Source organism: Sprattus sprattus, assembly GCF_963457725.1.
Source record: "Sprattus sprattus genome assembly, chromosome: 14".
Taxonomy (NCBI): domain Eukaryota; kingdom Metazoa; phylum Chordata; class Actinopteri; order Clupeiformes; family Clupeidae; genus Sprattus; species Sprattus sprattus.
In genome coordinates, this window is record NC_137912.1 from 4,125,847 (window position 1) to 4,197,935 (window position 72,089).

At 41.4% G+C, this 72,089-nt stretch overlaps 2 protein-coding genes and 1 long non-coding RNA gene across 5 annotated transcripts; 2 read left to right on the plus strand and 1 right to left on the minus strand.

Annotated features, from left to right (window-relative positions):
• Positions 1-35,231: 35,231 nt before the first annotated feature.
• Positions 35,232-45,919, minus strand: rpap3 (RNA polymerase II associated protein 3). 3 transcript variants are annotated; one of them, XM_080851478.1, is made up of 17 exons: positions 45,838-45,919; positions 45,060-45,214; positions 44,812-44,961; positions 44,577-44,690; positions 44,279-44,406; positions 43,993-44,114; positions 43,731-43,801; positions 43,512-43,643; positions 42,999-43,126; positions 42,630-42,751; positions 40,686-40,756; positions 40,432-40,521; positions 39,812-40,188; positions 36,998-37,193; positions 36,594-36,691; positions 36,155-36,255; positions 35,232-35,700 (listed from the first exon to the last, which is right to left on the minus strand). In XM_080851478.1, the coding sequence occupies exons 2-17, from the start codon at positions 45,210-45,212 to the stop codon at positions 35,615-35,617; spliced, it is 2,139 nt and encodes a 712-aa protein (XP_080707604.1). In that variant the 5' UTR covers positions 45,213-45,214; positions 45,838-45,919; the 3' UTR covers positions 35,232-35,614. The 3 variants fall into 3 exon arrangements, with proteins under 3 accessions (XP_080707604.1, XP_080707602.1, XP_080707603.1); XM_080851476.1 differs by having other exon boundaries at positions 45,716-45,870; XM_080851477.1 differs by having other exon boundaries at positions 45,519-45,870.
• Positions 45,920-48,031: 2,112 nt separating this feature from the next.
• Positions 48,032-48,727, plus strand: LOC308375148. Its single transcript, XR_013968888.1, has 3 exons — positions 48,032-48,127; positions 48,384-48,494; positions 48,619-48,727. It is a non-coding gene; the product is annotated as an uncharacterized lncRNA (long non-coding RNA).
• A 12,361-nt stretch (positions 48,728-61,088) lies between these two features.
• LOC308375004 (uncharacterized protein) lies at positions 61,089-70,062 on the plus strand. Its single transcript, XM_080851023.1, has 11 exons — positions 61,089-61,208; positions 63,101-63,303; positions 63,697-63,801; positions 63,927-64,022; positions 64,216-64,326; positions 64,484-64,607; positions 65,483-65,736; positions 65,980-66,461; positions 66,549-66,598; positions 67,293-67,457; positions 67,612-70,062. The coding sequence occupies exons 1-11, from the start codon at positions 61,181-61,183 to the stop codon at positions 69,675-69,677; spliced, it is 3,684 nt and encodes a 1,227-aa protein (XP_080707149.1). The 5' UTR covers positions 61,089-61,180; the 3' UTR covers positions 69,678-70,062.
• Positions 70,063-72,089: the final 2,027 nt, after the last annotated feature.

The window sequence follows — 72,089 nt, forward strand, 5'->3', positions numbered from 1 at the left end:
TCTGCACCATGCTAGTTAACATAGAAACATCTTGCAAAGAAAGTTACTCTCTAAAAACATGATTAAAATTGAGAAAAAAACACAGGACCTAACCGTATAACATATTCTTCTCAATAATACCAAAATTAATCATTTATGTAAATACATGAATGAGGACCCTCTGTCGAGACACCCTGTCCACCAAAAAAAAATTACTTTTATTTGGGAGCTCTGTCACCCTCTTTGTTTTGGGATTGCAGGGAGTTTCCTGGTGGTCTTGCAAGGTGCACATTTCCCTCAGCAGCAATCACTTATGCAGCAGAGGTGATTAGCATACGTTAATGTTTATTATCATGAAGGACCTCTGCATACGTTAATGTTTATTATCATGAAGGACCTCCGGAGCTCACCCCCACCAGGAAATATCACCGTGGCGATAATAATGAGCCGTGATGAGGCTCAAAATAGAACAGTATCTCCCCATGCAGTTGGTTCCAATGGCCTTGTTGTGAAATATGCACCTCCGTTCGTGGCGCCCACGCTTCCTCCAGTCACCTGCCCCCGGAATCTCGCTCTCACAATGAACCAGTTTACAGACAACCATTAAAGCCCCCCCCCCCAGTAATTAAATGCTTCTGGATAGACGTGCTCTTTGGGAAAGGACAGCCATTAATCAGGCCTGGGACTTCTCCTACTGAGGGGAGGTTTCCTACTAGACCTGTGTGAAAATGAATTCTATATTCTATGTTCTATATTCCATATTCTATATTCCTCTGCTGGTGTCTAGCATCAGTTTTCTTTACACATCTGTATTAGTATTGGCTTGACTATTTGGGTTGACTATTTTTTGCTCACTTACTTGGCTTTCTTCAAGTATATCCGAGGGCTCGTGTCTAGAAAAGCATGTATAACACATCTATTGATTAGTGAGTTGATTATTTGGGACACATTTGGGCCTACATACGGCATTTTGGAAGTATAATATAAAAACTAAATCAGCTGCAAGATAGGACTGTGAGGATAGTCAGGGAGAATACCTTTCCATGTCATGTCATTTTCCATGTATGTTCATTATAGCATATGAATTTTGAAATAAATGTTTGCTTTGCATAATTATATTGAATTTGTGCTAAGATTGATATTGTGCCGTTATTGATGACTAATATTATTATATGAATAATATTATGGGTCATATACTGCGACAGGCTTAAATGCAGTTACGAAAGGAAATGAAAGGGAGAAGAGGTTGGGGAGTGGACAGGAGAAATAGCATCAGGCCGGATTTGAACCTGTGTTCTCCATGGGCTTCAAGCCAAAATGTGGTCAGGGTTACTGTTTGCGTCTCAACAGTACAGTATTCTTTAGCGTTCTTTCAAGGATACAAAATATTCCGTGTAATTCATTGACACTTGACATTTGGCTGATGGTTCAATTCACTTCATGAAAACGGAAGGCAGTAGAGTTTCAGAAATTCCTCGTCAACATTGCAATTGTAGCCTTTGTCATTTCATTGGTTTAAAGCTACTATTTGTTGATAAACAAAGCCATAGACAAAATACTTTAAAAGATGCTTTAAAAAACTTTGCCAATATTACATATATTATATGTAATAAATATATATGAATATTAGGATGATACTGTGAGATTACTTGCGCATCTGACAGCTGTGCTGTTCTATTCTGAGGGTGGCTGAAGTGTGCCATGTATTAAGGCAGTAAATGTAATGGTGCAGCTGTGCTAGCAGAGCCGGTATACTCTCACTGGTGCAGCTGTGCTAGCAGAGCTGGTATACTCTCACTGGTGCAGCTGTGCTAGCAGAGCTGGTATACTCTCACTGGTGCAGCTGTGCTAGCTGAGCTGGTATACTCTCACTGGTGCAGCTGTGCTAGCAGAGCTGGTATACTCTCACTGTTGCAGCTGTGCTAGCAGAGCTGGTATACTCTCACTGGTGCAGCTGTGCTGGCAGAGCTGGTATACTCTCTGTCTCTGCTCAGCTGTTTTTATCCACGGTGTTGAGTCAATGATATATTTTGTGCATAATCATGGTCAATAATTAGCAGTTAACATCATACCTCTCGCTCACACTGAACCAACTTACCAACCTGGACATTGAGTTTGGCTGTCCACTCGTGACCTCCCCCTACTGGTTCAAACCAGCAAGTTGGCTCCTCGGTTGGTGGGTCCTTTCCCAGTTTCCAAGGTCGTCAACCCATGTTGCAGTGCAACCTAGGCTCCCCAGGTTTATGAGGATTCTCCCCACTTTCCACGTGTCCCGAAGCAAACCTGTGTAGGAGAGCCCATTGTCCCCAAAACCCTGCCTGTCATCACCTTCTCCTTGTGGGAATTGTTTGCCTGTTCTCCAGACTGTGTTCTAGCCAGTAGAAGTTGCTGCTCACCTTTTGCGCCCCATGCGAATTGAAAAAAAAAAAATCTTGAATATCTCGAAAAGTAACGGTTTTAGAGCTTAGAAACCTTCGTAGTGAATATATAAACATGCATATACCGGTCATTTTGAGACCAAATGTAAATGTCTATGACCTTCAGAGGCTGAGATACAGATGCGCTGGATGCGCCCTTGCTCAATCCTCACTCCTGGTCACTCACACAGGTTCGAATCCGGCCTGATGTCATTTCTCCTGTCCACTCCCCACCTCTTCTCCCTCTCATTTCCTGTCCCACTCTTCACTTCAACTATCGATTAAAGGCCAAAAAAGCCCAAAAATAAATCTTTAAAAAAAAAAGTAATTGCTGACTCCTCACCCCTGAGTCGTGTGATTGAGTTCTGCTCATCGTTCGTCACAGAATGCTGTTCGCTAGCTTAAACTGTGCAATGAGAGCATGGCATTAAAGGAGTAACTTTAAAAGATGGCCTGTCAAATCTGATAAAACTAATTTCAAGAATAGGAACAGTAGAATTATTATTGTTGTCTAAGTGAAATTATGACCTCTTTTGACCTTTCCATGCATGAACATCTTTGTGTTCATCAGCATCATACGTACATCTATACTGATGATGAACTGTGAAGTTACAGTTGACTATGGAGTCCTCCTCTCCTGAATAGATCAACAGATGAATAAAGAACAAGAACGGACAGAAAGAGAAAAGAGAGAGACTGCCCTTCATGCATTGCATTTAAATCACATGCACGTGTTGCCTTGGACCCACATAACCAATAGTCCATCCAATCCAACTTGTTATTAAGGAGAGATTGATATCATGAACAGCATGTATCGAAAATTTCTAAAACAAGGGACCCGCCTTGACATTCACACATTAACCCTTTCATGCATGAATTATTAAAAAAATGGTTTGTATTTTATTGGGGTTGATGCCCCTATGTGGTTTGCTGAATATGACTATGATAATTCAAAACTAAATGAAGTTTAATGAACTGTCCACGCATGTGGACTCCATGCACGAAAGGGTTAAGTAATTCATTGTACAGCACAGCAGAAGAAGGTCTTGCAGTTCTAACAACTGATTTGAACTGGAGAGGTTCTCACTCTCACCCTGCGTTGAGTAATAGCTTTATCAGTCATAGATTTAATGGTGTGAAATACACAATGGCAGTATTTGAACATGATAAGCTATTTAGATTGCTTTGTACATTTAAAGCGCCTACTGCGTCAATCTGTGAATATTATTTGTTTTAATATGTCGTTATAAATGCATAATTTGCCATACACATGATTTGCGAGTGTATTTGCTCTTGTATTACTCTTGTCAACAACATTTCCAGTAACAAAGATTAAGAACATACAGTAGAAGAGATAACTTTTTTAGTGAGGACAAGGGTGATGAAGGACACTTTATTATTGTGTGTAAAACAGGAGGCAGATCCACCCAATGTATTATGGCCTTTGGTATCCTTTCTTCAGTAAATAATGACTGGTGATTACATAATACTTTGTCACATGCAACTTCAAAAGAAATACAACATGTTCCTTAGAAGGCGTGTCTTTTGTGTTAACAAAGTCTACCAAGGTGATTAGGTGACTAGCAGTACTGATAGGAAGATGGACGTCTCAGATATAATTGTTACATAATTATTTGGCTGGGGAGCCCTGGAACTTGTTATCGAGAATGCTTGTGCTTTGATATGCAAGGAAAGGGTCTGATTTGCTTCTAAATTGGCTTTTAAAAATACAGGATGCATGTTACATTCATTCATTTAGCTAAATGTATGTGGGCCTCTAGAATGACTTTAAAGAGTTGTAACATCGTAGTGGTCATTATAAAGAAATAACAGACCTGCAAATGTTGGGGTGGGCCCATTCAAATCAACTGAACTTTCTGGAACATTCTGAAGAGCCGTATAATAATACTTAATTACTTAAGACACCGAGCACACACAGGGCCGAACCATGAGTGAACACCCTTTAATAATCAACTGTTCCTCTCAAGAACAAGAGCTAGGCTTGATTATCAGTAAAAAAAAAAAAAAAAAAGTAGGGAGCCAGCGATAAAGTTTCATTGTTTGCATCCCTGTTGCGACTGTGCGCTGCCTCCTCGGTGGGAGTATATATGAGGACACAAGGGCAAGCTCTGGCGGTGAGGTTACATCCAGGTCTCCACAGCATCATGAAGTCCCATACAGCCTGTCTGTTCCTGCTCTCAGTCTGCCTTGCAGGTATGTAGGGAGATGAGTTTAACCATCTTTCAGTTTTGATGTTGAGGCTTAGTTTTACTAAGAGAGGTAGTTTTAACTGTTAACTGTTTTAACTAGTTCTTACAGTTCTGATGTGTTAGCTTTGGGTAATGGAGGAAGGGCATGTGATGTGCTACCAGAGCAGGGGCGTCCCTCTCTACCTTCAAGAAGCTCTTGAAGACCCAACTCTTCAGAGAGCACCTCCCTTCCTAACTGGCACCTTGGCTTAACTTGCACTTAAGCAGTGACAGTCCCGCACTTCTTTTCCTTTCTATGTCGTTTTCTATTTCTTCAGTATTCTATTCAGTATTTATTGTTACACCAGGTTTTATTGCTCTTAGCTTGACTGTTCTCTCCCTTTTACGTTGCTTTGGACAAAAGCGTCTGCTTAATAACTAAAAGTAAATGTAAAATGTGTTACAGGAGCTGCTGCCAGTGACAAGCCACAGAGTGCTATCGTCGTGGAAACATGTAAGTCCGGCCAGGTAGCAGGCAGTCACTGAACATTTACATTTCATGCCCTTGTGCTGTGATTGGATTGGTATTATGCAGTGCAAGAATACGTTCCTTTCAAATTAAACTGCCTGCTGGTCCAAGTTTTATCAGTCATTTTAAGTGTGTCCTCTTTCATAGTACACATTGTTAAAACATTACGGTTACCGAAGAAACAGCTAAAAAAAACTTTTACATATCCAGTGCAAATGAGATACATTACACTCAAATGAGCATTTTAAGATGAAATACTGCATATATTTATCTTACCAGATGCCATTTTGGGAATGTATACTTTTAAACAGATGGCCCTCAGTCTATACAGATAATCAGGGGGTGGATTACATTTTTTTATAAATTAAATAAAAGTGTATTCCTCTGTTTTGCCAGTAACAATTTTAGAAGAGCCTTCTGTTTCTTTTTTTAGTAGACGATAACGTGGGGCCCACGTCTGTGAAGATTACAGGGGACGTGATTACAGTCGGAGTTCCGTCCAGTTTTCAGTGTTCTGCAGACTGCTCGCCACCCTGCACGTACACCTGGAATCTGGATGGGCAGATTGTTCACGGAAGTGGACTTGACTTTACTCTTAACGGATACGCACCATCAGAAGTCCTCAACTGTGTGGCTAAGAATCCAGCCACTGGAAAGACAGCAAGCGTGAACAAGACTGTGGAGGTGTCAGGTACAGTGGTGTGTGCTTGTGTGAGTGATGAAGTTGATGACAGGAGAGTGGCATACCTCACCCTGTGTGGGAAGAGTTTAAGTACTGGGTGTGTGTAAGGGCTGGGTCGCTGAACAGGCGTATTATTAAGTAAAAAGTGGTTATGAATAGATAACATGTTTTTGATAACCCGATAACCAAAAACTTTCCCATATGTTAGTCTTCTAAAACTATCTCATCACTTTAAGGTCACTGAACACAGATGAAATACTGCATATATTTGTCTAACCAGATTCCGTTTAAGGAATGTTTTGTTTTAGACGGATGGCCCTCGGTCTATACAGATAATCAGGGGTGGATTCAAATATTTTTTGAATGAAATGATAGTATTCCAGTAGCAGCCCATAGGTTGAGTATGTAGTATGAGTGGCGTGATGAAATAGTAGTACTGCAGTAGCAGCCCATAGGTTGAGTATGTAGTATGAGTGGTGTGATGAAATAGTAGTACTGCAGTAGCAGCCCATAGGTTGAGTATGTAGTATGAGTGGTGTGATGAAATAATAGCACTGCAGTAGCAGCCCATAGGGAGAGTGTGAAGTATGAGTGGTATCACATTTCTCAACAGTTTCTGGCTAATTTTACCATGACGAACAAAACTAGGGTGCTGTCATTTACTGTAACCCGTGCGAACATCAAGATTTTGCCACGCCCTTTTAGGGCGCGTCCAGCGCATCTGTATCTCAGCCTCTGAAGGTCATAGACATTTACATTTGGTCTCAAAATGACCGGTATATGCATGTTTATATGTGCGGTACAAAGGTTTCTAAGCTCTAAAACCGTAACTTTTCGAGATATTCAAGTTCGCATGGGGCGCAAAAAGTACTCCACTAGCAGCCTATAGGTTGAGTATGAAGTATGAGCGGCATGATTTTTCTCAGCGGTTTCTGGCTAATTTGACCCTGAGGAACAAACTAGGGTCAAATTAGCCAGAAACCGTTGAGAAAAGTCGTGCTGCTCATACTTCATACCCAACCTATGGGCTGCTACTGGAGAAAAGTGCATTTCTCTGTTTTTTCAGTTACGATTTCAAAAGAGCCTTCTGTTCCTTTTTATAGTTGGGGTTGAAGAGGGGCCCACGTCTGTGAAGATTACAGGGGACGTGATTACAGTCGGAGTTCCGTCCAGTTTTCAGTGTTCTGCAGACTGCTCCCCACCCTGCACGTACACCTGGAATCTGAATGGGCAGATTGTTCATGGAAATGAGCTTGACTTTACTCTTAACGGATACGCACCATCAGAAGTCCTCAACTGTGTGGCTAAGAATCCAGCCACTGGAAAGACCGCCAGTGTTGACAAGACTGTGGAGGTGTCAGGTACAGTGGTGTGTGCTTTTGTGAGTGATGAAGCTAATGCCAGGAGAGTGACATACCTCACCCTGTGTGGGAAGAGTTTAAGTACTGGGTGTGTGTAAGGGCTGGGTCGCTGAACAGGCGTATTATTAAGTAAAAAGTGGTTATGAATAGATAACATGTTTTTGATAACCCGATAACCAAATATATTTGCCTGATGTTAGTCTTCTAAAACTACCTCAACACTTTAGGTCACTGAACACAGATGAAATACTGCATATATTTGTCTAACAAGATTCCGTTTAAGGAATGTTTTGTTTTAGACGGATGGCCCTCGGTCTATACAGATAATCAGGGGTGGATTCAAATATTTTTATGAATGAAATAATAGTATTCCAGTAGCAGCCCATAGGTTGAGTACGAAGTATGAGTGGCGTGATGAAATAATAGTATTCCAGTAGCAGCCCATAGGTTGAGTACGAAGTATGAGTGGCGTGACATTTCTCAACAGTTTCTGGCTAATTTTACCATGACGAACAAAACTAGGGTGCTGCCATTTACTGTAACCCGTGCGAACATCAAGATTTTGCCACGCCCTTTTAGGGTGCGTCCAGCGCATCTGTATCTCAGCCTCTGAAGGTCATAGGCATTTACATTTGGTCTCAAAATGACCGGTATATGCATGTTTATATGTGTGGTACAAAGGTTTCTAAGCTCTAAAACCGTAACCTTTCGAGATATTCAAGTTCGCATGGGGCGCAAAAAGTACTCCACTAGCAGCCTATAGGTTGAGTATGAAGTATGAGCGGCATGATTTTTCTCAGCGGTTTCTGGTTAATTTGACCCTGAGGAACAAACTAGGGTCAAATTAGCCAGAAACCGTTGAGAAAAGTCGTGCCGCTCATACTTCATACTCAACCTATGGGCTGCTACTGGAGAAAAGTGTATTTATCTGTTTTTTCAGTTACGATTTCAAAAGAGCCTTCTGTTCCTTTTTTTAGTTGGCGTTAAAGAGGGGCCCACATCTGTGAAGATTACAGGGGACGTGATAACAGTCGGAGTTCCGTCCAGTTTTGAGTGTTCTGCAGACTGCGCCCCTCCGTGCACGTACACCTGGAATTGGGATGGGCAGATTGTACACGGGAGTGGGCTTGAATTTACTCTTAACGGATACGCACCATCAGAAGTCCTCAACTGTGTGGCTAAGAATCCAGCCACTGGAAAGACCGCAAGCGTGAACAAGACTGTGGAAGTGTCAGGTACAGTGATGTGTGGCGGGTGCTTTTGTGAGTGATGAAGCTGATGACAGGAGAGTGACATACCTCACCCTGTGTGGGAAGAGTTTAAGTGCTGGGAGTGTGTAAGGGCTGGGTTACTGAACACAGGCGTATTATATTAACGTAAAGAGTCGTTACATATAGATTATGTGTTTTATAGTGCTGTCAGTTAAACGCATTATGAACAGCGTTAACGCAAACCCATTTTAACGACATCAATTCTTTTATCGCGAGACTATTATTATTTTTTTCAATTTATTTTTTTAGACATTCTTTTTGGCCTTGCAAACTGTGTAGTTTTTATAAATGCTGTTGCAACAGCTAGTAAACTTAGAAAAACTACAGCACCACACCAGATCTAGTTAGACCGAAAGCAAAACAATACGCACACATTTTGGTCTTGGAAAACCGGCCAATAATAGTAGGCTAACATTACGGTTTGAGTGACTGGTGAGCGCGATACGGCGAAATGGATGATAAAAAGCTTCTGAATGGAAAGTTTCTTTTAAAAGTACCTGAAATGTGCACTTTGTAATTTTATTTTGTACCGCACTGTTTGGCAATGTTGTTTTTCAATAAAATAAAACATTTGCATAAAGCAAGCCAATCCACTTGTCCATGTTGATAAGAGCATTAAAATGAGGAAAAAAATTATGGAAAAAAAGGGACATTCAGAATAGTTAAAAATGTGCGATTAATCGAGATTCATTTTGAGAAAACTATGACATAAATGCGATTAATCAAGATTAAATATTTGAATCGTTTGACAGCAGTAGTGTTTTACTGTAAGGGGTGGATTAACTTTTGTTTTGCCAGTTACGATTGTAAAAGAGCCTTCTGTTTCTTTTTTTAGTTGGCGTTAAAGAGGGCCCCACGTCTGTGAAGATTACAGGGGCAGACGTTGTTACAGTCGGAGTTCCGTCCAGTTTTCAGTGTTCAGCAGACTGCTCCCCACCCTGCACGTACACCTGGAATCTGGATGGGCAGATTTTACACGGAAGTGGACTTGACTATACTGTTAACGGATATGCACCATCAGAAGTCCTCAACTGTGTGGCTAAGAATCCGGCCACTGGAAAGTTCGCCACCGTATACAAGACTCTGGAAGTGGCAGGTACGTACAGTGGTGTGTGGCGGGTGCTTTTGTGAGTGATGAAGCTGATGCCAGGAGAGTGACATACCTCACCCTGTGTGGGAAGAGTTTAAGTACTGGGTGTGTGTAAGGGCTGGGTCACTGAACACAGGTATATTATTAAAGTAAAGAGTTTGGTAATGTGTTTTTTTTTTTAACCTGATAGCCACAAACCTTTGTCTGATGTTTGTCTTCTCAAACTACCTTAACATTTTAGGTCACTGAACACAGGCATGTTATTAAAATAAAGAGTGATAATGTTTAGATAATTAAAATGCACTATTAGTATATCTGTTGTGAACTCCCACTGGTATTTTGCCATTAGTGATTCTATATAGGGTAACAATGTCAGTGCTTATCCTCATGTTTCTTGACTACTAAAGCAGCACATGTCTGATTTCTGTTCAGAGGGACCTTTGAATTTCACCATCACTGCACCCAAAAATCTGGTGAATGGAGTCGAGTCTTCATTTTTGTGCACTGGTATTTGCTACCCTTCCTGTACATATGATTGGTCCATTGGTGACAAAACATGGAAAAACTCCCTCAATGTACTAATGTACACACCACCAGCTGAAACCAAAACAGCAACTGTGACTTGCAAGGCTCAAAACACCCTATCTGGTCTTTTTGTGGTATCCACCGTTACAGTTCCGGTGGCACGTAAGTAACTGATTTCAATATGTAATCAGCAATTACAATAATAACAATAATAATAATAATAATAATAATAATAATAATAATGGAGCTGTATATATAATTTCAGAACAATTATATATTCTAAAAAAATGAATTAACATGAAGATACAGACCTCATATGTTGTGTATTTTATTCCAGTTTACAATGCCTTGTAAATATAAATGTTGTCAACTCCCTCTGGAATGTAGCTCTAAGTGACGGCATATAAGGTTACAGCGTCAGTTCTGTGGATTAGCATTTTCTTAAATAAATTAAATAATAGTGTATTTCTTGGTTCTGCAAGTTATGATTTTAATTGAGCCTGCTTTTACTTTTTTTAGAAGACGTTGAAGAGGGGCCCACGTCTATGAAGATTACAGGGGTCGACGTGGTTACAGATGGAGTTCCGTACAGTTTTAAGTGTTCTGCAGACTGCTCGCCTACCTGCACGTACACCTGGAATGTGGATGGGCAGATAATACACGGAAATGGATTTGACTTGACTTTTCACGGATTCGGACCACAAATCCTCAACTGTGTGGCTAAGAATCCAGCCACTGGAAAGACAGCAAGCGTGAACAAGACTGTGGAGGTGTCAGGTACAGTGGTGTGTGCTTTTGTGAGTGATGAAGCTGATGACAGGAGAGTGAAATACCTCACACTGTGAGGGAAGAGTTTAAGTGCTGGGTGTGGCTAAGGGCTGGGTCACTGAACACAGGCATATTATTGAAGTAAAGAGTGGTTATGAATAGATTATGTGTTTTTCATAACCCGATAACCAAAAATATTTCCCATATGTTTGTCTCTTAAACTATCCAACACTTTAGGTCACTGAACACAGATGATATACTGAATTTGTCTTACCAGACACGATTTTTTTCGATTTTAAAAGAGCCTTCTGTTTCTTTTTTTAGTTGGCGTTAAAGAGGGGCCCACTTCTGTGAAGATAACAGGGGTAGACGTGGTTACAGTCGGAGTTCCGTACGGTTTTCAGTGTTCCGCAGACTGCTCGCCTGGCTGCACGTACACCTGGAATGTGGATGGGATGATTGTACACGACGGTGGACTTGACTTTGTTATTCACAAACTCACACCACAACAAGTCCTACACTGTGTGGCTAAGAATCCAGCCACTGGAAAGACCCTCAGTGTGGACAAGACTTTGAGCGTGGCAGGTACAGTGCTGTGTGTGCGTATGTGTGTGTGTGTGTGTGTGTGTGTGTGCGTGCACGCGTGTGTGTGTGTGTGTGCGTGCACGCGCGCGTGTGTGTGTGTGTGCATGCACGCGTGTGTGTGTGTGAGCGTGGCAGGTACAGTGCTGTGTGGCGGGTCCCTGTCTAAACTATCACTGTTTGTCTGATAACCACAAACATTGGTCTGATGTTTGTCTTCTAAAACTACCTCAACACTTTAGGTCACTGAACACAGGCATGTTATTAATATAAAGAGTGATAGTGTATAGATAATGTGGCGAGTATTTACGTATGCATATGTTGTGTTCTTTATTCCAGTGTTACGTTACAATTCCTTAATATGTTGTGAATTCCCACTGGCAATTTGCCATTAGTGACGATCTATAAAGTTACACTGTCAATTCTTTATCCTCACGTTTCTTGACTACTAAAGCAGCACGTGTCTGATTTTTGTTCAGAGGGACCTTTGAATGTCACCATCACTGCACCCAAAACTCTGGTGAATGGAGTTGAGTCTACCTTTACGTGCTCTGGTGTTTGCTACCCTTCCTGTACATATGATTGGTTCATTGGTGACAAAACATGGAAAAACGTTGGCAATGTGCTACGTTACACACCACCAGCTGGAACGAAATCAGCAACTGTGACTTGCAAGGCTCAAAACACCCTATCAGGTCTTTTTGTGGGATCCACCGTTACTGTTTCAATGGCACGTAAGTAACTGTCTTCAATATTTAATCAACAATAACATAATAACAATAATAATAATAATAATGAAGCTTTATATGTCATTTCAGAACTATAATATAATAAAAATATATATATTTTAAACACGATGACCTCATTGAATAGACAGATAGCTCTCACTTATCCAATATATATACATTTTGTAATTAACATTAATGTTTTAAAGTGCAGGAGTTCTAAACTAGCAGGGCTCCATTCACCTCATTGCTTCCACCTCATTGTGTCTGGTTCTAACCCAGGTTAGGTTTAACTAGGCAAAACTAAGAGGAATTCACCAATAGTTAGGGACTATCTGTGTCTCCGTGTATGGATCAAATATGTATTTTCCCCATTCAGCCAAGCTGATGTAACTTCATGCCTTTATATACATTAATGCCTTTTTTTAAGGATGTATAGCTTTTCCCACTCTGGCAGGGGGACTGCCAATGGAAACTAGCCTTTTGGCAATAATTGGGAGCATTTACATTTTAATGTTCATGAATGTACACTGTTCGTCTTGATCAGATAAACAAATTGATTAATTAATTGATTGATTGATTGATAGTTGTGTTTGATGTTCCTCAGAGGGGCCTGTCTTGATTAATTGATTGGTTGAATGTTTGATTAATTGGTAGATTACTTGATTGATTAATGTAATGCTTGATTGGTTGGTTGCTTAATTTATTTGTTAATTGGTTGATTGATTGGTGTGTTTGATGTTCCTCAGAGGGGCCTGTGTACACCGCCATTAGAGGCCAGATGATTGATTGATTGATTGGTTAATTTATTGATTGATTGATTGATGTGTTTGATGTTCCTCAGAGGGGCCTGTGTACACCGCCATTAGAGGCCAGATGATTGATTGATTGATTGGTTAATTTATTGATTGATTGATTGATTGATGTGTTTGATGTTCCTCAGAGGGGCCTGTGTCCACTGCCATTAGAGTCCAGATGATTGATTCATTTGTTAATTAATTTGTTAATTGATTGATTGATTGATGTGTTTGATGTTCCTCAGAGGGGCCTGTGTACACCGCCATTAGAGGCCAGATGATTGATTGATTGATTGGTTAATTTATTGATTGATTGATTGATGTGTTTGATGTTCCTCAGAGGGGCCTGTGTCCACCGCCATTAGAGTCCAGATGATTGATTCATTTGTTAATTAATTTGTTAATTGATTGATTGATTGGTGTGTTTGATGTTCCTCAGAGGGGCCTGTGTCCACCGCCATTAGAGGCCAGCCGTCGGTGATGGTGGGGGACGCTGTCTCCTACTATTGTTTTACGGACTGCGTTCCTGCCTGCAACATCACGTGGCACTTCCTGGGGAAAACCTTCAGTGGAGCCACAGTGTCTGTGCCCATCTTCAAGAGAGGGAGGTCTGTGCTGGGGAACAAGCTGGTCATCCGGGTCGAGGACTTTTATGAAGCCGAGCCTCTGGAGTGTACCGCTGTGAACATCCTGTCTGGCAAGTCTGAGACATTCACCAAGACCCTCAGTGTGTCTGGTAAGGAACGACACTTTATTTCTGTGCATTCATGAGTAACATGATAATTTTTTAATTTACTTATTTATTTTTGATACTTATGTATAATGTGGTTTGTTTGTTTATCTGTATTATGTACCCTCAATCAGGGCATTGCTGCAAAAGAGCCCTGTGCTCAGTCAATTCTCCCTGAATAAATACATCCCTGATGATGTTTTTAAAAATATTTTCACAATAAATACTAAATCAATAAATAAATAAACAATAAATACTGGTGATAACACCTATGAGCTGCGTTGAAAAACACACATTCTAATGCAGGTGCATTGTGAAGTTTGTACTTCAACACTCCTCACATAAATCAATTAAACAACTACTTTTTCTCTGTCCACCAGATACAATTGCCGTGCGCCCTGTTACAGCAGCAAAAGCCATAGCAAACAACTCTTATTCCCTTAAGTGTGTTGGAGCTCATCAACAATCTAATATTCAGTGGACCAAAAACTGGAATCCACTGTCTACAAGTGACAGAGTCCATCTTGCTGACAACAACGCTACCCTTACATTTGATCCACTCCATCAATCTGATGCAGGCGTTTATGACTGTATTGTCAGCGAGCAAGGAAAAGTCATCCCTGGAATCTCCTATGAGTTGAAGGTCATCTGTGAGTACACTAGAATGCATTATGTGGTTAAGTATGTCTTTGAATTGATAGATCATCCCGTGGGGAAATTCTGGTATCTTGCAGCTCTCATATTTACAATAATTACAGACAATATGTCTGTACATATTGTCTGTAATTATTGTAAATATGAGAGCTGCAAGATATTATACAATACAAACAGACAATACAATACAATACAATGTGGTTATGTACAGTGTAGATAGGATGTATAGTGCAAAACGTATAGTGCAAAATGTATAGTGTACAGTCATATATTTAGAGTTTTATGACAGCTGGGACAAAGGACCTCCTAAGACGCTCAGTCCGAAATCGTAGCGTGTTGAGCCGCCCGCTACTGAGGCTACTGTATTGGTATATGCACTGGCTCTACACAGTAGGGATTCGTTTTACCTTTGCCCAATATGATAATGGCCTACTGTACAGGACCCTTATGCTCTGGCTGTCCAGTTGATGCACCCAATAATACTCATTGTGCAAAGGGGGTTATTGACAGTTTCAAGTCATATGGTGTATTATTTTCAGATATTATATATTGAATTTAGTCAATCCTAAATGATATACAGTATATTCTGTATTCCGTAAACATCCAAATCTACAGACAACAAATGTGCATCTGTACTGTTTTACAGATGGGCCACTACAAGTAAAGATGAAGACGTCTGGCGGTAAAGCAATGGGAAAGACTACGCTCCTTCTCCCAGGGTCTTCAGACACATGTGTCTGCTCGTCTGAGTGCTACCCAACATGCACCTACTTTTGGACTTTCAATGGAAACATTGTATCCACAGATGCCACCTTCTCTATCAGTTCAGCAAGTATGGCTAATGACGGTGTTCTCGTCTGTGTGGCTATCAATCCGGGAGTCAATAACACTTTAGCAGATGCTACGACAGTCATTGAGATGATTGGTGAGTTGGCAAACCGAAAGTATTTGACCTCTCCTACATGTATGTCTTCTGCTCAGGTGAATGCCTTGAGAAGTGCAGGCGCATAGTTAGATTACACAATGTGAGATATGCAGAGATTCTAACATTCATGAAGCATAAAGCGTTTTGATTATGAGAGAAAGCTCATTCTTAAATTAAAGTAATCATTTTGTAAAGTAAAGTATTTTGCAATTAACTAATCTTTATCTTCTTTTTCAGATGGCCCAAAGAACGTTACTATCTCTGGGCCAAACTCACTGCAGGTAGGACTGAAGTCCACTTTTGAGTGCTCAGCTGTCTGCTCCCCACCTTGCGTCTACACATGGGAGGTCTATGGGAAAACACTAGAAGGCAGTAAGGTGGATCTCACCATCAGCAAATATGTGGCCACTGAAACCCTGAGATGCAAAGCCCTGAACATTAATACCGGAGAGACTGCTACAGCTGATGCAATAATTGACGTTACAGGTAATACAGTTGCTCTATAAAGCATATACAGTACCAGTCAAAAGTTTGGACACACCTTTCATTTTTTGGAGAACTGTTTTCTTTACTTTTATTATTTTCTACATTGTGGATTAATACTGAAGACATTTAAACTACGAAAGAACACATATGGAATGATGTACTAAACAAAAAAAGTGTTGTCTACCATGTAGAAAATTATGAAATTGAAGAAAAAACTTCTCAAAAATCGAGAAGGTGTGTCCAAACTTTTGACTGGTACTGTATATAGTAGTAGTAGCTCTATTAAGAGACCCATTTGTAACTCAGTAAACAAATGCTTACCTTGACTACAGGCTGCGATTGTAATACACTTTCACTAGTTTATATACCATGTAGAAAATGATAAAAGTAAAGAAAAAATGAGAAGGTGTGTCCAAACTTTTGACTGGTACTGTATATGATGGTATATATGATCACCGATATCAGGTATTAAGAGACCCATTTGTAACTCAGTAAACGAATGCTTACCTTGACCACAGGCTGCGATTGTAATACACTTTCACCTGTTTATTTTCTGTTGTTTCTGTCTCCTGCAGATCCTGACTGGTGTGGCTGTTAAATCCTGATTATTTGCTGAAAAAAATAAATACAATTAGTTTCTCTAACAATGCTTCCTTGAAGAATGTAATCATAAATTGTACATTTGAGTAGTGGTAGTAGTCTTCAAAACGTTACTGTTTCATTCTTTAACAAGGATTTAAGTAGGTTCCTTGCTTGATGTCAAAACGTTCAAGCATCCTCAAATGAATTATTTTTGGCACCAAATCATATTATTTTATATTAATTTAGTGCAAAAAAGAAAAAGTTTTAGATGTCAGAGAGACATTGTTAATTCTTGTTAAACCTTGTTGATGTCCGTGTCATTGAGGAAGTCTTGACACATTAAAAAAGATTGACCTTCGACCTCACCTCAGATGACCCTACATATTCTTTGAGATACAGTTCATGTGCACAAGCATATTGCTCGAATCCCAGCTAAAATAGAATGTAATTTGTTTTTAGCTCATTAATGTTCTGTAATTCTTAGTGGGGTGCAAGGGTGTTGGTTCATGTACACTTCGACCATGAATGTAAGCTGTATTTATACATTTAAATTATAATATATTAAGCATTACACTGAAAAAATAAAACATGCTTTTTTGGAAATAATTCTTTGTGTAATTTAAAATTCACACACACACACACACACACACACACACACACACACACACACACACACACACATACACACACGTACGTTCTACAGAGGACTTTACAGGAAATAAGACATTGATAATAAGAAAATGTAATGGCATGGAAGTACTGAACCTAAACACTTACTCAAGTTTCATCTAAACAGATAAATTAAAGTTATAAAAAGTAAGATGTCGTTCACCTATTTGATATAATAAAGGCTTGTGGCACTGGTTTTCAGTGTCCATAACATTATCATCACATTATCATACAACACACACACAGATCAACTCCATCTGGTGGAAGATGACTGGCTTCACTGACTGCCAACTCTAGGATACACACACACACACACACACACACACACACACGCACACACACACACACACACACACACACTCTAGTCAGCTGATGTCATACTCCGCACATACTCCAGATGTCATACTCCGCACTTTGCACTATCCACACAAGCACGAACAGAACACCTTTCTCCTTAGCTTCTACACTGCCAGTCACAATCATGCATATTGTACCATAGGGTTGGACCCATTCTTGTATCTGATACCACCCCACCACTTTTGAACATGTTCTCCCATATGTGTATGTGATTTGTGTATGTGTGTTTGTGAGTTGTATAAGCGTCTGGATGTCCTAAATTAGTAAGTATCCATCTATCTATCTATCTATCTATACTGTATATCTATCTATCTATACTCCAGATGTCATACTCCACATTCCATCAGTATCAGTGCACACTCCATCAGTATCAGCGCACACTTCATCAGTATCAGTGCACACTTCATCAGTATCAGTGCAGACTTCATCAGTATCAGTGCAGACTTCATCAGTATCAGTGCAGACTCGTTCTGAAGTGAAGCTTGGAGAGAGCCTCCACAAAGACAGTCAGCAAACTCTAAAAGATAATCTTGATCATCTACTGGCTGTAAAAATATACAGTCATAAAGAAGTGAGAGGACAAGAAGTTGTTTCAGGACACTATCATATTTTAAAAGCCTTTACCCCCACTATGCTTTGCTGAAAATAATAAAGCCAAAGATTGGCTGAAAGAAATAAGAATCTACTGCTAAAGCATGACAGCAACAATGTTGGGACACCATGACTAATTCAGCAGTATCATGGTAGTTTTGGTGTTGCCATGATGGAAAGAAAAATGGACATTCAATTCTGGTTCATGAAATCCTTGTGAATGTCTTTGCATCAGGAAGATCTTTTGATGAGTAAACAGACACATTTTATTTGAATTTGATAACAGAACTGCTATGGCAAATATTTTCCTCAGGGTGTCTCAAATGAGTGAAGGCTTCTTAGAGGGACGTATTAATGCTTAAATATCCTGTCAGCGCACCTGTGGTAATGTGGTTAGATTCTGATGGCAGATTGGGATAGAAAATATACAAATTAATTAACTAATTAATCCTCACAAAATGGGGGGAGCTGTTGCGCAAGCGGTAGCATCCCTGTACCATGAATAGGTTGGAATGCCCATGAGGACCCGGGTTCGAGTCCGGCTCGAGGTCATATTCCAATATCTCTCTAGCCTGCTTCCTGTGTCTCTATATCTCTATGTCCTATCTAATTTAAAGTCAAATATATATTTAAATCTTTAAAAAAATGTCAAGCATCCTCAAAATAAGAGGCTCTTTTAGGTTCAGACACTTGACAAGGTCCAAGCAACTAATATCATACTCATAGTGACCCTGCCTACATCCTATTCTTTGAGATACAGTTCATGTGCACAAGCATATTTCTTGAAACCCATCTGAAAAAGAAAATAGAATAGGATTTGTTTTTGGCTCATTAATGTACTGTAATACTTGGTGGGGTGCAAGGATGCTGGTTTATGTGCACTTCGACAAGAGAAGTAGGAGACTCCCCAGCAGCCAATAAGGTCAGGCAAAGATGAGAAAGCCCTTCTGCAGGGCCTGGAGGACGCTAACGCGGATCACACCACAGACTAGCGCCTTCAGTCATGAGGGGGGATCACCTAATGGAGCTAGAGAACGCTAACTCAATTATTTGACTTTTACATCGGGATGGCATAGGGACACCTGGTGATATAAACACCATCACTATCATTAGCTGCTGCCAAAGAGGAAATAAATTATTGATAATAAATGTTGTAGGTTCACTGTTGGTGGTGATCAGCCTATTAGTACCTTGTCAATACTGAAGTTAGAAAAAAATAAAAATAAATGTAAAGCCTAGGGGGTGCTGAAGTTGCCCATGGCATGGTTCTCTTATACAACCCTTAGATACCTAATGTGATTTTAGTACTTTCAGTGTGTGTCTAGTGCCATCTGATGTAGACACTTGTGGACACCACACTTGAACATGAAAAACCTTTGGTTTATGGATCGTGTGCTTTTCAAAGAAGGAAAGGAAGCAAGGTAAATAGATACACTATATTTACAAACAAATACATAGATTGTTCATATTTAAAAAAAGACAGTGGACGGTAAATAAAAGGTGTTAAGGTGCATATTTCCATATTTGCTTAATGGCCAATCAGATCACATGAGCTGGGTGAAAGTTGTCTTCATTTCTTAGTTTCCTAAGAGGGCGAGACAGAACAATCTATCATGTCTTAAGCACACAAGGTACTTCAGGTGTTATTAAAATAATCTGTTTACCGCTCTGCTTCAACTTGAACTCTTGAACAAAAACTTCAGCAGGGTGGAAGGCTCCGTGCAGGCGGACATTTTAAAGATCCTCGACAAACAAAAGGCGGCACCATGACTCGACGCCTTTTAATAACATAATTAGCCCTTCTCGCTTATTGATGAGAATGCCGTATGAGAGCTTGACCTGATAACCAACAGAAAAGCAGTGTGCAGCTGATTAAGGCATTGTTTGTATCTCTGATATGAGTTTACGCAACACACACACACACACACACACACACACACACACACACACACACACACACACACACACACACACACACACACACATACACACACACACACATACACACACACACACACACACACACACACACACACACACACACACACACACACACACACACACACACACACACACACGCACGCAGCCACCTGACCCAGATTCTTGAATATAAGGTGGCAGGGCAAGTTATAAAGGAGGAGTAACACCCAGGTCTCCACAGCCTCACGATGTCCCAAACAACCTGCCTGTTTCTGCTGCTTGTCTGCCTGGCAGGTAAGCAGAGAGAGGATTTGAATCTTGATCCTAATTCTGATCGTACACTTTTGAGTGTAAACTTTTGATAATGGTGGAAGGGGATGTAATGTCCTAAAGTTTCTGTTTTTATTTATTTTCTGTATTGTTTGTAGAATTAACTTTTCTAATTGCTATTTTTGCACTCCTATTACCTTGCATTATTGTTGTTGTGACCTTGTTAAGCACCTTGAGACTTCTCTGTTTGTGAAAGTGTGCTATAGAAATCAAATCCATTATTGTCATTATTATTCATGTATTACAGGAGCTACTGCCAGTAAGACGCGGCAGAAAAGACCAGCCGCAGAGGCCAGCAAGCCATGTAAGTGCAGTCAAACTGTGGACAGGCGTCGACGATTGTGTGTGTGTGTGTGTGTGTGTGTGTGTGTGTGTGGCAGGCGTCGAAGATTGCTTTTATGAAAATGTGTTTGCTGCTAGAATATGATAATTTCAAATCAACATTGAAATTAAGTGGATGAAAATTAGTTTGGGGGAGTTATTCAGTGAGAAATTTAAGGAAGAACATACCACTTGTGCATATATTCTGACACAGTGCGCAGTGTGTAGCCTGATGAAATGAACATTTTACATGAAATAATAATGCATATATCCGTCTCACTAGCAAACGTTTAAGAAGTGTTTTTTAATGTCTTAAAATGAACAGCTGGACCCAAGTCTGTGAAGATCACCGGGGCGGATGTGGTCACCATAGGCATCCCATATGGCTTCTGGTGCGCTGCAGACTGCCACCCGTCCTGCATGTACACGTTTACCTATGATGGGCAGACATTCTATGAAAGCGAGCTTGACATCATTTTCAAAAGCATCGTGCCCTCAGAAGTCCTCACCTGTGAGGCTAGGAATCCAACCACTGGAGAGACCCTCAGCATTAGCAAGACTCTCCAAGTAGCAGGTACAGTGAAGCGTGACATCATGTGTTTTCGTGAGTGATGAAGAGGATGATGCCAAGATAGTGAAAGACCCTATTATGAGGAGGAAGAGTCCATGCACTGGAAAGGCTGTGGCAGTTAACACAGAAAGGCATTTTATTGAAGTAAAGATAAATTATTAGTAGAATAAACAGGTCAGTTTTTTTGTGTGCATAATTTGTGGACCTTGGTAGTACCAGTGTTGCATTACAATAATCTATAGAATCTTTTAAGAAACATGTTACTATTTTCCCAGTTACTTCTTATATTATTCCAAAATGTTTAAGACAGGGCATTTTGATCTTTGTGATGGCACACAAGTAATAACTATTAAACAGCCTCATCTGATTGCACAGTGAAATTCCTTGTTGTAGTTGTAGTTCCTTGACTGCTAATGCGACACATGTGTATTATGTCCATAAAGGTTAATAAGGTTGAACTGTCAATTCTTAATTCTTATATTTCTTGACTATGTGTTATTTGTGTTCTTTTCAGAGGGACCTTCCAAAGTCACTATCACAGCACCTAAAATGCTGCTGAATGGAGTTCAGTCTACATTTGTCTGCAATGCTATATGCTACCCTTCCTGCTCCTACACTTGGTACATTGGTTTCCGAGCATGGACAAACGCCAGCCATGAACTTAATTACACAACAGGAGATTACGCAAAAACAGAGACTGTATATTGTCAGGTTCAAAACAGTCTCTCTCATCTTTTTGTGGCAACCAGCGTTTCCCTTTTCGTGGCACGTAAGTAAATGCTTTTAATATATAATTACTGTATGCCAGGGTTAAGACATTAACCAACAAACACTCACAGAATTCTTGTAGAAACATTGAGAGATAGTAATACTCTATTTGGCAAAGCAGGTGTCACTTACTGTTGGCAAATCAGTTTGATTTATTTTATGCGTTTATTTGAAAATGGACAGTGTACATTGATAAACATTTCCCAGAAAATGTAAATGCACCGGAATTAGCTTGGTTAGCTAGTTTTCATCCGTTGTCCCTTGGCATGGCATGGCAAGACATTAGAGAAATGGAAATAAAAGAAATAAATAATAATACAAAATTATATAATTAAAAGAAATACTATATTAAAAAAAATAATAATAATACATTTTTTTAAAAGATTGTTCATGTGTTTGCTGTTCCTCAGAGGGGCCTATGGATATGAGCATTAGTGGACCAACATCTGTTACGGTGGGGGACTCCATCTCCTTCTACTGCTTTCCCAACTGCAATCCCTCATGCAACATCACATGGCATTACCAAGGGCACACCTTCGATGGGGACACAGTGCCTGTGCCTATCCTCCGGACAGGGAGGGGGGGGCGGGGAAACAAACTGGACCTCCACGTGGCACAATTCCATAAGACTGAGCCACTGGAGTGTTCAGCTGTGAACATTCTGTCCGGCAAGACTGACAGTTACACAGTGACTCTTCATGTAACAGGTGAGGGACCACGTGTAATTAATGTGTGCTTTATGTGTTACTATGGCAACTCCTCTTTTTTTTCACAGTGAAGACCACAGGTCCAATATGGGGATATTATATGTGCCTACCACATTAACATTTTGATGTTTTTCCTTAACCAAGTTGCTAATTAACTGTTATAAGTTGCACATAACAATCCTTACATATATCAGTCAAAACTATTTATCCTTTTCTTTTTTTCCAGATCCAATCGCTGTGCGCCCCATCACGGTAACACCAGCTATAGCAGACGGATCCTATTCCCTTCAGTGTGTTGGAGCGCAGCATCAATCTAATATTCAGTGGACCAGGAATGGGAAACCTCTGTCTACAAGTGACAGAGTCCATCTTGCTGACAACAACGCTACCCTTTCATTTGATCCACTCCGTCCACCTGATGCAGGCGTTTATGACTGTATTGTCACTGAGCAAAGAAAAGTCATCCCTGGAATCTCCTACGAGTTGAAGGTCATCTGTGAGTACACTAGACTTTAATGCATGTGTGTATCCGACTTGGGATTTTGCCAAGGACCTAGGCATAGGGTACTCTTTTTAACATTGCATGAGGTCAAAATGACATACTGTAGAGCCTATTTAAGGGATAATGTATAGAACGCAGGTCATTATCAGGAAAATAAGCCCTGACAGGGCGAACAGCACCCCTGACCGGCGTTCTATACATTATCCCGCTTATTATACGGCTACTTACCATTTACTCAATATGATAGTGGCTTATGGTACTGTAGCCTCAAGGTATAATAATGAAGTGTATGTTTTACACTGTACCTATTTGTGCCAATGACACATACTAACTGGTTATCCAGTTGGTGTTCTTCAGAACACATTCCCTATGCAAAGGCGGTTACTTACAATCTCATGCTAGTTAGATATTACATAGAACAATTAGTCATTGCTAAATGATGTCATGCTTTGTATATCTCGTACTGTAGTTATTTGTGCTGACATTGCCTAATCCAGTCGTACACACAGCCACTGAGCATGCGTGTGTGTTTCACAGATGGGCCACTGTCTCCTGAGTTAACTCAGTCTGGGAACCGACCAGTGGGAAAGACAACATTTCTTCTCCCGGGAACTACAGACACATTCTCCTGCTCGGCTGAATGCTACCCAGCTTGCACTTACCTGTGGTTTTTCAAAGGAACACAGGTCGCCACGAATGGCAGCTACTCCATCAGAACAGCAAATATATCCGATGAGGGTGTGCTTGAATGTTTGCCGTACAATCCATTTACCCACAGCTATGCCACTGTTCAGACGAACATTGAGTTGACTGGTAGGTCAAAGACATTTTAATCACTTCGACTAAATATAACTTTTAACAAGGAAAATACCCTTTAGACTTTTAGGCGCATAAAAAAAACTCAGACACTCTCGATTTTAGCTCTCCTAGATTTGATGTGTCCTGTTGCCTTTAGATAGTCCGTACATAGGAACACTTAGAACATTGTTTAGCATATTCTTTACATGTTTAGTTACAGTTATTCTCAAAGGAAAGTGGTTTGTATTATAAGAATGTAAGGGTCCACCATTTTGGAGTGCATATTTAAATCACAGTTTTTTTTTCTTCTTCTTTTCCCCTGGCATTTTCATTTCCCTCAGATGGCCCAAAGAACGTCACTATCTCTGGGCCAAACTCACTGCAGGTGGGATTGAAGTCCACGTTTGAGTGCTCAGCTGTCTGCTCCCCACCTTGCGTGTACACATGGGAGGCCTATGGGAGAACACTGCAAGGCAGTCAGGTGGATCTCACCATCAGCCACTATGTGGCCACTGACACCCTGATATGCATAGCAATGAATGCCGTCACTGGACACATCGCTGCAGCAAATGAAACACTTGATGTCACAGGTAATACAGGTGCTCTATAAAGTGAAGACCAATAGCTAGTTAAAGTAACAGTATGTTTTTTTAGGTATACAGTTTTGGTGTCAACTTCCTTTTACTTTTTATGGTAGCCTATGTGGTCATGTGAAGGACAGATAGACACACCGGTCATTCCCACTGGCCATCCAGGCTATACACTATGTAGGGTCAGAAACCCCTGTGAAAATGTAAGAAAAGCTTTCACAGCACGACATCACCTAAAATGTAACTAAAATACGCCAGTTAGCATGCTATCAAGCTTTCATCAGTGCCACTGGGCTGTTGGTGGTGTTTCGCAAGGTCTTGAGTTAGCTCACTAGTGTTAGCACAAACTCCACAATGCTACTTCAAAAATAGAGAGATGGTTTGTTACTGTAATTGCAGTAATTTTATAAATATATTGAACAATTGTTTCTTTCTCCTGCAGATCCTGACTGGTGTGGATGTTAAATGCATTACCAGATTGAATGTCTACAAATATACAATTACAGAAGTGTGTGTTCCTCGATTGCTTCCTTGATGTCTCCATCTGAACAAATACCTTTGAACGCGGAGAGGAAGGACTAAAAACTAAAAACGTATCTCTTCACCTCAGCCTTTAACAAGCTACGACTTCGCACTATGTTGCGAATTGAAAATTGCGTATTGAAAAATAATATTTTATGTTTTGTTTTGATCGTGTTATAACATGATAACATGATATTAAGGGGTTAGATAAACTTTATTTTAGCAAAGTTTTATTTTGTATCTTATGCTATGCATTTTATGTATTATATATTTTTTCTTTATGCACTCTATCCTAGTTTTTATGTTTTTTGTTTATTTGATGTCTATTTTTATGTGGATCACTTGGCATGTAATTTCCTTGCGCAAGTAATTTCTTTGTTGTTAAGCACTTTGAGCTGCATTGTTTGTATGAAAGGTGCTATACAAATAAAGTTTATTATTAGTATTATTATTAATAATAATAATAATAATAATAATAATAATACATCACAAAACATTACTGGTTATTTTGCATGGTGAAAAATGTAACTGAAATGCAAACTGTACATAGACGTTGAACATATATTATGTATTTCACTGACAAAAATAAAACATGCTTTTTTGAAAACAATCCTGGTGAATTTGAAGATTCAAATACAACACAATGAAAACAAGTAATGTGAAAAGAGCTAAGATAAGATAAGAAGGTGGGGATGAAGAGCCTGGACAATCATTCCATGCCCTGGACAATTATCTTTCAGTTATCTTAACAGTCACTAGAACAATTACACAGCAGATAAATAAACTCCTTCCTCAGTCTTAAAACACTTAACTCAGTCAAGAGATCATCTGGAAGTCTACCTAAGCCTCCATGAAAATATAGTCACGGTGTAAAGGTAAAGAAAAGAAAAGTGGCTATGGCAAAAATAAGTGACAGGACACCATCCATGCTGTTCAAAAATAAGTGACAGGACACTATCCATGCGGTTCAAAAATAAGTGACAGGACACTATCCATGCGGTTCAAAAATAAGTGACAGGACACTATCCATGCGGTTCAGAAAGAAGTTACAGAAAAATGTAGTATGGATCCAATCAAAGGACTACAGCCAGAGCATGTCAACAACAAGCCTTCTTGATGTCCTAGAATGTCACCGTCAACTTCAAGACCCATCTCTTCTTTGCGCCGTGGCTGTGTAACGTGTAACAGGTGTAGGGAGTGTGAGTGGAGTGTGGGTTTGATGCCCGCAAAATAGGACATGAACTGGTAATGTAACTGCGCCCCCTGTCTCTTCAGGGGGGGTGTGCAGTGTGAGAGCAAGTGTGTACTGTGACAGCAAGTTTGGCAGCAATAAACACAGTGAGATAAGTTGTGCTGTGTCATTTTCCACCTTTTCCCAACAAAACGCAGAAAAAAAGGGGAACAAACATCCTTGTTCCAATACCTGTACGCTTAAACTTCACCCGAAGCATCCTCCTTTGGAGTTCTGAAGGTGCGAGCCTCTGTCTCAGTTCGACTCTGTCTGAGCTCAGTTTGGGACAGAGACTCAGTTCAAATGAAAAGTGATTTACTGATAACGAACCAATTAGTTATACGTCCCTGACAAAGAGGCTTTTGAACATTTGTAAAGTTTGTAACAGATAGATAGGTCCTAAGGGCGACGCCCTCCGTGCTAAACTTGATATTAACCTTGCAATGAACCAGTCCACACCCACGCCTTTCAGAAGCATTCACGTGCACAAGTACCATGCTTGAATGCCAGCAGCCACAAGCCGGACGTTTGGCCGCACTAACACCAGGTCACCTGTCGTGCTGCAGTAGGTCATAGTGACCTGGATGAGGACTCTGGCAGCTCTGATGAAGTTTTTACAGGCAGAAATTATATTTCATTTGAAGAGCATAATGTCTGAATGTCAACCAGGGTTTTTGGTAACCCAAAGTTTAGGAAGGCCTATAAAGAGGGTTGTCTGGAGACCGATTTTAATCTGCGAGATAACACCGTTGAGTCTCAACAGTTCTCATAATCTCTCTCCTCTGTCCTCATCCTTATATCCACAGCCTTCAAGTCTTACCTCAGTCATGTAGCTAGCTAGCGACTACCAGATGCCAACAATAGCAAGCGCTGAAACCTGTGCACTCTCCCTTTCCCTCTCTCTCTCTCTCTCCTGTGCTCACACATAATGCGCACGTGCCAAGTATATCTGCTGCTTCAATGACTTACAGATGAACCAAAATATAGGCTACTTGCGTTTTTGATCAAAGATACCATATTATTTACGAGGGCTTTATTACATGATCGAAATGACAGATGGAAAGGTCCTTGGCTATTTTGTATTCTTCTTATTTTGTAAAAAATAAGCTAATCATGAAACACCAGATCTCAATTATTATTGTACATTTTGTATTGCTTACTTGGCCCTGCAAGTTTTGGGCTGTCTTGAGGCTTTCTGTTTGCATTTAGCTGCCAGAGTCCTCATCCAGGTCAGTGTGACCTACTGCACCTCGACAGGTCACCTGGTGTTAGGGCGGCTAAATGTCCGGCTTTTGGCTGCTGGCATTCAAGCATGGTATTTGGGCACGTGAATGCCTCTGAAAGACGTGGGTGTGGACTGGTTCATTGTAGCCCAGGACACCAAGGCCTAACGACGCCCATGAGCCAAGTAATACCTGAAATTGCAAAGCATGGAGTCTTCTCTCTCAACCTCAGCTGTTTTACATACATACAACCTCAGCTGTTTTAGTCCAGGTGTGTTAAGGAAATACATTTGAAGAAAATATTTTTTTCAATATTTGCGGATTGCTTGCTAGACTAATAGAAACTGCCCCCCCCCCCCCCCCCCCCCCCCCATGCCATATCTTATGTACACCACTGGTGAAAAGGCTTTATTAGCTGTTTTTTTGTACATTGAGATTGCAACCTAAAAGAGTCCCTGTCATATAAATACTATCTTGTGTAAATCTGGTTGTTGATGAGAGAATTAACCAATGTATAACACAGATCTGATTTATTGATTTACCAATATACAGTATACAATGTACAATACAGATCGAATTAATGACTTAGGCCAACCCAACATTTTTGGTCATTACTGTAATCAATACCTCGGCAAATATTGACTAATGCTTACACGTACGTCATCACTGCGGTCTAAATCTAATACTGTAGACACAGGAGTCTCTTTTGTGTTGGCATTGCCTGCCATGCTAATTTCCAGGCATCGCTGAAAAGAGAGATAGATCTCAGATTAAAAAAATAGCTTTGGTTGAATAGCGTTGGAACTTATCTCTTATCTAATGACCTACTTGCCTTTGAGCAAACAAGGATGGTACCACACAAGATTGGTGGAAGGATGGGTTTCACACAGGACATGAAATTACTTTGGATTATGAGCTGCATTGTGTCCAAAAATAAAAAATTAATATCTGAATAACAATGTCAGAAGACAGGAAGTGAACAGTGTGAATGCATATTTTTTTTTTTTTTCATTTTTGTGGAATGCATCCATGTGCGGAGAGTCACACCCTCTTTCAGCAGCATATTAACATTTTTAACATATTACTATTTATGTGTATTGTTTTTGTTTTTGTATTTATTGTGATTTTTGTATTTATTGTGATTCATGTTTGTTTGTAAGTGTAAGCTCCTGGATGACCTTAATTTCCCTCGGGATCAATAAAGTATCCATCTATGTATCTATCTAACTAAGAGTGAGACACAGAATCCTGAGATGGTTATGTTTTAAGCACACAACATTTACATTTACATTTAGACATTTAGCAGGCGCTTTTGTCCAAAGCGACGTACAAGGGAGAGAACAGTCAAGCTAAGAGTAATACAAAATTACATAGATCGAAAACGAAGTGCGGGACTGTCACTGCTTAAGGAATCCTAAGGTGGTTATGTCTAAAGCACACAAGGAATATCAGGTGTTATTTAAATCACTCTGTTTTTCATTCTGCTCTCCTGATTTCAAATGCCTCCCTCAAACACAGGCATACGCATGGTGAAATTCACATTCATTCTTACGTCTTAAAGATACCCTGCACACAAAGAGCCGCACCATGACCTGAACGCCTTTCAACAACATAACAAACCCTTTTCACCTACTCTTGAGAACGCCGTGTGAGAGCTGGACTTGATAACCAGTAGAAAAGAGGAGTTTCGGGGTGATTACGGCATTGTTTGTATCTTTGATATGAATCTGTGCAATCAGCTGACCCAGAGGAGTATAAATGAGGTCGCAGGTCAACCTCTGGTGGAGAGTTTACATCCAGGTCTCCACGGCATCACGATGTTCCACACAGCCTGTCTGTTACTGCTGTCTGTCTGCCTTGCAGGTATGTAGGGAGATGAGTTTAACCGTCTTTCAGTTTTTTGAATATTTATGTTGACTTGGTTTTAGGAAATGTCTTGTCTTATCTGTTGTGCCTGTGCACCTTTATATGTTTCACCGTGGGAGAGTGGGAAACGTACTATCGATTCCTTTGTATGTCTTGACATATTAAGTTATTGACAATAAAGCTACTTTGACTTTGATGTGGAGGCTTTGGGTAATGGAGGAAGGGGATGTGATGTCTTACAGGAGCTGCTGCGGGTGTGAAGCTGCAGAAGAGGACCGCAGAGGCCAACACACCATGTGAGTCCAGCCAGACAGAGGACTGTCACTGAGTGTTGACATGTAGTTTGCCTTACCAAAGTCTGGGCATTTTGAATCAATTCAAAGATATGTTCATTTGTGTGTCTCAATGATTCTGTATTATGGATAATTCAATCAGTCGATAAACAATAATTGCATAATGTTTGTTTTCTTTACGAACAGATGGGCCTCTGTATCTGGAGATCGTAGGGGTGCATGTGGTTACCATCGGAATCTCATACGGTTTCAGATGTTCTGCAGAATGCAACCCACCTTGCTTGTACACCTGGACCCTCGATGGGAAAACATCACATGAAAGCGAGCTTGATGTTGTTTTCAAACGCATCGTGCCCTCAGAAGTTCTTACTTGTGAGGCTAGGAATCCAGACAGTGGAGAGACCTCTAGCAAAAACCTGACTTTGCAAGTGGCAGGTATTGTAGTGTGTGCGTTTGACATTACCAACATGCCATTTTTTATGCAAAAAGTAAAAGATCTTTCAAAGGACCTGGGTTGTGTCTGTGATATCAGTAAACAAAAAACTGTAACTATTTAAAAATATATACTGTATAAATGTAAACATATTTACATAAACAACATTTGACATAAATCTGAAATAAACAACTGTTGTAGGTAATGTAACATTTCTGAGCAAGTTATTATGTGCAAATACACATAGAAACACTTGCGATATGTGGCGCCTTCAGCTATATACATGTATAGAGCTAATATCTCACATGGTTTTGATCTCGGTGCCTGCAGATAAGGAAAGGAATAGCTCTTTTGAAATGTCTAACTTTAAAATATAAGTTCTGCCATCCGGTTCTTGATTATTGTGTATGTCCCATCATTTACAGAGGGACCTCTGAATGTAAGCATCAAAGCACCAGTGATGCTGGTGAACGGAGCCAGCTCTACATTAGTGTGCTTAGCTGTTTGCTCTCCATCCTGTACCTACAACTGGAACACTGACTACCAAACGTGGACGACCACCACCAATGAACTCCATTTCACCCCACCTGCAAACAGCAAATCTGAGACAATAACATGTGAAGCTCAGAACAGCCTATCAGGCCTGTTTGCATCATCCACCATCACACTCTGGGCAGCAGGTGAGTAAATACCTTGGATAAATAAGTTGCATATGATAGATTGGGTTAGACAACTACATACTTTTAAAACTAAACCTACTGCACAGCGGTGCGTAATATGACCGCTGCATGAAGTAAGATAATTATGTATAATATGTTTTAAAATGGCTTCAAGCAGCGATCATCGGGGTCCAAGCATAGTGTGTGAACTGCCCCAAGTAGCTAAATTGATAGCTTGATTATTTTTACCCACACAGGGGCGGGACCACAAAAAATACCTCAAGTTACCTCGGACTCTTATCCCACACTCTTATTTGCACACTCCTGCATAGACTGCACAGCTCTTTCATTTTTCCCTTTAACATATTCTGTACTTTATTTCATATATTTTATTTATTGTTTTTTCTATGTTTATTGTGTATAATTGTTTGCATTAATGTACCTTCTTGGCAGTAAAAACCTTTCTGATTCTGATTCTGATTCTGAGTTATCGTTATGTTGCTCTGATAAATTGGCTGCTTAATTTTGATTGTCGATTGGTGGCCATCCTCATGAGCAAGCTGAGTGGAACTTTAGGAGATGTGGATTGGTGAAGTCTAAGTTTATGATTTCGTCAACAATTTGTGAAAAATTTAGAAGAAGAAAAAAACTTTGACTTACATATATATGACGGTCTGTCTGAGTGCAATGGCAGTCATAATAAGATACATGAACATACACATTGACACACAGACAGGTTTAAATGAGTAAATGTAAATATAAATATGATTTATGAACACTTAGATCTAAAAAAGAAAACACAAACACTTAGGTCTAAAAAAGAAAACACATAAAGTTACAGTTGAAAAATCAGTTGGTCATGTGCTTAATGTTCCTCAGCGGGACCCAAGTTCATGCAAATCCAGGGACCAGCTTCGGTGACGGTTGGGGAAACGTTCCAATACTCTTGCTACGTGGACTGCATTCCCTCCTGCAACGTCACGTGGCGATTCAAAGGGGAAACCCTGACCGGGGAGATAGTGAATTTGCCCGTTCTCCAGCGTAGGAAGGCTGTCATGGAAAACAAGCTGGCCATCCGTCTTGAACACTTCCACAAGACGGAGCCACTGGAGTGTATAGCTGTGAATACTGTGTCGGGCAAGACTGGCAGTGCCACAAAGACTCTCACTGTGACTGGTAAGGGGTGTTTCACGTGCACTTCTTTGTGTTTTTCTGAAGATTTTAAACCATCTTTCAGTGATAGTTCTTCTGATATTGAAATATTGCATGTGGACTGCCAGCTCTAATGTTCTTTCAATAGACAGCTTTCCCTTCACTGTTAAATCAATCAATCAGTCAAACTTTATTTATGTAGCACCTTTAAAATAAATGTAATTGCAATCCAATGTGATTGACAAAAAACATATTGAGAGACTAATGGCCACCAGATTTAATAAGACAACCATAAAAGATGGGTAGTTAAACTAATTACAGATAAATCATGAAGGATACAACAAGCAATAAAATAACACAAAAACATGAAATGATTTTGTTAACAAAACGTTGATAAAAGAAAGTAGAATAAAATAAATAATGACTAACACTAAGATCACAAAAACCTGAAAAATTCTGAAAACAGCATCAGCAAATGTTTTTTTTGTGTGTGAAACAGCTGAAAGAAAAGAACTTGAGGTATAAAATCGGTGGGGGAGACACCAGCTGTGTGAGGAGTCTTTCACTATGACAAGAATGCTTTTGGATCCTTAATTTTACCTCGGAATAAAATTATCTATCTATAATAAAGTATCTCTCTACCAATCTATCTATCTTGAAATAGTTTTATAGAGGGAGGTTGGAATCGTGTAAAGGGAACACATGAAGGGCTTTCATGTTCAGTTCAAGTTCACGTTCAATGAGATTACGTTTTTTTTCAGTTCAGCATCAACCAGGTCAAAACGTTCCAACATCACTCTGCACACAGTGCTGGCAGATACCAGATCTAATGTTGATTATTTACTCCTTGAAGTACCCAGCAAGCTGTTCACATTTAGATCCTGGAAACTCGATAGTGGGGTCTGGGATTGTGAATGTTGATGTTCCTCACATTTGAGAAATATGCTCGCCATGAGGTTGGAGATGCCTTGCTGTAATTTTCAAGTATACATTGTGATGGATGAACTTTTTTCCCCTGACATCTGCATTCATCAATTTATTTTTATTTAGATTATCTATCCATTTATTTCTTATTTTCCTGGTTTTTATTTGAGTGAATGTGTTAAGTACTGTTTTCATTGTATGGTTAAAATAATTAACTAAGTCTTCACAGGATGATGGTAAGATGTTATTTCTGTAGGTTGCAGTGTGTGAATTCAGGGGAAATGTAGTGTTTTTTTTGACAATTAACCGTTATTAAAAAACATACAGTAGTAAAGTTACAAATGACACTCACATAAATGAACACAACAACTGATACTTTTTCTTTTTTCCCCAGATCCCATCGCTGTGCGCCCCATCACAGTAACACCAGCTATAGCAGACGGATCCTATTCCCTTCAGTGTGTTGGAGCGCAGCATCAATCTAATATTCAGTGGACCAAGGATGGGAAACCTCTGTCTACAAGTGACAGAGTCCATCTTGCTGACAACAACGCTACCCTTTCATTTGATCCACTCCGTCCACCTGATGCAGGCGTATACCAGTGCATTGTCAGCGAGCAAGGAAGAGTCATCCCTGGAATCTCCTACGAGTTGAAGGTCATCTGTGAGTACACTAGACTGTATTTAGGACCCAGTGGGGTCTTCTCTGGTTCTGCCCTCTGCCACTCTCTTGTTCTCCATTGTAGCAGGTTGGATACAGTCAGGGGTGTGATTACTCTCTGATAAGTGCCCCTCTTTGACCAGCATGGCCAGATTCCTCTTGTCTTGTTTTGCATTAAAACTAGACACAGAGTTGTGCTACTCTTTATTTTAAACTTCAGCACAATGAGGTTATCCAAACTCTTAACTCATTCTTGATCAAGTTGCCCTTATGTTGCCCTGCCAAGCAAACCTATAGGTGTGGAGGTTTTTGGAGTTTGCCAGGGACATTGTCATGGAGAATTATTCTCCAGCATTCTTTGGCAATTCAGTTGATGCTCTTCTTTTGTCAAATTTAAAACTGTAGAATGAGTAAATTTGATTTAATAATGGGATGCGTGTATTTTAATGTTATGCTTTTCACTGTACCTATTTGTACCAATGACACATACTTGCCTAATCCAGTCCTACAGACAGCCACTGAGCATGCGTGTGTTTTACAGATGGGCCACTGTCTCCTGAGTTAACTCAGACTGGGAACCGACCAGTGGGACAGACAACATTCCTTCTCCCGGGAACTACAGACACATTTTTCTGCTCCGCTGAATGCTACCCAGCTTGTACTTACGTGTGGATTTTCAACGGCGACATCGTAGCAACAAATGCCACCTTCTTCATCATCTCAGCCAGTATAGCTGATGAGGGTGCGCTGGACTGTGTGCCATACAATCAAGTTACCCACAACTACGCCACTGTTCAGACCAACATTGAGTTGACTGGTAGGTCAAAGACATTTTAAGTACTTCAACTAAATATATCTTTTAACAAGGAAAATACCCTTTAGACTTTGAGGTGCATAAAAAAGCGACATCCTTTTAAAATTAAAGCAATGAGAATGTTACTAACATCTATTCAAGTGACCTACTTTTAAGTGCAGTTTCATAAACTACATTATTCCCTGTATATTTTAATTTCTTGCAGATGGCCCAAAGAATGTCACTATCTCTGGGCCAAGCTCACTGCAGGTCGGACGGAAGTCCACTTTTGAGTGCTCAGCTGTCTGCTCCCCACCTTGCGTCTACACATGGGAGGTCTATGGGAGAACACTAGAAGGTAGTAAGGTGGAGCTCACCATCAGCCACTATGTGGCCACTGACACCCTGATATGCATAGCAATGAATGCCGTCACTGGAATCATCGCTGCAGCAAATGAAACTCTTGATGTTACAGGTAATACAACTAGGCAGAAATGCACAACAGTTTGCTTCATACCCAATTTAAGGCATTGCAGTACCAGTAAATATGACTACTACCAGAGACCAGATATTAAATATTTTTCTGTATGGATGTACAGGATTAGCAGTAAGGGGCGCTTTAAGAGTGCAAGGGCACACTCAATTCTTTGTTTAGTAGCAGTACCAGGTAACTACATTTGGAAAAGCAAACTTGACTTCACTGTCTTTTCTTTCTCCTACAGATCCTGACTGGTGCGGCTGCTGATCCCGGTAAAGATTAAGATCAGATAAAGACCTTTTGTATACTGAAAGAAGACCATAAGCTAACCTACAAAACATTACTAGTAATGTAACTATGCAACTTTGGATTTGCAACTAAAATGCAAGTTATACTGTATATGTATGTATGTATGTATGTATGTATGTATATACCCCACAAACACGTCACTGACAAATACACGTCACTGAAAAAATAAAACCTGATTTTGAAATCATTCCTGGTGTATTTGAAAATGATTACACACACATATATGCAAACAAATGAATCCTCAAAACAAGTGATTTAAGGATAGGGCAAATATAATGGATTGAACATCAGGTACAGCAGCCTGGACAATTAGGGCATTTCATGGGCATCATTCTTTTTTTGAGCTTTTTTTTTTTAGCATTTTTCATGCAAATAAATAATGAAGTCACAAAAGTCCATCTTCCTTCACCCATTTGATTTAATGTAAAAGCACAGTTGAGCTTGTGCCACAGGACGTTCATTCACCTTCTCGTCTGGCTCCACACGGACTTTACAGACAGTGTCAGGATCAATGTTAACTCCAGGGCAACTGCACTCCACATTGCCACACCACAGAAACACAGTTCATCTCCATCTGGTAGGAGATATTCATTGACTGGCAGCTCTGGGTAGCTGCCATCACCATGGCTCCCATAGCAACCCAGAGGTCAGAGGTCATACTCCATACTTCTTCTGGAGGGCCTGGACAGACGCATCATTGAGCCCAGCTCGCTGGAGAGTCTCAAACAACTCCTGGATCACTAAAAGAATGGTATGGCAGAGATTAGTCTTTCAGAAAACACCTCTCACATAAAACTTTCTCAAGTACTGCAGTGACATCACAAGTATATGTAGTGGAGCTGCTTCTTGGTGGAAGCGGGAAGCAAGTTCCAGTATACTCAATAACATTATAAAACCCTCCACACCAAGTCAATGGCAGAAATTAGCACTTGACGACTCCTTCAAGAATACTTCACACACGTTTATCATCAAAATGCAACCCCTTTGTTCTAGCAGGGGAGACTTTTTCAAAACACGTTTTGGCTCACTTTCAAATCCAACAGGAGTCAGTGTTTTAAAACTATAAACTGCAGAAGGAGTGTTTGCACCAAGACATTCAGCCTGCCCCAGAGATCTGGTTCAAGTCCAAACAAGCATCCGTGACCTTTTCCATACTTGGAGCAGATCTGTTAATCATCAACTGATATTTTATACCTTTCTTCTCTGTGGTTGACATGAACATGACTGCCATGTCGAATCGTCTCACACTCGCCAGGTTCTTGAGGATGTCCAGGATGAGTGTGGGCTTCTCATTCCTGAAAGGTAGAAGACAGATGAGCAGTCACAGTATACACAGTTTTATCCAAAGAGACTTACAAATACACATTTACACTGATGGCACACTGCACATCAGGAGCAATTAGGGGTAATGTGTTTTGCTCAAGGACGCTTCGACAAAGAAACAACTAGCAACCTTCTGATTACTAAACGACTTCTCTACCTCCCGTACCACTGTCGCCCCATCTCACAAGCATACCATACATGTTGTAAAACATTTCTGATGGCACCATATGGTTAACACCATAAGCAGAGATTACCACGACCCAGAATCACATAGTAAACACCTCATGTAAGGGTTTCATGTTATGCTTACTTGATGTAATGATTTTGGAGTGTCTGTAAAATCTGATTCAAAATTTCAGGTTCTAGGGAGTTCTGGAAAATCCTGGCGAAGGCCTCAGGCTGAATTTGCTGAAATGACACGAGAGAAACACACAACAGTTTAAAACACAATGTCACGTGCGCCTGTTTGCAGAAATGGACCATTGTGAGGTTTTCTTAATGAGAATTTGAACATATTTGTATTGTCTGGAACAGGGCACGAGACACCCATAAAAAAAAAAGATATGTTTTGTTCTTGTTTCAAATCAATTAGCACACATCAGGTACAGCAGTCCAGGTAACAAAGGCTTTAGTGATATTGTGTTTGCTCAACATAAAGCCAAAACAACATATATTTGCTCTCCTGATTAAGCAGATAACCAGTACAGCACACACCTTTAAATATTTGTAAATCGATTCAGGCCTTTTCCCGATCTTCCTCAGGTCGGCTTCCAACTGGAAACTGTTAGCTGGAGGGGGAGGGGGGGCATCAGACTCCTGGTGCCTTAAAGAGGTGGTCGGCTCCGAGGCCTCTGGGCGTTCCGCTACGTGTTTAGGCCTCGGGGCTTTCACACGATCACCCTCAGGCCCCCTAAAGCAGAGCCAAACACAGCGAAATAATACAAAATATTTTTAAAATAAATACCAATTGAATCATTCTGCGGTTAGATTCCAAATCTTTACGTATGTATCCGTTATTCAGCAATTTGTTGCTATATTGTTGATAAGTATCAATTTTCATTACAGTACTCATAATCCTGAGGTTTATCAATTCAGTTTCACAGTTCCTACAGTAGCAGGGCTCTCCCTGTTGTGCAAGTGTTCAAACACAGCAACATGATACATGTTTTTAAAATGAATACCAATCGATCAATTCTGCGTTTAGATTCCAAATCTTTACGTATATATCCGATATTCAGCAATTTGTCGCTATATCGTTGATAAACATCAATTTACATTACATGGAATTTCAGCATTGAACATTTAGGGCCATTTAATACCAGCATGCAAGTACCTATAACCTGAGGTTTACCAATTCAGTTTCACCGTTACTACAGTAGCAGGACTCTGCCTGTTGTGCAAGTGTTCAAAAGGCTGGCTACTGGCTAGTGTTGACCTTTCTTAAAATACATCATAGAATATACATCTGTAGGGTGGCGATGTTTACCCTGACACAACAGGGGTGTGAGGTGCTGCCTTCAAAGACACCGGCGGCACAGCACCAACTCTTATATTAAAACGTCCTCCCTTCCACTTATACAAAGCATAAAACAGATTATGTTTACGTGCACTGGTTACTAAATCTTATCACTTCTGTTGTGCGTCAGAGTTTTTAAATCAACAAAATCAGACATCCTAACTTTTACTTAAGTCCAATTCTAAACATAATTTAGACTGATTGCATGATCTCATGAAGCCCCACTTTTGGCCAAACACTATAACTTTGTTGTATATGAATATGAACCTCCTAAGATAACATAAAGCAATAGCATACAACAGTTAAAGCATTATTTAAATATTTCCATACTGGTAAAGACTATGCTTAACCACCTTTACATTCTTTTGTCTAGAGAATCAATTTTTTTCGACAGCTTTATCACAGAAGGTCCACGTGTCTCCATCCGTCGCAGGCTGTTTGTGATGTACGACCGCTTAGCTTACTGAATTGAACTGACGTGCGGAAAGTCTGCAAAGGTTCCAAACGGTTTCTATGGAAACTGACCTGACTTGCTGACCGTTATTGTGTCAGAGTTTGAGTGGTTTGCTTATCGCCTCCTATTCACTCGCACAGGTGTTAGTCAAGGACTTCTAGTGAGGAGAACTTTGCAAACAGAAACCTTCACAGAAGGGTATCACCCGGTATCGTCAGGTTTTAGGTTGCATGACGTAAGTGTGTCTTGTGTGGTGGTTTTATGCCTTCAGCAGTGTCAAACAGTGGCTGAGGATTTGATTAGGTGTAAAAACAAATAAGAAAGTTATACAAGTAGAAATAGCTTCATGTGTACATGTACACACACAGACTTATCTTAAAATTGATTCAACTATTTTTACCCCTCCCTCCATCATCCTGCACACAATACTCCTTGTTTGGAGTGTTTAGTGAATTTATTTAAGATAAAACATCCCATTATATAAATAAACATTGGCATTCAGACCCTTCACTTCACACACTGCCACGTCGCTACACCCGGAACCCATCTGTCACTTGTGTCAAATCGGACGGAGAGACTGATCGGAACCAAAATCAACCACACCAACATCGACGGTGACAACAGAGACTAGATGGAGTCATAAACATCCGTGCTTTTTAAAGCAAGGGTGTTTGAATACTAAATGTAATCAAATTAAAGGTGTACAGTGAAGCGCAAAATGATCAAACTGTGCTTACTGATGTTTAACAGAAGGTGCCTGGTTAAAGCACTTTTGGCAGCAATGACCTAATCAAACCCTCAGCCACACAGCAGACACTGCTGAAGGCATAAAACCACCAAACACACTTTATGCCATGCAACCTAAAACTTGATGGTACTTGATGGTACCGGGTGAACCTTTAAGTGAAGGTTTGTGTTCGCAAAGTTCTCCTCACTGGAAGTCCTTGCCTACGACTTATGTGACTGAAAAGTAAGCGATGATGTAAACACTCACCAACCCTGACGTCTAAGCATGAACCATAAAGGATATTGTAATAAATCTGTTCATGTTCTGACTCACACAAACACACCAGTACCTACCAAGAACCCTATCGTAACGGTGTTAATTAACGGAAGGTATGTGTTATCGTTAACGTTCGCGTGGCCATGTCAACCCATTATTAAACTGAGCATATTGATTGTAAATCCATTATTAAACTGAGCATATTGATTGTTTAACAGAATGGCCGATGTTTGACACTGTCCGATAACTGACATAGCTACGCTAGGTGTCAAAATGGACACACAAGCCGTTAGTGAATCATTTCCAACCATTTTCTACATATTTCTAACATAATTTCTACTATTTCTAACAATGTATCACAGTATGACTGAAATAGAGTCTTACTGGGGGGCACTGTGGCTCAAACAGTAGCCCCGACCACATTCAGGCTTGACGCTAAAGGAGGTCTTCTCCCTCTCATTTCCTGTCACAATCTTCACTGCTCTGTCAATTAAAGGCATAAAAAGCCCAAAAAAGAAATCTTTAAAAAAAAGAAAAAAGAAATAAGAGTCTTACTTGGCATGTGGTGGTGAGACCGTGTCAGGCAGCTCCTCGATCTTCTGTATTTTGGCGGAGGGGGAGGATCCCAGCGATGTCGCGTCACCTTTGACCTTACTCTCAGACTGAACTGCTGCCAGTGATGACCCTTCACCCTTGACCTTCCTCTCAGACTGAACTGCTGCCAGTGATGACCCTTCACCCTTGACCTTCCTCTCAGACTGAACTGCTGCCAGTGATGACCCTTCACCTTTGACCTTCCTCTCAGACTGAACTGCTACCAGTGATGGGACCTGAGTTTCAAGGGATTCAGATGCCTCTGCGGTGATCAGAGTCCTGTCTGAAGGGGCGACATCTCCTTTAATCTCCTCGATTTCCACCCTTCTCAGTGGCTTCTGTAAAAACATGGGCACAATAGTAATAATAATAATCCATTTTATTTGTATAGCACACTTTCACATACAAATATGTCTCAAGGTGCTTAACAGGGTCACAATAGCAATTTAAAACAGTGCATACAAAAACAATAAAAACTTTTTTTTGAGTTCTCAATCAGAACACAATGGCATTAATGGAGTGAATGCCACTCAACAACACGCCAGCTTATACTAGCCTTAGAGAGTGGAGATGTGACTTACAGTTGAGCGCAAGTGAGGTGGTTTGTTGATTGGCTGAATTACTCTTCTCTGGCTGTACTCCCCAGCTGACATTTGACCCGCATTAATGTCCTGGAGAAGATGAGAGGACATTCAGTCTTATGACTAACTGTTGTGCATGAAGGTTTTAAATATTCAGTTCATCAAATGAGATTTGAATACAGGTGAACCTAATCATCGTCACCATGAATTTACGTCAGCAGGTTGATTTTGGTGCAAGTCATTTGTGAATTTACCATTTTAATCTTGGTGAGTTCGGTCACAGCCTGCTTGTTGCCGGGCTCCAACTTCAAAACTTGCTCAAAATCTAAACGAGACACAACATATCTCTTTAGGCACAATGTAATTGCATTTGTTAAACATTTGAGGAAAACGTTTGCTTTATCGCTGAAGCAAGACAGAAATGCACAAGTTCACCTTACACATCACAGACATTTAAAGTCTACACTGCAAGAAGATACCGCCATTGTTTTTGCTTATTTGTTCTTGCTTTTGTTCTTCAAAGGGCTGGAATAATGCTTTGTCATTATCAGTAACCATGTACTATGTATTCTGGATGTTAAGGAAGATAGTAGCTGTTTGCATGAAAGGTTTGCAAAGAGCAACATTCTCAAACATCATGTTACAAATTCTGTTTTCTAACAGCTTTTGTGTGTGGGCCATGACATCTATTTTTTATATATATATATATATATATATATATATATATATATATATATATTAGGGATGCAACGGTACAGTGTGGCCACGGTTCGGTTTGTATCACGGTTTTTGGGCCACGGTAACGGTTCGGTTTCGATATATCAATATTATCCTGCCGCTAACACGCATTAGGTTATATTTGTCTTTTCTATTTAAAGTCAACAAGGTGCTTCTACTCACTTGCAGAGACAATGCAAGATGCAATTCAATGTAAAAAGGGCACATATTAAGTCAAATCACAAAATGTATTTTAAACAAGGAACACTATTCTGGCCTTCTGTAAAAAAAAAAAAACAGGCAATATTAAATATAGTAAAGTGCAGTATACTGTAAAGTAATGTGAAATGTAAACATTGACATTATTCAATAAACTCAAACAACAAACATTGTCATTCACACACTTAAACCCTAGAAAATACTTAACTGTTATAAATACACCCTTAAAGAACAATAGAACAAACCTCCTCTCTCCTAGTCACTTCGTACAGTTCTGGAATTATTTTGCTGCTGAAATGCATGCGGGAGGGGATATTAAAACGAGGATCAATGGTCTTTATCCTGTGACCCCGTGCCTAAAACTACTGAATAGGGCTGCATGTCTTTCCCTATGAAGACGCCCATTGAGTTGGTTATTGCCTTGTGTTTTTCGGAATTATTTGCATATTGTTGCTGAAATGCTGCAGCAATGGATGGTTGTGTTTTCGGCGACAAACCGTGCTGCTCCGCTTATAGTTACAGCCGGATGATGACGGGGCAAGTGGCTCAACATGTTGGATGTATTACCTGTGGAGTAGGCGATCGTAGTAAAGCAATGCTTGCACACCGTGCTTTGCTTGCTGACAATCTTTTTCCCTTTATCATCATACTCCACACTGAACCCAAAATGTTCCCATACAGCTGATTTGTAAGATGACGGTGCCTCTTTTTTTTCTCCGTGTCTAGTTGACTTGCCATGATCGTGCTGCAACAGGGTAAGTTTCGTTTTCCCCACATGGAGCTCAAGCGTCTGCATTCAGAGCGCTGATTGGCTCTTGGGAAAGTCAGTACAATTCTGATTGGTTGTTGCATGGTTGTGGAGCGCATAACTCATCCCCTGAGTCCCAAACAGTCATGGCTATCGCCCAATACATGCGTGCATTCATTATAACCACATATTAAATTAAAAGTTTAATGTCACCCATACCGTAATATCGCGGTTCACCTGGGTCAACCGAACCGAACAAGGCGAACCGAACGGTTCGCTAAAATACCGAAAACCGTTGCATCCCTAATATATATATATATATATATATATATATACACTTCATTTCTGAGTTGTATGATGTGTTTTGTTTATTTATTTGGTCTGTTTTGTTATGGTTTGTTTATGCATTGTTCTTCTGTTTTGTGTAGCCTCAATCAGTGCATTGCTGCAAAACAGCCCTGTGCTTAGTCAATTCTCCCTGAATAAATAATGATGGTGGTGATGATCTACACACCCAGTTTAGCTTCTGTCAGCTTCCCGAGAGCAGCTCTGGCTGTTCCTCGTCTGGCGAAGGCCTTGGAGTAGGTGCCATCCAGAGCTATGGCTTTACCACAGTCCTCCTCTGCTTCTCCATACCTGAGAACAGAGATGGCCAAGACGTGAGGTCAGGACTTAACCAATCCAAACTGGATTCAATGATGACCTTAAGCCATACAATGGCTTCAGAAAACAATATCAGAAATAAACTTCTTCTTTTGAATATCATCCTGAGAAATCTGTCTTTAAAAGCGTATTTTTCAGTAGAAAAGGCCCTGCACAAAAGAGTGTGGAGGCCATTACGGACTCCTTGAACATCCACTGGTGGTTGAGATGGGTTTAGTACCTCTCAAGTTTCAGGTAAGCCATCGCCCGGTTGGCTGGAAGGAGAACATTGGTGATGTCCGCCTCCATTCCCTGGGTGTAGCATTCTGCAGCAGCTTCATATTTCCCCTCTTTGAAGTAAGCATTGCCCTACGGAGGTCACGGCATTAGAATAAGCAGTTGATATCTTTCACCATCATTCAAGATGCCACACTACTAGAGTCTTAATCAAAGGCACTTCATATAATAATAATAATAATAAAACTTTATTTATAAAGCACCTTTCATGCAAAAGAATGCAGCTCAAAGTGCTTTACAGCAAATACATTACGTGCACAAAGAAATGACATGCACATAAAAATAGACATCAAAGAAACATAAAAACTCAGATAAAGTGCAAAAAATAAATTACATTTAAATTAAAAAAAGTATGAAAATAATACTTCTGAATTCATAAAATGCATAGCATAAGATAGAAAATAAAAATCTGCAAAAAAACAGTCATTTGTGAAATGTCCTTGCTGAAGAGGCCTACCCGGTCCTTGTGCAGTACTGCCTCCTGCCTTCTCTGCTGCTCCTCCAGCCGCTTCTGCAGAGCTGGATCCATCACAGTCTCCTCCTCTCTTTGTTTCGCTCCTTCCTCTGTGACTCCCGCTTTAGCTAGGGCCTTAGACATGATAAGAGAATAACCATGAACACACTGCACACACATAATCCCTTTAACATCCATGGTGCTGTGAAGAGTCGTACGTACATCTTTAATTTTTTTCAGCTCGTTCTGAGCCTCCAGGCTGCCAGGATCCAGCTTGAGAACAGCCTCGTAATCTTTAGACGGTCAACAAATGAATCCATTTTAGTGTGACAGCGTGAGTTATCATTCATGCCACCGAGGCAAGCCCAAGCTTTACAGAAGTGTAAATAAGTAGATTGGTCTGACACAAATTACAATTTTAACATCTATCAAGAGGATCGCTCATTTATCAATCTATCTATTTATAGCTTTAATGTCCACTCACCCTCTAAGGCTGACTGATAATTCTTCAGGGCAAAGCGTGCTGCTCCTCTTCTGGCATAAGCTTTGATGTATTTACTGTCCAGAGCTAGAGACAAATTGCAGTCCGACTCAGCAACGGCATACCTGCAAGTAGTAGGAAGAATATTCTGTTCCAGTGCGGTAAAGAGTTATGGTCTCAAACATCAACCAAGGCACTCTGAGATTCATGTGAATGTAGAGTGAGATATAAGTTAAATGAATTGTTATTATTATTATTATTATTATTAAGTACAACGTGAATGATATACTTTTTGAGTTTGAGGAAGCACGCTGCTCGGTTGGTAGGGATGACTGGGTTATGTGGGTCGGCATCCATGCCTCTAGTGTAACACTCCAAAGCGTCATCATACTTTCCTTGCTTGAAGAGCTGGTTTCCCTTTAAATATACAACAGAGTTTAACATACACAAATCTAAAACACTATACAATCCTACAGCGTCAAGATACAGGGCTCTACATGCCGACATTTCTTAAATTACTTTTACAACAAAGACATTTTAACACAGCCACATAGTCAACAACTGAAAAAAGTTTCGAGGTGGCAAACCTTCTCTTTCTCTGCCAGAGCCGTCTCTCGGTCAACCTTAACACCGTCCTCTGAATCCGAGTCATTTGACTCCTCTGGACTGTCTTCCTTATCCATGGACTCTATAGCTTTGTCCTGTCAAAAACAGCAAGGACTGGTAAGCCTTAAACATGAATTTACACAAATCGAGAACAGTGGCAGATAAGGTGACAAACAGAAACAAATGATGAGACATGAACAATGTCAGTACTATTACCACATCAAATTTATCCCAGGCCTGGTAGTCATGTGATCTAATCCGACTTGATGTCTTGTCTTCGTTGGGGGCATCTTTGTCTGATATTTTATTTTTCGTTCTTCTCTTCTTCTTTTTGAAATCTTTATTTCTCACAGGTGGGACACTTTTCTGCCAAAAACAATAAACAACGCGAGTCCTTAGATTGACAACTAATTGGTAATGACTATTTAGGAACTTTAACAAGGAAAAGCTTTAAACAGTCATACTGAGCTTTCTCCCTCGTTTCCTGTCCGGAGTTGTTCGTCCTTCTTCTTTATGTCAGTTTCCCAGTTACCAAGTTCTCGCATGAAGTGTTGGAGATCTTCGGTATTTTGACGCATTTGCATCTGCAGATCTATGGCTTTATTTCCGCTGCTCATCGCTGTCGTAAAACGTTAGCATAAAGCCAAATTGGAATGGTTAGTAGATGCTTAATCATGACGAACTGACAGTTTAACGAATACACTAGGATAGTATTTAGCACACTGTCTATCTTTCAGTCGCAAACACTGGTCATTTTCTTGTTAGCAAGTTAACAGTAGCTAACAGTTAGCATACCAGAGTTGTGTAGCTAAAGCTAGCAGTTAACCTACAGTCCGTTAGCTAAGTTTTTAACACGTGAGTTCTTTGCTCTCCTGACAGAGTGTTAGAAACATGATATCAAGTACTACCTAACGACTGTATACCTGCAAGGTAACATAGGTAACTCCATGACAAGTAAAGCGACAGGCGATATAGGATAAATTAAGTATACACGATGCTATCTTGAACGCAAATGCTTAAGATAGTTGGCAAGCTAAAAGCATATCTGACATAGATACTAGCTGCTGCTAAGTTATTCAGCCGGCGAGTTTTCTCGAAAGCTCCATGAACCAGAGACTACCTGATATTGTGGTGCAAACGTTTTTCAAAGAAAGGGCACTGTTCTATAAAACACTGCCACGGTGTTCCGAGGATTTCAAACTAATACATAGCTATTTGACAAAATCACTGATAAATACACACTGGTCGACTTGTATTGACGTTTTCTGTTTTGAACTTGGCGTCATGACACCCAAGTACCAGAATACTTTGCGCGTCGCTCCTTCGGGGAAGTCAGAGCAAATCTGAAGCCAAGTACGCACTTCAAAGGCACACTGCTGCCTCCCCGTGGTCTATGGGTGAAATTCCGGGGGGGTACACTCAAAAGGTGCATGTAATGACTCAGATGTTACCCTTTAAAACATCCGTTCAACACCAACACCTTTTTTTTTAAAAAAGTAACTACATTTTCTCAGTGTCAAAAAAATAAATAAAAAAAATCCTTCACAAAAAAGCCCGCTCTCTAGTTCGGTGTAGGTCTAGCGCTGATTCGTTTTCTTTCATAAAGCCCTCTCCAGTCGTGTCGTTGCTGCATAGTGGACAATTAAAATAAAAAGTGTTTAACATAAAACATGTATGTTGGTTCCTTCTTTATTTTGGATTTTATTGCTGCAATACATTTTTACTTTAAAGGCGGCATTGCGATTAGTAGAATTATACCAGATCCGTCATCCAGTCTTCGAATGGTCTGTTGTTTAGCAGTCATTAACCCATGTGAGCCTGTCTGTCACTGTTGTTTTGGAGTTGGCCCCGTCCACTTCTGACGTTACTTACACCAGCCCAGTAGGTGGCAGAAACTCCACCATAAACTGAGTTCCAACTGCCGGTAATATCACTCAAAGAAGAAGACTTCGGAAAGGAAGAAGAAGAAATAGAAAACATTGACGTTACGATAATTGTTGTAGCCTAGTGATTGTTAGTTAATTTTTGTTTCCTGCCTAGGGAATTCTTCATGAATACTGGCAGACATGGGTATGGATGAATTGATTATGTTCTTACCGGTATTCCAAAGTTTGGCGCGAAAGCTATAGGAGACCTAACGGACAACATTATTTGATTTGACCCAACCTGCATGTAAACATACGATGCTAGGTTTCATTTAACCCCGACCCTCTCTCTCTCTCTCTCTCTCTCTCTTTCGCTGAGTTCAGTTTTAGTAGTATCAGTCAAAAGTAGATATTTGTACTTCAGCTTATCTTTATTTTATTTAGCTTTAGTTTGTTGGATTGTAAGTAACAAATCAACCTGGTCTATGTCGGTGTATGAGGACCACTGGCTGATTCATTCATAAGTCACAATCTGTGTGGTGATTCTCATACACAGGAAAGAACACACAAAAGTAAAGTAGGATAAGGTAGATACTTGCTCTTACACTGAAAAAAGAGATAGTGTTAATAACTCCCTGCAAAGAGCAATATGTATCGCATGCATGAAGAAATCATGTTCAATATGTGTCATTTGTGTGCTTACGGTAAATAGAAATGCTATGTTCTTTACAGATTCGGCTCCCTCTCTCTTATCCCTTCGTCTTCTGGTTCCTCCTGTGCGACTTATGACCGCTTACATGTGGCAGGTCGCACATCAACAAAATGTAGAACATTTTGGAAAATTGGAGAACTTTGTCTCTGTCGTGTTGAAGATTGTGCCAGACCTTTTGAGTCACAGGCAAACGGCGACATTGATTATGGGGCTTCGAGCAAAGGTGAGTTCAGAAGTATCCTTGCCCAATACAGTCACTCTTTTTTTGAGACGTGTTTTATTTACTTTTATTATTTTCTACATTGTAGATTAATTCTGAAGACATTTAAACTATGTAAGACCACATATGGAATGATGTACTAAACAAAACCATGTAGAAAATGATAAAAGTCAAGAAAAAACTTCTCAAAAAATTAGAAGGTGTGTCCAAACTTTTGGCTGGTACTGTATGTTTGCTAATGACCAAAACTGTTTCAGATGTTGCTGGAGATGTGCAGGGGTGATGTCCCAGTTGAGCTACAGTCCATCAGAAGTCATTTAAGTGAAATCCAAGCTCGACATCTAAATAGTGTAAGTAGGCTTAAATCATTTTTCATTTCTATCTCTGACTCTGATCTCTGATTTCTATCTCTGACTCTGCCTAGTTTGAAAAGCCAAATTAGTCTTTTTTGAAGTCCGTTTAAATGAATACATCCTCCGTTTAAATGAATACATCCATAATTAATTGGGAACACAATTAAAAGTGTTTCTTGATGCATGGCAAAAATACTCTTTGCTTAATGTTGCTCTATTTGTTAAAAAACTAGAATTTCTAAAAAAATCTAATTTGTATAATGCAATTTGATTCTGTCCTACCCAGAGTAAACATTCAGAACTGGAAACCCTCCAGAGTAGTTTAGTGGAGCTCGTGATGAATCTACTGGAGGATCCTGTTGGAAAGGAATACTTTTTTAAGGTCAGTAGAATGCATATGTTTTTTTAAACATGGCTGCTTCTGTGGACACATCTCCCTCGTGATTAATAAAGTATCTATCTATCTATCTATCTATCTATCTATCTATCTGATCTTCACGCCAGCAATGTTGTTACATTTTGTCAGCTTAGTTTTGACCTGATTTTAACTGTGTCTTTTGATGGATTGATATTAATTGTTTCACAGTAGTCGTCAGCAGTATCTTCACAATAAATTGTCTCATTTTTTTTATATCCAGAGGGTGTATCCTGTGGAATATGGGCCAGACTTTGACAAAGCTCTCCAAGTTCTGGTTTGCTACTTCATCTCAAGACTGGAAAAGCTTCTCCCAATACCAAACTTTAAACAAGTACGGGAAAGGATTATTTTACCTCCATGAGGATGCATTGACATATTTATATCGCAGCTCTGACAATACATCACTGTATCAATCATACTTTGTTGGCGTCTAATAAAGAGTTCCATCATCTCAGGTGTCCTCCTGGGTAGACAGCGCCTCTCTCTGGAAGGAATGTGAGCCCTATCTCTGTCAGCCAGAGCACCTTCACACTCTGCTTCAGAACACTTGGAACCATGGACCGCTGGGAGAGACAGGTGAGACTCAGCTTGGACAACTACAACATCTCTTTTTTTTTAAGCGTATTATTCTTTAAACTATGCTTTTGTTATGGGCTGTTTTTAACTATGTAGCACTCTGAGATTTTGTTTAAATGTAGAGTGCACTACAAATTAAATTAATTATTATTATTATTATTATCTCCATCAGTCGCTTATTCATCTATTATTAGCATACTTCACCTATTCCTCTCTGTGCAATGAGGCTGTGGCTGATCATATGAATGAAACATGCATTTGAAGAATGTTATTTTAAAACATGTGTAAAGTAAAATGCACTCAGTGCTTTCAGACACTAGTGAACAGCGATTTAAAACAATATTAACAATACAACTTATTTTCCTCATTTAACAGAAAGTCACTTAATTGTAAAAAAAATAAATTGTACTACTTGCTCTTTGAGCATTCGACTAGTTGATTGGGTGCTTAAAATGGTCATACATATCCAGGAATCTGTTTGCAATCTGTTTGGGATTTTAGCATATTGTTTTACCCGCTAGTGTGATTGTTAAGGGCAATACTATAATTTGATGTTATTTAATTGCCAAGCGACTGTTTGTAGTCTGCTAAAATTGCTACCATGCTGTCGTTAATTTTAAGGTGTTTGAGTGTGTCAGAGGTGTCTTTTGACATCCTTCTTTTATTCAACACGCAGATCAGTTGAATTAGCCTTTCTTTTTTTGGCTAAATGTCAAGTTATTTTTTTATATATATATACATGAAGTACTGTAGATGTTTGGACAAGATCTGTCTTTTGTATCTGAGGTGTTATGGAAGTGGTCAAAGCACCCATGCATGTTTTTTTTTTTAATAAGTCACAGTATCTTATTTAAGCTTTTGGCACATCTTGTCACCATCCACAGATCTTCCCTCTATAGTGGAAGACCGAATCATCTCCTCTCTGTCATATCAACGCATACCTGGTGTGTGCCATCGCCTAAGCAACCTGCACAGGGTGCCCCACCTGGATTTACAAAGGCCCTCCTCCCAAGAACCTCAAGAAGAGGACCAGGAGACAGACGGACATGTGCGGAGATGCCGAGACATTCATGCAACCTTAAGTGTGGTCAGAGAGGTCCAAAAACATCCGGACCCTTCCTCTACTAACACAATCCAGGGTTGTGCATATGATGAGGATAGCGCTGAATTTGACCTGGAAATAGAGACTGGGATGGAGGAGGCGACTCCTAATCAGACCAATGTTCCTACGGTTAAACTCGGACGTGGGAAGACAACTCGAAAAGCTACAGAGTCGGTATGCTACATGTTTGATAAAGATAAAGATGAGGTAACTTTAGAGGTGACAGACATGCACACTACCCTCACTTGGGATCAAGTGCAGGGTTCATCATTCCCAGGAGGGGCTGTCTTATAGGGGTGGGAATCTCTTGGCACCTCATGATTCGATTCCGATTCAGAGGTCAACGATTCGATTCTTAACCGATTATCGATTCTAAACCGATTATCGATTTAAAACCGATTATTGATTTTAAACTGATTATCGATTATCAATTCTAAAACGATTTTTAAATAATCTAAAACGACTTTTAAATAATCTAAAATCACTTCCTACTTTTTGTTTGATAATTTCTGAATCGAGACAGAATCATTTTAGAGAGATAAAGACTTTTTTTCCCACCCCTACTGTCTTACAGACCATGGTGCCTTTAGAAGTACTGTCACTCATTCCAGTTGACCAGTGTACTGAGGAGAAGCTAACTGTGGCTCAGCAGGGAGAGAACATGAATGTATCTCATCCTAAGCAAAAAGACGTTCATCCAGCGTTGTTACAACAGAAGTAAGAACCTAAGAACCAAATAATTCTCATTTCCTTCTTTGAGTTATGAGTAACGTTAGACCTAGAGCAGGAAATCTAGTGTGTCATAGACTGATAATGTGTTTGATTTTTTGCAGAATTGTCTTGGTGCTCTCAGACATATCCTCCACCAACAATACAAAGGATGATGTGAATGGTAGGATGGATTTTCTGACAGTTTGGTCAGTTCTTAGCCATGTTGTTGATTTGCTGTGTGACGTTATTTTTTTATGTCGTTCTTCACAGGGGCTGTAATACAGGTGGCCTCCCATAATACTGACGACTCCCAATGTTCCTCTGATTCAACACAAAAAGCCTCTCCCTCCACTACACTCACTAAGAGCCTTGCGTCCTTCCAGGGGGGGAAGAAGTGCCCCCATTGCAGCAGGTGTTTCAAATACAACTCATACCTCGTCAGGCACCTGCGCAGCCACGTTAAGGATAGCACCCAACATGGCCGAGACCTCTCGAGTCTGGCCATCACCAAACGGAAAGACACGTCGTGTGTGCAGAAGTATAAGTGTGTCACTTGCGGGCTGAGGCTTGGGTCTTGGCACAAGTGGCGCATTCACAGAAAAACTCACGCAGCGGACAGGCCTCCGCAGTGTGTGCAGAAATGTGTGCAGAAGTATAAGTGTGTCACTTGCGGGCTGATTCTTGCGTCTAGGCAAAAGTGGAGCAGTCACAGAAGAACTCACGCAGTGGAAAGGCCACCGCAGAAATGTGTTCACTGCGGCAGGGAGTTCAAACATCGGGCCGGTCTCAGGAGACATCAGCGGGACCCCTCACAGCCGACGTGTTTACAGCCGAAGCCGAAGAGAATCTGTGCCGAAGAAAAAGGGAAGCCAAAGAACGTCTCCGCCAATGCCCCAGCCAAGAGCGATCCAGGACAGTGCCGGTTCTGTGGTGAGATTTTTCCTGAGGCCATTGTCCTGAGGAGCCACTTGAAGACACATCCAGAGTATAGGCCCTACCACTGTGACCAGTGTGGCAAAAGCTTTACTACCAAAATGTACCAGCAGGTCCACTTGTTGACGCACACGGGTGAGAAGCCTCACCTCTGCTCCGACTGTGGCAAGCGTTATCACAGCCTTCACCAGCTCAAGTCCCACATGAGGACCCACACATGGGCGGGGCAGAGCTGCTGTTCCTTCTGCGGCAAACTGTACAGCGCGCCGGCGGCGCTAACCCGCCACATGCGTATCCACACGGGAGAAAAGCCCTATTTGTGCTCACAGTGTGGGAAACGTTTCCTTGATGGAGGGGACCTGCAGAAGCACATACGTAGCCACACAGGGGAGAAGCCGTACAGGTGTGAGGTGTGTGACCAGCGCTTTGCCACGTCTAGCCACTATAGGGCTCACACACGCTTACACAGCGGTGTGAAGCCTTTCAACTGTGACTACTGTGGAAAATGTTTTACTAATAGGTCCGCTATAAAAAAACACAAGTACATCCACACTGGGGGGAAGCCGTACAAATGCTCCATATGTCCCAAAAGTTTTACTTCTCGTAGGGACTTGAATAGACACGTACACACACATGGAGCTGAACTCCAGTAAAGATCTGAACATCTGAAGGATTTCTCAAGGCAACAGTAAATCTAAACTTTCTGTTCTTCTATACATCATACAAACTTGGTGAAAAGAGTGTGTGTGTGTGTGTGTGTGTGTGTGTTTGCATCACAGTTCAAATGTTGATTGTTGAGGTGTTGTTGGTGAGAAATTGAATTAAATCAATACCACATAAAAGGAAAAGGTTGTTTTGTTCCTTGTCAGTATTGATGCTGCTTTAAATACGGGGCCTCTAACAGCTCCATTCATTATTTTAAGGAAGCGAGGCCAGGCAGCTTTATTTATATAGCGCATTTCATGCACATGTGCAACTCAATGTGCTTAACTTATACAATAACAGGAAAGACAAGATAGGCAAGATGAATTAAATAAAAAATATTTAAAAAAAATAAGGGTAAAGTCTGCTGCACGCCCTCCGCCTTCACAAATGTCACCCTCTGCACAAGTCCCAACCACCAATTACATTTTTGAGTTGAGATTGTCTGTTGTGATTGCAACAAAGGGGACATTTCTTTCGTTTCTAGAAGTTGATAAACATACAATTAAAAGATTAAAACGTGTAGTGGAAGAGCTAGTAATATTAATTTGATTTCAGTTGAGAGCTCAGCTGAAAGAACCTTTCAGCTTAAATTTCAGTTTGTTAGGGTTTACAATTATGTCTAGTTTAATTGAGAATGGCGCAGAGGGGTGTTTGGCAAATCCCGCTAGGGGGCGCTGCTGGACAAACAGGAGCTGCAGCAGCGTGCAGTGGACATCCACCAGGCAGTTAGGGGGCGATAACGTTGCAAGGGGGTCGGGTCTAGCCTCGTGATTTTCAAAATTTAGTTTACCGCTACTGATTCCGAATGTGTGAGGAGAGCCATGGGTATGTTTTGAAAGGTTACTTAATATCTACAAAGGATAGCTTTTGTAAACGACTAGCTCTAGAAGCCTAATTAGTTTAACTAAAATCCGTTTTTAAGTGTGGTTGGCTAACAATTGGCAACCTTGCTGTCTAGTTAGCTTACTTCATCACTGATAAAATACCCTGACGTGGACCGTAATGACAGGTAGTAATTTGGCTGGGTAAAAAGTTTCTTGAATCGAAATGTGCCTCATGAATTTACCTTGCCACTAGCAAGTAGTGAGGTTGGTTGCATATGTTTATCTTGGGAGAGTAGCGTCGACGCTAGACGTTCACCTTGTGTTTCTAAATTGGGCAAGAATAATTGAATCAACCTAATAAAAGTCACAGCCCATGTACAGTGTACTTGCTGTTCAGAAATGTTGACAGTGTTGCCAGGCGTCTTTTTGCGACTTTCTGACCATTGCACCTGCATAAGCAGTTGATTCACTCCATAGGTTCTGCAGTTACAACGCAAAGACACACACCAAGTAAAACAGTATCTGAAGTTAGGCATAATAACCAAATATGATGCAGGCTTACTTTGTCTGAAAAAAACTCTTCCCTGTTGTGCTGTTTTTAGACTCCATGCCCCCTTTGTCATCGCTTCGGCTTTTGATTCCGCCTCTGCGGCTCATGACAGCCTTCATGTGGCATGTTGCAGAGGAGCAGAAGCTAGAGCACTACGAGAAGCTGGAGAGCTTCGTGTCTCTGGTGACAAAGATGGTCCCAGACCTTCTAAACCGCAGGCAGAGGGCCACTCTGCTTATTGGACTTCGTGCAAAGGTGAGAATGTTATACCTCTGAGTTAGTTGAAAACAACCACAGAGTCAGTTTTCTTCATCAAGTGCAATGCTCTTTACTTTTCAATCACCCAAAAAAACAGAGAGAGAAACCCACGATTTCACCTGAACCAAAACAGCTCTAGACAAAAGCAATCGATCCTCAGATCATGTACCAAGGCAAAACAACTAGACAACCGATGACTGTCAAAAACATTGCATTGGCTGAATACATAAAATAACCAAGGCACATTCAAATCCAAAACCATTTATCATAATAGCTGAAAAAGCATTAATCATAACAGCTGAATGTAAAATATAACAAGAACACCATTTTAAGTTGATGTATTCATATCTCTGCTATGGGTGCATTCATTTTTCTATGATGTTGTTGATGTTTCAGATGTTGTTGGAGATGTGTAGAGGGGATCTTCCTGTTGATTCACAGACTGTCAAAACTCATCTACATCAAATCCAATCTTCTCTCCCAAAAGTAAGTGGACCAAAAATGTTTTTTTCTTTCTCTTGCTATTTTGGTCTTTCCCATTGTGGTCATGCATGCAGATGTTATGCTGCACAAATTCTTTGGCAATGTGTGTAAAATTACACAAAAAAATGTATTGACTTTGTTTAACTCAATATGACATTTTTAACACATAATGAGTTATCGACCAGTGAACCAGTCAGCCATCCATTTAATCTTTAAAGTATGATGTCTTATTCATCCAGCCATTGCATTCAATGACAATTAAATTACCTGCTGGGCATTTCACCAATTGTGTCAGTTGGACAAAACACTGACAGGGATCCCACAGTGCAAAGTACAGAATAAACCTTTTTTTGACAAAGAACTCTACTACACTCCAGACTCCACTACACAATGACATTGTCAGTATGCACTTTATTTTAAAGCTATTATTTAAATAAAAAATAAAAGTGCCTTCAGGTATTCCGTTGAGGGTAAATTAACTTAGTAAACGTGTGTATTGCATTTAAAGCGGTTGCATGATATGGTCTTAGAGCTTAGACCACTACTGATTAATAAAGTACAGATACATTCTCTCCCCTCACTCCCCCCAGCCATATCCTCCAGTCTGACAGAAAGCTGACCCCACCCAACCCCCCGCCCTCCCCACAAAAAATCACGCAGGACTCTGCACTTGTAGCACTTGTTGACGTTTTAAGATTGTATTACTTATTTATGAATATTTATGTTTACTTAGTTTTAGGAAATGTCTTGTCTTATCTGTTGTGCCTGTGCACCTTTATATGTTTCACCGTGGGAGAGTGGGAAACGTCCTATCGATTCCTTTGTATGTCTTGACACACTAAGTTATTGACAATAAAGCTACTTTGACTTGACTTTGATGACCTGCCACTACTGATTAATAAAGTACAGATGTTCGACCTGGGAGGGGTCTTTTGATGATAAGAGATTTTATAAGCCCTGATGTGGTGCAATATCATGCATATTGGAATATGAACTTGCTTTGTTTTACCTTTTTACTTGACCAAAAAATAAATCTGTCTTTCTTTTCTACTCATCCACAGCCTAGACAATCAGAAATGGACATTTTGCAAAGCAACTTGTTGAGTCTTATTTTAGAGTTGTTGGAGGACCCAGTTAAAAAGGAAAAGTTTTTTCAGGTCAGTGACTAAAAAAAGTATTGTCTTTTTAACATGGTCTTCAAGGTTCAATCACATCGTTCGTTTAAAAAAAAAAAAAGTGTATTTTTCTTTTACTTAATGTGGATTTATATATGTTCTATCCAAACATTTCTTCCCATTTGTCATTCCCGATTCCTCATATGCTGTCATCCAGAGGGTGTATCCTGTGAAATATGGGCCTGACTTTGACAAAGCCCTCCGGATTCTGGTTTGTTTCTTCATTTCAAGACTGGAACAGCTCCTCCCAAAACCAAACTTCAAACAAGTATGTCTAGGTATCCCTTCACCTTCCACAAAAATACGTTGACATCAGTGTTGAGGAAGCCTCCAGTGCATGAATTTTTACTCTAGCCTCAAGGTCCGTTTAATCCTCCATTTGTTAGGTTGCCTCCTGGATGAACAGTCCCTCTCTCTGGGCCGAATGTGAGCAGTATCTCAGTCAGACACAGGATCTTCAGCGCCTCCTAAAGGACCACTGCCTCAGGTCCTTGGAAAATAATGGTATCCTTCTTACAGCATCTATGGCATTTTAATATGTTTCTTTGTTCACTAATGTTACCAGTGGTATTATACTTCAGAGCCATATAAATATTCACGGTTCTGTCCTCAAAATGGCACCTCAAAGGTTTCGTATTTGTAGTTTAGGAAACAGGCAATGGAATGGGATTCAAATAAACTATCAGAGCTGCTTCAGGAGCACAGAAAGGGAGGGGTGTAATTTGATTGGCTGTTGAGCTAAAACATCATCGACCCTTCGCCAGAATCACGGACTGTATGGTTAACTGTCCAGAGCGAACTCTTGTTTATATTCTGTTTACTTTTAGTTCAGCTCTTTTAGTTCATATCCAGCACAGTGAGGGATTACGTAACATCGCCTCTCGCCAGTTTAGGGGAAGTAAGCCACAGGTGTCAGTATGTAATAATACAAATAATAATAAACTTTATTTATATAGCACCTTTCATGCAAAAGAATACAGTTCAAAGTGCTTAATGTACAGTGTATTATGTAGCTACCTTACTGCATAGAATACTTTACAAGCACAATACACAACAGGAATGTACACAAAATACATTTCTTTTAGGTTTACTAACACTAAACTGAGCCCCAGGAGGGAACTCTAACTTAACACTGTTTATACCACAGTTACTCCTCTGCTTCTTTGGATGAGGTTTGCCCAAAGATGACACTGATATATCATGAATAGCCTAGCATGGCATAAGCCCTTACAACTTGTGTTTACTGCAGTTTAGTGTTAACAACTGTATTTATCAATTTAGGAGAAAAAACACTTATTGGGAAAATAATGTTTTTAATCAATTCATCCCTCATCCTCCATAGGTCTTCCGTCTGGAGTAGAGGACAGGATCATCGACTCCTTGTCACTGTCAGCTACAGCTACTACAGGCCACAGTCAGAACGACACTCAAAGTGAGCCGTGCTTGGACGCGCAGAGCTCCTCGTCTCAGTCCACACACCAAGCCAAGCAGAAGATACAGGGGCTTCTCCAGAACTGCCAAGAAGTTGACACAACCTCAGGTGTTGGCAAAGCTGAACAGAGGCAGTGTGATATTGAAGATGATGATGATGATGATGATGAGCATGATGTTGGGGCTGAACTTGATCTGAGCGAATATGGGGTAAGGGAGAAGGAGGTTACAGCAGACACCAGTGTTTCAGATTTTGCCCATACTTTAGACACACCCAGAGGAACACCTCCCACTGCTTCAGAGAGCTTTGATATGGAAGACATTGCCGTAGAGAAACTGACTCTTCCCGACACCTCTGGTCTCAACCATGGTGAGACATTGCCGGGAGGGGTGCTTATGGACACCACTGTACCTTCAGAGTTCTGCTCGACTTCTCCAGTCAACGGAAGGGATCAGACCGTGCAGGAGATCCTCGTTGGGGCTCATCCTGGTAACAGAATGAACCTCATTGCCAGCCTGACAGTACCATCCCAAACCTCAGCGCAGCAAACGTAAGAGCAACAAATGAGTATAAAAAGAATTGTCAATACCATGACATAGTTGGTAAAAATCACTGTTTTGCTACTTCATGAGTACAGGCCTTTTCAATTAAAGAAATGTGTCACAGTTAATACCTGACAGTACCATCACAAACCACAGCGCAGCAAACGTAAGAGCAACAAATCAGTATAAAAAGAATTGTCAATACCATGACATCAATAGAAAAGCCTTTATTGTAATTGTATTTGCATACAATGACATTTGGAATGGTAAAAATCACTGTTTTGCTACTTAATTGGTTGTCACAGTAACTACAGGTCAGAGAAAGTTGCTAAGTGTATGTGTGTGGTGTCTTTTCAGAACTCTCTTGGTGCCTTCAGACACTTCCAACGACCAAGACGATAGGAATGGTACGATGACTACGATCCATTCCAAACATACTTTAAAATTGTGAATCATTCTTTTGTTGTTTGTTTTATCTTTCGTGTGACCTCACTTTATTCTCTGGGTTTTTCTAATAACATTTTCTCTGGGTCTGTAGAAGAGGAGCTCTCGCAGGGTGTGGCTGACTCCCAAGTCGTCTTTGATTCGACAAGCGAGGGCTCTTTCTCATCGGTCCCCACTAAGAGCCTTGTGTCTCATTGGGCTGAAAAGAAGAAGGAGAATAAAATGCACATCAGCACTCCACACCGGTGCTCTCACTGTGGTCGGGAGTTTGAGAAGCCTTCAGGCCTGTCGAGTCACAAGCGGGCCCATCCTGACTGTGCAAACTCATCTCGTCCATCCGGCTCTCAAGAGAAGCCAAAAGAACCCGAGATGACTATGGCACCGATCAGACAGATAGAGTGTCGGTTCTGCGGGATGAATATCCCCACTGCCGAGATGTATAACCACCTGATGACGCACAAAGGGATAAGGCCTTATCGTTGTAAGCACTGTGACAAAAGCTTTGTTAAACGATACAGCCTTAAGGTTCATCTGTCCAAACACGCAGGAACTAAGAGCCTTGTGTGTCCGTGGGCTCAAAAGAAGGAGAAGAAAACACACATCAGCACTCCACACCAGTGCTCTCACTGTGGTCGGGAGTTTGAGAAGCCTTCAGGCCTGTCGAGTCACAAGCGGGCCCATCCTGACTGTGCAAACTCATCTCGTCCATCCTGCTCTCAAGAGACTCCAAAAGAACCGGGGATGACTATGGCACCAAAAGAACCCGAGATGACTACGGCACCGATCAGACAACGTAAGTGTGCGTTCTGCGGGAAGAATATCCCCACTGCCGAGATGAATAACCACCTGATGACGCACAAAGGGATCAAACCTTATCTTTTTGAGAAGCTTTCAGGCCTGTCGAGTCACAAGCGGGCTCAAAAGAGGGAGAAGAAAACACACATCAGCACTCCGCACCAGTGCTCTCACTGTGGTCGGGAGTTTGAGAAGCTTTCAGGCCTGTTGAGGCACAAGCGGGCCCATCCTGACTGTGCAAATTCATCTCCTCCATCCTGCTCTCAAGAGACACCAAAAGAACCCGAGATGACTATGGGGCCAAAAGAACCCGAGATGACTATGGCGACAAAAGAACCCGAGATGACTATGGCACCAAAAGAACCCAAGATGACTATGGCGCCAAAAGAACCCGAGATGACTATGGCGCCAAAAGAACCCGAGATGACTACGGCACCAAAAGAACCCGAGATGACTATGGCGCCAAAAGAACCCGAGATGACTACGGCACCGATCAGACAAAGAGAGTGCAGGTTCTGCGGGATGAATATCCCCACTGCCGAGATGAATAACCACCTGATGACGCACAAAGGGATAAGGCCTTATCGTTGTAAGCACTGTGACAAAAGCTTTGTTTACCGATATAGCCTTAAGGTTCATCTGTCCAAACACGCAGGAACTAAGAGCCTTGTGTGTCCGTGGGCTCAAAAGAAGGAGAAGAAAATGCACGTCAGCACTCCGCACCAGTGCTCTCACTGTGGTCGGGAGTTTGAGAAGCCTTCAGGCCTGTCGAGTCACAAGCGAGCCTATCCCGACTGTGCAAATTCATCTCCTCCATCCTGCTCTCAAGAGACGCCAAAAGAACCCGAGATGACTATGGCGACAAAAGAACCCGAGATGACTATGGCGACAAAAGAACCCGAGATGACTATGGCGCCAAAAGAACCCAATATGACTATGGCGCCAAAAGAACCCGATATGACTATGGCGCCAAAAAAAACAGAGATGACTACGGCACCGATCAGACAAAGTGAGTGTGCGTTCTGCTTGATGAATATCCCCACTGCGGAGATGAATAACCACCTGATGACGCACAAAGGGATCAGACCTTATCGTTGTAAGCACTGTGACAAAAGCTATGTTGCCAGATCTAGCCTGATGACTCATCTGTCCAACCACACAGGCGAGAAGCCATTCCCTTGCGAGGTCTGTGGCAAGAGTTTCTTTTATCGCGGCTCTCTCACGGCTCACGTGAAGCGCCACTACGCCGATAAAAAACACTGCTGTCCCTACTGTGGTAAATTGTTCCTCGCTCGGCAAAGCCTCAACGTGCATCTTCTCGTCCACACCGGAGAGCGGCCCTACTTGTGCTCAACGTGTGGGAAAGGCTCCCAGAGTGCGGCAGCCCTGCAGGTGCATGAGCGCTCTCATACAGGGGAGAAGCCGTTTAAGTGTGGGGTCTGCGACAGGGGGTTCGTCACCTCCTCTCACCGCCTGGTCCATACACGGATGCACACAGGGGAACGCCCTCACTCCTGCTCCGTGTGCGGGAGAGGTTTTTCACAGAAAGGATGTTACAAAAGGCACATGAGAACTCACACAGGAGACAGACCGTACAAATGCACAGAGTGTCCCAAGACTTACATCGCCCTTACTCACCTGAATAAACACAGACAAACACATAAGACATGATTTCTGTGGAGGAAGGTTTTGTGAACAGAAAGCTATGATTGCATGCGACATGCTATATTTTATTTTTGTACAATTCTCAGTGACCAATTACTTAAGAGTTCTCTAGTCTGGCCTGCTTGTTCAAAATGGTGCGCCACTTGTGAATTATTTGCATAAAACCTCGTAATAGCAGCGCCCTATGTTTCCCTATGTTCCTCATTCCATCAAAACAAAGCTGAAGGGGTCTTCTATTAGAAAGTTTACCACGTACTGACTTCATTTTTCCATGTGTGTCTCTTAACAATGTTCTTGGAATGCCCCCAGGTCACTTGTTCATTTTCACTCATTACTTGGTTTTATGCAGTGCAAAGCTGTTATGGTGGCTGCAAATATAAACATATTTTTTTTCTAGTGATGCTCAGAATCCCCCATCATCCAGATCAAGGAAAGATTAAAGACTGAAATGTTTGTATGTTAAATTTGAACTCTCATTGCTTAGGCAATTGTATCCCATGGTGATGTTGCATACTTCCAATTAAAATATTCTTTAAAAAGTAATGATGAAAAAAAATATGTTTTGTGAACGTATAAGTGATTTACATCTGAAGAAAAGAATATAAACGACGAAGTAAAGGACCAGAAATGGAATAGGAAAATCTTTGTCAGATGTATGCGAACTCCTAACCAGTAGATGGCAGTAGTAAGTGTCATTAATACAATGTTTGGTCATGAAAAAAAGAAGAAAAAGAAATTGAAATAACTAAGAACTGACGTGTTTTGACATACTTTGATCTTTTTTCAGAGGTTTAAAGATACATTTTGGTACACATTTGCGAAATGCAACCACAAGCTATAGCGAAAGAAGGTAAGTGAAATATTTGCTGCACACATGCTTAGGTTCCAGAAAGTTATCCTTACGTTCGTGAGTGTGTTTAGCAAACATTAGCCAGCTAGCAAACAAGTTTGTCATCTCTGATGAGTGGTTAGCTTTTAAACGTGAAGTACACGTTTTAACGAGAATCTAGCACTCAAGCTTCCTGCGATATGACGATTAAATCGTAGTGGACTCATTGTGGATAGTGGTCTAAGCAGAGGGATTGATGTTTCGAAATCAAGCTTGTGAACACCTGTCAGTGCAGTTATATACTGGTACCTTTAATCTTGTACCCATGCCCTTAATGCTACACGTCTTACCAACACACTCTTACATTCTGCATAGATCAGCGCGCAATATTATTTGTCAAATTCCTACCTTGACAAAGGCATTTGTGTGGTATGGAAATTAGGCAAGGTCATGTGGTTTTCAGTTTGGATACAGTTCTCAACCAGGACAACTGATATCTAATCCTAGAGTACTCAGCTCAAATAATGAGGCAGGCCTCATCGCAATACTCTCTTGCATAAAACCATCGACCTCTTTTTATCCATTATCCAGTTTGTCTGTTTAGATGTGCTTGGCAACCGAAGGACCAGGATCAGTATTAATAAACAGGCTGAAGTAGTTGCAAATCAGAAATAGAAGATCATAGTTATTGATGATTGACAATAATCAATAATCCAATGAATCTTACATTAATTATTTGTTGCCTTTTAATTGGAATCGGAGGGTAAAATGTAACGGCCGCTGGTTGAATGTCCTGCCATATGGACTCCCCATAGAGAGATATCTTCATCACCTCTCCTCTAAGGTCATATCAAAGTGTCATTGCATTCTTTCTACCCTCCACCCCCATACAGGCCTCTGAAACATTTGCTCACAGCTGTATATCTTAATTAACAACTTCTCCCGTGAACCAACATTGTGGCAGTTCTTGCATCAGAGGGAGCAGACTGATACATATTCATGTAGGGTCAGGGCTAGTGGTTAACACCCATTCCACTGTTTAGGATGCTTAAACTTGGACTGTTTCATTGTCTGATCAGAGACACGGGTGAATCTGCTGACTGAAACCTTCCTCTCTCCCTTGATGCGCATCATTGCAAGAATAAAGCCTGTTTTTATTGATTGACCATTCTCTAACCGAGTCTCCACCAATCTTTTATATTTGACAAAATTACCGACAGGGCATCAGAGACCACATTTGATATTTTAGCATTCATATAGACTCAGATCTCACCTTCACCAGTCCTATAAAAGCCATCACCAAATCAGCCTTCTGTCATCTTAAGATATAGCCAGATTCAAAGGTTTGGTGTCCCAAAAAGACCTAGAACAGCTCGTTCATGCCTTTATTTCATCAAAGGGTTGACTACTGTAATGGTCTTTTTTTTAAAGATTTATTTGTGGGCTTTTTGGCGTGAAGAGTGAAGAGTGTAGAGTGGGACAGGAAATGAGAGGGAGAAGAGGTGGGGAGTGGACAGGAGAAATTATTCGAACCTGTGTCCTCTATGGGCATCAAGCCCGAATGTGGTCGGGGCTACTGGTTGCGCCACAGTGCCCACCCTGTGAGGGTCTTTTAACCTGAGTTTCCACAGAGATCATTGAACAGCCGCAGCTCATTCAGAAGGTTGCTTGCTAGAGATGTATCCATTACCAAGAGAAAAGCACTGATTACTCAAGCTATAAAATGTATTTATCTTTTAATTATATGACTGACTTTTAATCACACATGGGCTTTGTACTTTATTTTAATGATATTTAAAAAAATATATATGTTATTTGTTTTTTCACTCTTCAGCACATTGTCTTTTTTCTTTTGGATATTTGTCTTGCTTTTCTTTATGTAAATATGTTATTGCCTCTGTGTGTCGCTCTAGAGCCAGGCCCCCACGTGTCAGTCCTGCGCCTGCTGACCTCTCCACTGCGCCTGCTCTGCGCCACCATTTGGCAAGTGGTCCAGGAGAGGGATGTGTTGAATTATGGGATGTTGGAGGAGTTTGTGACAATAACTACTGAGACAGTCCCTGAGTTGCTAAGCAACAGACAAAGGGCCCAGCTTATCCTTGGGCTGCGAGCGAAGGTAAGATCACTCTCTCCGTGTCTGTGTGTCTGTGTGTATGTGTGTGTGTGTGTGTGTGTGTTTATGAAGGTATCACTGATACCTGTGTGTATCACTCTAAATATCTTTTGTTTTTCATATTTTTCTGTTGTCTTGTTTGCTCGTCTTTTGTAAAGCGTCTTTGGGTATTAGAAAAGTGTTAAAGAAATTTGAATTATTATTATTATTAAAGACAGGAGGTTCATTGGCGAATGCTAGCTTAATATGTAAAGTATTGGAAGTATTTTTTCACAAAAGCAGAGTTGGGACAAAGCTGAGATCTTACAACCATGTTTTTGATTACTGTTTATTGATGGGCATACATGCCTTATGTGAGGCCAGCATTGCAACACTAATGTACTATTTTCCCTTCAGGTGGTCCTGGAGTTGTGCCGGTCCGAGTGCTCGACTGATACTGAAACCATTCAGCATCACCTGGACAGAATCCGAATACCTGCTGCACATCTTGCAGAGTTTTCGGTACGTTGGAAATTACAGATGTGTCTAATGGAAAAAAAAATATTGAAGTATTAGCTTCTGTTTGAGGAAGGATGGACGTTTTTGGAAGCATTCTGTTGACCGGTATGCCTTGTTCCCCCTTTTAGATGAGCGATGCCGATGTTGAAACTTCAGAATCTAATTTCCTTGCCCTGGTGGATATTCTGCTGAATGACCCTACTGAGAGAGATATCTTCTTTCAGGTCAGCCCAATCAAATATTTAAAAATAATTTTATAATAATTATGACACTTATTTTATAACAGTTTATAATAATGATGTACATGCTTATAAGAAAACATATATTGATGACATTGTGCTATTGATGCTATTGTGGAGATCTCTGTATCAGATTCTAATGTTTGTCAATTGCTGTCGATCTTAAATGGCTGTATAGGAGGTGTTCCCTGTGGCGTATGGACCAAAGTATGATCATGCGTTGCAGAGACTGATCTGGATATTTGTCTCCAGACTTGAGGAGGTCCTTCCTGTACCTAGCATAACCAAGGTATGACATTTTGTACATTTAGATCACATCGCAGGGAAAGGTAACAGGCTCTCAGATGGATCCTAAAGGCCGAGATTGCGTTACTGCTTGGCCGCGTTGATTGTTTATTTTTAAGTGATGCATTTTGTTTATTTTAAAGTGATGCATTTTCTTTCAGGTAGCCTCCATGCTTAGGCTTGCTCCCTCTGTCACGGAGGAATGTTTTCAAGCCCTCTCACATCCTCAGGAGTTGCTGAACGCTCTCAATCATCACAAAAGTCATCCAGATGCTGAAACCAAGGGTAAAGACAATTTTCACCTTGTATTTTGTACCGTATTTGCCCCCCACGGATATTCTTTGCTTAAGAGAGATATGAACAGCTGGTCTGCAAAAGGGTCTTGATACATTTTAGTTCCTTGTTGTTTGATCTTGAGTTATACACAGGAAGATTTCTCATGCTATTGGTTGGAGACCTCTCAGTAGCCAAATCTATCACTGTAACATGCAAGTATTCATACCCAACAGCCAAGCCTAAGTGTTATAACAACAGGGTGCTCTACAACCATCAGACTGATGCTTAACAACAACCACAATTATGCCTTATATAAATATCAATCTCAATTTTCTATTGCGTGATATGAACCCAGGTCAGGGTGAGGGTAGGAACTGGATATGAACCCAGGTCAGGGTGAGGGTAGGAACTGGATATGAACCCAGGTCAGGGTGAGGGAAGGGGTGGGAGAGCCCCCCTGGTTTTATGAACCCTTTTATATGAAACCTTTATAAAGGTTGGTACGCAGAAAAAAAGTTGTGTAAACATGGGTGGAATGTGCATATCTTTCTCTGCAAACAGCGGGATTATATAAAATATGATATGCATATACAGCGTGGCACCCCATGCCCTTTCCTAGCAGCCTTATTCATGACTCCCTCAAATTTCTCCACTTCTGATATGGCAACCTCAACCACCCTCAAAGGCTACCTTATGCGTGGCAAAAGCCAAACTGCAAGCACCAGAAATGTTATTAACCGGGCTAGAAGGTCTTGTCAATGCAATTGACAGCCTTAAAGCAATCAATTACAAATAAGTCTTAACGCTCTTCAACCTGTCCTCTGTGAAATGAAAGATTGATCCATGTTGTCTCTTCTGTCTGCTGTCTCTTGTCTTAATGACAGCAAGTTCCCCAGCACAGCCCTCTCCCGATGACGACTGCATCTTCTCCTGTCTGTCCCATCCTCCCTTGGTGCGAGTAGTGATGGACACCGAGCGCAAAGCCTCCGAAATTGAATTTGAGTCGTCTTATTGCGAAGAGGTCTTGGTAGAAAGTGAAGGCGTGAGCGCTTCGGCCATTGAGGTCGACATCAAGGATGTCAAGTCAGAGGAAGGATTGAGCACCAACGGTGAAGAGAGGAGGTCCAGAAAAGAGGAGGTTCAGTTCAGTTTATTTGTTGAAGAGGGACAGTGTACATTAATAAACATTAAAATGTAAATGTAGCCAAAAGGCTAGTTTCCATTGGCAGTCCCCCTGCCAGAGTGATAATTGCTAAACAACTTTAAAAAAAGGCATTAACATATATATCAAACATAACATTGACAAAATAAAATAAAATCCCAATATATCAGTTCTACTGAACCCCCTAATGCTCACATTTTTTGGTTATTGATTAATAAGGTGGTCGAGATTGCTCACTCCCAGCGTGACGATGTGCACAAGGGGGGTGAGCTCCACAGAGAGGGGGTTTGTGAGGAAGTGAAAGCTGATTCGCCCCAGAAGACGGCGACGCCTCCTGAAGAACAGGAAGAGCCACTAAACGCAGACGAGGCAACCAGCTGTCAAACTGTCAAGTTCATCAAAGAAGATGGAATGGTGGCGGACGCCTATGAAGTGACTGTCGAGGACAGCCCAGAGAGAAGTGAGAAGACAGAAGACTGGGAAGCACAGACAGTAGCTGCACATGACACCAGAGGTGATCCACGGAATGGCGTTTGTCTGCAGCACCATCCCACTGTTAAGCTGGAGAGAATCGACATCACAGGCAAACCTTTGCCACCACCTCTCCCGAGACAGAGTGGCAGGGTTCGGAGGAAGAGAGTGAGGTTGCTCTGGAGGAAGAATAGAGGGCCTGAGATCGCTTGGGTTGATTCAGAAGATGAGTAAGTGGATGTTGGTTTGCTGTTAGCGATTCATTTAATTATGTTGAAACTGGCTTGAAAGTTTATACCTTTTTACGTCCTTTTCAGGCTTGATAAGAATGTGCACTCGGTCAGAATTCCGAAAACAGCCAAATCAGGTAATTTATTTGACAGTGTTTGATATGAAACCCATTCATTTTGTTTATTCATTTTTGTATTATTTTTGGTTGACTTTCATATGCCTATGTGAATGACCAATCTTAATGTGATGTAGTAGGCTCATTCATATTGGTATATAGAAGCTATTTACCAAATTTCAAACACATTAGCCATAAGCATTCACAACAACATGTTTTCCTCTGTTCTTCTCATATGGTCTGGTCTATCTTCAAAATAATTGTGTCTTAAAATCTTTACGTAACATTTACAAAATTGAAATGGCCCTCTGTCACCTGTTGAAGCAGTCATATCATTCAACCTTTCACTACTTGGTGCAGTACATTCTTCTTTGGACCCAGTGATCGCTGCTTGCGGCTATATTTAAACATATTATTATGATAGCCTTAACTCCGTTCTTTTATAAATGTCCATATAAATGGACTATACGTCTTAAAATCTACTGGATGGGAGCAGAAATTGTCTACAGCATGTAGATGTTATTAATGTAATGAAACATCTGGAAAATCAGAAATTGTATATCATCTTATTGTAAGCAATACCTATTTTTCACTGTGGCTGGAAGGAGTGACAACCCCTCATTTCTTATCCACACAGTATTTAATTTCATACATCTGTGAGATATATAGTTTGTGTAAAATGTAATCATAACGACGTGTTAACATTGTGTTGAAGGTTGGGACGAGACGCCGTCATCTACGGCCTTCGCCTGCTCCAAGTGCCCTTTCCACGACGGCACGGAGGCCAGCCTTCACCAGCACCTCATGAAGAACCACCCTGAGGAGTTCAGCCGGCTCCTGTCGGCCGGCATCCGCCAGACGAGTGGTGCCGAGCCCCTAGGTTTATTCACTTAATTCCACTTTACATTTGCACATACTCTGCACTTTTATTGCTATTTTGCACTTCTGGTTGGATGCTAAACTGCATTTTGTTGTCTCAGTACTTGTACTCTGTGCAATGACAATAAAGTTGAATCTAATCTAATCTAATCTAGGGAACCGAACCGCCGGTGCCCCCGTGCACGAAAAGGAGCTTCCCAAAAGAGGCTCCTCCGTGTCCAAGACGTGCCCTGTGTGCACTAAGACCTTCACGCGCGGCTCCGACATGAGGAGGCACTTCAAGGGCCACTCGGGGGAGCGCCTGCACTGCTGCACCGGCTGCGGAAGATGCTTCCAGCACCTCCACGACCTGAAGAGACACGCCGCTGGGTGCAGGGAAGTCATCATCGTCCCTCAGCCGAAACAGGACCCTCCGTCTGGGGAGGGCAATGAGTGTCCAGAGTCCAACAGTCAACATGAGGAAAGGACCGAAGTGCTGGACGCTGCAGACAGTAGTAAGGAGGTCCCACAGGACTCTGGGAGTGTGCCTGAGGTAGTTGAGGCGCCCACCCCCTCCATAGAACAGCCAGAGAGTGTGACAGTGAGTGTGACAGAGAGTGTGACAGCAGACCCGAGATTGTGTCCTGTGTGCGGCTTGGTTTTGGCTCGTTCCTCCGACATGGAGAGGCACATGAGATCCCATTCCGTGGAGAAGCCGTATGAGTGTCTGCACTGCAACAAGACGTACAGGTACCCCTACAACTTAAAGAAACACGTCGACACGCGTCACAAAGGATCGGGCTTGCCTGAAAATGAAAGTGCAGAGAATTCCAATGACGGTTCCAACGACCAAACTGCTGTGAAGGTAGGCTCGGATCTAGCTCTTTCACCAGGCGACGTGCACTCAAAAGTGTGCCCCACATGTGGCAAAACCTTCACCCGTGCCACCGACATGCGAAGACATCAGAAATGTCACACTGGCCACCGCTTTGAATGCTCACAATGTGGCAAGGGTTTCCGCTACCCTTTTGACCTGAAGCAGCACAAGCAAAACACCTGCACTGAGCCCTCCACCCAACCACAGGGCGTCATCTCGGCCAAGAGACCCCTCGTCTGCGGCACATGTGGTAAAAAATTCTCCTTCCTCACCCACTTCGAGCGGCATATGAGAGCACACCGTCAGGCCAACAAGCCCACCAAGCGATGGCACAAGTGCGCCAAGTGCGAGGAGGTCTTCCGGACGCTGTACGACCTGGGCACACACCAGCGCTGCCACTGGGGCGACGACCCTCTGCGGTGCACCCAGTGCGGCCGCCGGTTCTCCCACTCCAACCAGCTGGCGAGTCACAAGCAGGTCCACATGCTGGTGTTCACCATGAAGTGCACAATGTGTGAGGAGATCTTCACCGATCTCGCCACCTTCCGGCTGCACTACCTGCAGGTTCACAACATCAAGGGCGCCTACCCGTGCTCCCACTGCGAGAAGAGCTTCACCGAGCTGTGCCCCTTGATCCGGCACCTGCGCTCGCACACGGGCGAGCGTCCGTACCAGTGCCCGCAGTGTCCCAAGAGCTTTCCGACGCCCTCCAAACTGTCCTTGCACAAGCGGGCGCACGGCGCGGGCGAGAAGGCCCCTCGGGAGCGGCGGCACCTGTGCCACGAGTGCGGCAAGTGTTTCTACACGTCGGCGGAGCTGCTGCGGCACGAGGTGGTGCACCGCGAGGAGCGCCCGCACACGTGCAGTCACTGCGGCAAGGCCTTCAAGCGCCTGCGCAGCCTCACGGCGCACGCCGAGAGCCACATGGAGAGCCACGTGCGCATGCGCTTCCCCTGCTCCTACTGCGGAAAGACCTTCATCAAGGCGGGCGCGCTCGTGCGCCACCACCGCATTCACACCGGAGAAAGGCCGCACCGATGCACGGAGTGCAACAAGAGCTTCCTGACGCGCTCCGAGGTGCTCAAGCACATGCGCTTCCACACCGGCGAGAGGCCCTTCAAGTGCGAGGTGTGCGGGAAGAGCTTCACCCAGTCGTGCTACCTGACGGCACACATGCGCACACACACGGGGGAGCGACCCTACGCCTGCAAGGTGTGTGACAAGCGCTTCTCGGACTCCGCTCACCGGAAACGACACATGCTCATCCACACCGGGGAGAAGCCCCACGTCTGTGAACGCTGTGGTCGGGCATTCAACCGGAAGAATCTCTTGAACGTTCACCTGAAAACATGCAGTACTGACTGAGTGGGTGAGATGAACTCATGGACAATCGGTTATAAGGATGCATTGACTAACATCTGGCTGGGTTTGTGGGTGTGTGTGTGTGTGTGTGTGTGTGTGAGCGAGAGAGAGAGAGAGAGAGCAAGTGAGTGTGTGAGAGAGTTAGTGAGTGTGTGAGTGTATGAGTGTATGAGACAAGTGATCTTTTTCTTTTCACTGATAATGAGTTCCTTTTCTGTAGTTTATGAACCGGACACTACACGATTGCAGCTGATGTTATTTGCTTTCCTGGGAAACTGTGATTGATATAGTATGATGTATCTCAGATTAATCATGCAAAAATGTTCAGTCATTCTCAAACTATGTTCATGGGCATTTAACAGAGGATTCGGATTGCAATTTACGAAATTACGAAGATTACTTTGATAGGGCCTTAATGATCATAGGAAGTTGGAATAGTTTACACTGTATATTGATTCAGCATGTTATTCAGTCAAATAAAAAACATGTTCCTGGGTTTAACTGTAAATTTGTTACAAGTCATTCATTCTTTAAAGTAATGGACACTTGCATCACTTGCCACCTCCTTTGAGAGGTATTTCTTGTCAAATAAGCCTCAGATGTAAATGTGTCCACTATTGACATTAAAGTAGCTCAAGGCGAGGTTTTAACCATACCCCACCGAGCAGAGGTGACACCTGTTGAGAGCACTTCAGCCAGGTTCTTTCAAGTCACCTCCCACCCATTCATCTCTAGTTTTCAACAGTCAATTTCTGCATTGACCCTCAATGGAATTGAGTGCACAAGTGTGCAGCACACTGTCATGTCTCTTCTGTTCCACTCCTGGAGGATGAGTGCCTTGACGGTTTAGAGGGAGTGCTGCTCGGCTTTTCTCTTCAAAATCCCCCACAGCTGCTCAACAGGTTTCAGCGCTCATACATTACTATACAATAAAAAAGCCACGGCCGGGATCACACACTTCTTATTGTATTGTACAGGCTATAAGCCTCTACTGATGTCATTGTACCTCTGAAGTGATGATAGACCAGCTCAATAAGCTGTGCATGGCAGATTGCGTGCGCCATCTACATGGATTAAAGTTTTCCTTCGCTATGACGGATTTCCGTCAACTGGGTTAGGTCAATGCAGATCCAAAGAGAAAAAAAAGGGGGAGGGGGGGCACGGATATGATTTGCATCAGCGTCGGAAATACACGAGGGCAAAGGGCAAAACTGCCCCTAAGAAATATAATTTTGCCCCTAAAATGACTAGGAGAGGGGCAAAAAATGCCCCCATAATTTTCTGTAATAATAATTTAATAAACGTGTCAAAAACATCGTAGCCTATCAGCGGCGTAACAATGACGTGGCGGGCCCGAGTGCAAACTTCACCATCGGGGACCCTGGGGTGAATCTGCTGCAATCAATTACAAAACAAACTTCCTCCAACAATATCACGTAGGCCTATGCGCAAAGTAACTTATTCTTTTTACGACATTGAAGTGAAAAAATACATTTCAAGTACCATTAGGTGTATTAAAAAACATGCATGACGTTTAGAATGGCATCCTACGAGCCTTGCGTTGAGCAAAATTATCAACAATTTCAGAAAAGTTCAACTCCCTGGCCCGGATGCTTTCGATGGACAGGGTAGCGAATCCACTCAGTATCTCCTGCCCCATACTGCTCTTTAGTAGGTCTTAATCATTTTTTGTTTCGAAAATGATCGCTATGCTGTGGCTACGGAAAACATGCCATTGCCTACATGATCACTTGCAGAATGTGACCAGCAGAGGGCGCCCTAGTCCAGGCTGACTCAGACCACTCACTCAAGAACACTTCCAGGATGTGACCAGCAGAGGGCGCCCTAGTCCAGGCTGATTCAGACCACTCACTCAAGAACACTTGCAGGATGTGACCAGCAGAGGGCGCCCTAGTCCAGGCTGACTCAGACCACTCACTCAAGAACACTTGCAGGATGTGACCAGCAGAGGGCGCCCTAGTCCAGGCTGACTCAGACCACTCACTCTAGAACACTTGCAGAATGTGACCAGCAGAGGGCGCCCTAGTCCAGGCTGAATCAGACCACTCACTCAAGAACACTTAGGGAGTTCATCCCTCATGAAGGACATCTCTGGCCTTCAGGCTCCAGCGTTAAATACCCATTGCTTAAAATGATTCCATTAAATTCAGTTTTATTCACATAGTGCTTTATTGAACAACAGCTAAGTTGGTAGGCAGAGCGCTTGCAAGTTTACTATTACAAGGGTAAAAATGACACAGAAAACTATATGTCCATGGTGGCAATTATTTACATAATTAAAATAGGCTAGCAGAGAGTATGTAGATGTTTCATGAGTGGAGTGGAGTTAATGCATGACAGTGTGGTGGGGTGGGTAGGTGTAGGCAGAGGGTTTCTACAAGTACATCAGGTGGA

Coding starts and splice junctions, on each gene's coding strand:
- rpap3 (XM_080851478.1), bottom strand. CDS start 45,212: ATGAGCAGCGGAAATAAAGCCATAGATCTGCAGATGCAAATGCGTCAA. Junction 44,691..44,811: donor CCTGGGATAAATTTGATGTG/GTAATAGTACTG, acceptor TGTTTTTGACAG/GACAAAGCTATAGAGTCCAT. Junction 40,522..40,685: donor AACTCACCAAGATTAAAATG/GTAAATTCACAA, acceptor CATCTTCTCCAG/GACATTAATGCGGGTCAAAT.
- LOC308375004 (XM_080851023.1), top strand. CDS start 61,181: ATGCAACCACAAGCTATAGCGAAAGAAG. Junction 61,209..63,100: donor ACAAGCTATAGCGAAAGAAG/GTAAGTGAAATA, acceptor GTGTCGCTCTAG/AGCCAGGCCCCCACGTGTCA. Junction 66,462..66,548: donor TGGGTTGATTCAGAAGATGA/GTAAGTGGATGT, acceptor CGTCCTTTTCAG/GCTTGATAAGAATGTGCACT.